This window comes from Heterocephalus glaber, unplaced genomic scaffold, assembly GCF_053883595.1.
Source record: "Heterocephalus glaber isolate CG9 unplaced genomic scaffold, H.glaber_assembly_v1.0 deba00001586, whole genome shotgun sequence".
NCBI classification, from domain to species: Eukaryota; Metazoa; Chordata; class Mammalia; order Rodentia; family Bathyergidae; genus Heterocephalus; species Heterocephalus glaber.
Window position 1 is genome coordinate 18,050,673 of NW_028258364.1, and position 72,089 is coordinate 18,122,761.

The window sequence follows — 72,089 nt, forward strand, 5'->3', positions numbered from 1 at the left end:
TGGGTCTGATAAAATCACAAGGGTTCTTTTAAGGGAGAGAAAGAGGAGTAGAATCATGAGATGTGACAACAGCCACAAAGGCAAAGGGAGAGAGGACAGAAGACACTGCACAGCTGCTGTGACGATGAAAGGAGCAGAGGAACATGAACTCTCTGGAATCTGGAAGGAAGCAGACCTTTTCCACTGACCCCTAGAAGGAATGCAATTCTGTAAATCATGTTTAGATTTTGACCTCCAGGTAAGATAAAAAAAAACTGTGCTGTTTTGAGTTAGTTTGTTACAATGTATTATAGCATCAGCAGGAAACGAATATATAGAGTGATGATCTAGAATAGCAGGGACGGATGAGTCCAAGAGTGCCCACAGAATGACTAAATGCTTAGAGAAACAGAACTAGGGAGATGAGAGTATGAGTATCATTCCTCTCCTGTACATTTTTCAGTGTTCTTAATCTACCATAGTTATATTGTTTTATAAGACGAATTTATTTTAAGTGTTCAAAAACATTATTATTTGTGTCTGTGCCAACTACTGCTACTTAATACACTGGGAAATTCACTCTTTTCAGCACAGTGCATATCTAAAAATTTACCCGGGAAGAAAAAAGATTCTAGATATTTGGTAATGTCTATGCTAACTGTACAACCAGTTACTAGTCTCACTCATTTCATTTCTTTAGTGCTTGAGTCCTTGATCCATTTTCTAGCTAATGAAAATTTTAAATTCCCTCCACTGAGCTTTGCTCATAGTTTTGCATTCAACTTTGATGACAGTTTTCCCAACCCTAGGGAAAGGGGTTAACCATACCCAAAATAAACCACTTCTTTTTTAGCAAGTCAAAATTTGCCCTCAACATTTTACATATAACTCTTTCTCTCTAAAATATGTAGTATTAATTTTTCTAAAACTTAGTGTTCTGCCTAAAGAATGTACTTAAAACAAATCAACAATTATAACAATTTTCACTAGAATGAAAAATTTTAAAATACAAGTATATAGAACAGTTCACCTCAAAAGCTTAGTTTTACCAAGTGCTTAATACAGAATATATACCAAGAATTTCTCAAGGAACATGATTATGATTAGGTCATTTATAATATAAGGCTCTCTATATCTGGACAAGTAATTCAATCTATGCTCTTTTAATGATGGATTTCTTGGTAATCCAAAAGTTGTTCAGCGGAAATATTGGGACAGCCATACCCATGAATGTGATATATTCTCTCCTTAAGACATGCCTTTCTAATCTCAAAGGTCATTTGTCTACTTAGTCTCCAATAAATTTTACCATACTCTGTCAATATCTTAGGGTTAAATTTTCTGAAAGTAGTTTTCCAAGGATTCAAGTTTAGGTTCAACTATTATTATTTTAGTGATTATTATATATTAGGTCTTCTTACATACATTCATTTAAAAAGTACCTTACTGTACATACTGATACTTTTTACATCTTCATCATTTGACATGAGTCTAATCTATGGATAGCAAGGAAGAAACGAAACATGAAAAAGCTTAAAAAAGCAAATAATTCTGTGAACCTTATAGTGAAAGAAATATTAATGGTCACTAATATTTAGATTACAAAACTCGAGTTTGTTTATATAAACTGCAGTTCTCTAGTGCACCCTTAATAACTGTCCATTGAAAATGCATGACACCATTAGCATGAATCTATAGAAAGCAGGTGTAAGTTTATTTTTTGTTGTTGTTCCCCTTTAACTATAAACCTCTGTGTCATTTCCAGATTCCTGATAGAGTGAAGCTGAGAGCAAGGATTTCATTAGCACATTGCTTTGATGAACTGAGCTCACCAACTATAAACATTTCAAATGTGATGACAGTAAAATTTATTTTCAAAGGCCTTTAGTTCTCGGGAAAAATAGAAATATAATCTATGTTATTTGTGAAGACCCTCAGTATGGCCCCAGTGAGCATCCAGTTTTGTTAAATGAGATAGAAACAATTTCCTGTAGAATTGCTAGTGTTCCCTCCACTTTACATATACTCAGTGAAAGAAACTCAAAGCATCTTCATGTAATTAAGTATTTGCCTCTGAAGGATATTCTAATGCATTCCTCATTTTAAATTGTTCCTATCTACTTTTTGTTTCTCAAAGCTTCTGTTGAATTTTTCTATTTTAACAATGTATAATTCTACAAATACTATTTCTTTCCTGTTAACATATACTGATCCCTAAATATTCCCGTAGTCCCCTGTAAACAACACTCAATTTGCTTTCTTCTTTGTTGTTGTTTCAAAGTCCCTCCCCCCCTGTTCGGTTTGGAAATAAAGCTCAAGAGCTAATGAGACTATTCAACTGAATACATTTGAATTTAAGCAAGCAAGGGCTCTTTAAAATGAAATGTACTTTTCTCTGGGGTAAATACTGTTAGTGGAAAGATTCTCCTTTATTGGGGCACATTAAAATAAGTTTCACATCTCCAAGGTTCAGTCACTTAAAAAATAGAGGTATAAAGACATTCCGAGGAAATGCGGGCTGTCCAAATTTATCTTATGCTGCAGCAAGCTTTTATGGCCTATTTTAAGGACTTGATACTAGCTCTCTTGTTTAATGAGCAGTTTAATTTAAAGCTCAAAATTATTAAGTACTCCAATGGAGTCATAAATAATGCAGTTTATAATATTCTTATCAAGCACATAAAGATACATTTGTCTTCCATTAAGAACATACTTTTAAAGTAGCCTGACCTCTTCAGATATGTAAGAGTATGCAATTAGTGCAATTTGTCACAGGTCTTTTACACGTTAATAAGATATAATTAATTGTCTGTTTTGTCTAATTAACTTTTCAGACACTGGCAGTTCTTGTTCTTTAAATACAAAGCAAGAGTGCTCTATTTGCAATTCTAATATTTGGCACAGAATTCTGACCATAAACTCTAGGCTACAATGCTTTAAAAAAGAGCATAAGTCAATTAAAAATTCAAAAGAGAAGTATATATTTCCAGGACATTAATACATTTTTCATAGAAAGTAGAAGAAATGCTACTCCAAAAGATGCTACTCCAAACCACAAGAGTGAAGAAATTCAGATTAGAAAATAAATCATGAGAAAACACATACACACACACACACACACACACACACACACAGAGGATATAGATATAAATATCTATAAACAATTTCCTAACTGCAAATTCACATTTAGCCATTCTCTTATTCATTTATTAATTCACTGATTACTTGAATGCCAAATCTCTTTCAGTTAGTATTTATAGATTTTAGACTAAGATAGAAATAACTGCCCCTAATAAAATGCATGTAACTTGGGCATGAAATTAACAGTGAAATTAACTGGCCCTCAGAACAGGTGCCTATACTATACTATACTATACTATACTATACGTATTATCTTTTTCTTGCTAGAGAGGACCAGAGCAAATTTTCTGGCATATTTGTTCAACATGTGCTAATATATTCATTCTATTTGCTATCCTAATTACATTGTAAAACACATTTTCATTATAATAATTTGAAAAATTATAAATATTTTGTTTTACAGTATTATTAAATGTTATTCTAAAATATAATTTTAGTGGCTAAAATGATTCTAAGGGCTACCGCTACTTATTAACACTGACTCTGAAACAAATCACCTGCAGACCTTTTTAAAAACTCTGACTCTGTCCTCCTAGCTCGTTTATGGAGGATCACGACAGTCAGTTTGAAAAGTGCTATCTATTATAAAACATTTGGTTGTTCCCAAATTCCGAGTTGCATGACAAATAATAAAACATTTACATGCTTCACCACCAAAGACATTCTGAGAGTAGCCCCTAGATTTGAGATCCCAGGACCACAGACCAAATCTAAGTTTTTTTTAATGCTCCCTGGATCAGAGAAGAAATTACTTTTTAGAAAATGCCCAGCAATTTGGCATTCTATATGAAAACATCAGTTTTACCTAGACTGCATTAATCATATTTAAAATTCATATTTGATTAAACAATTATTTGTCTTGCATATTTATGACTTGTATATAACAATTATGAATATATAACATTTCCCCTATTGTATTAGTAGCGAACATGTTTATTTATATTTTATTTTCATTTAATTCAAAGAAGCCCTGAAGTTAGATCACCCAGGTTTGAACCTTGACTCTGGCCTTAGTGTGTTATCCTGTGTAAATAAATCCCTTAAACTCTGTCCTTAGTTTTTTAGCTCATAAAAGGAGGATAATAACATCATCTATCTGCCTAAATAATCAAAAGGATTAGCTATGTTAACAGATGTTATACTCTTAGAGAGCTCTCGTTATTGTTGGCTGCTGTCTTTTCACACGTTTACTACTAGACAGGATCACCATTCTCTATTCTATCCCCAAACCTGCTCTCTCATTAGAATCAATTCTAATCCTCTCTCACTGCCTTCTTAGTGTGTCTTTCAAGTTTTACACGTTCACACATCAAATCACTGTATGAAATTTCCACAGATTATAAATCTGATATTTACCGCAAGTCTATTTTGCATTTCTAAGCTTTTTTTCTTTTTTAATTTTCTTTGCATTTTATCTTGATTTTGTTTGCCTTTGCATCAGAAGACCAAGCTCTTGTTTCTGAGACACTGTATCTTCTTTGAGATATTTGATAAAACCAAGCATGTAACATCTGTTTTCATATTTTAATTTTAGAAACTTATCTTTATAAATATTCTCAGATTCTGGTGTTCTAATTTATGAAGGCAGGTTATGTTTTAAAAAATGTTTTCAGTTTACTTATGTTTGAATAGAGCTGATCGCGAGCCGCGTGGAACACGCTGAATCAGCCCGCTGCAGACAGGCAAGTCTGAGGACACCCTACCGAGGTCCTGAGTCACGCGGAACACGCCGAATCAGCCCGCGCGCCAGCAACAATCCACGGGACTCCACCCACACACACACACACACCCACCACCCCCCACACACCCCCACCCCCCACCCCCGCTCCTCTGTACAGCCACCTGGTTCCACACTACAAAGACCCAGAAGACACCGGACCACCAGACCACGGTACTGAGTCCCGCTGCTCCCGGCCCAGAGGTAGGGGCTTCTGAATAGAGCTTATATTTGAATCCAGCTATTTTGCAAACAAATCCAGTAGATAGTGAATTTTTGGTCTTTCTGATACCTTACATAGATGTTGCAAAGTGTTGCATCCGTTCTCAAGATGGATGCATGACCACAGTTTAGATAAATGTCCCCCAGAGTTCCATGTGTTAAAGGTTTGGCCGCCCAGCTTGTGGCTTTATTGCAAATGACAGAGCCTTTAAGAACTGCAGTTAACTTGAAGGAGTTGGATCACATGGGGCATGCTGTTGAATGAGATTGCGCGATGCTAGTGTCTTGTTCTCTTTTGTTTCTGGCTACCATGAAGTGACCAGCTTTCATAATGTGCTGCCTGGCTACAGACCCAAGGCATATGACCCACTGACTATGGACTGAAACCATCAAAGCTGTAAACCAAACTAAACCTTTTCTCTGCTGGATAATATACCTACATCAATCTGAAGAGGCTTATATTTCTCATTTAATGTTGGCCGTTATCCACTGAGATTGACATTTATTTCAACAGATTTATAGAGTCTGGTCTGAAGAAATATCTAAAGAATTCTATTATTAAAAACACAGCAAGCCATACTGATCATAATCATTATCATAAAACATGTCTTATTGTCAAAGTAAATTACCATGTCCAATTCATGAGTGTTATTGCTAGTGACAACAAGAAGCAGAGAATATTAAAATGGAAAAGAATATTATCAATCAGTTGAAATTTAGAATTTTGTGTAAAAACATGATGCTCTAAGAGGAAGTAATGGCTTTCACATTGCTGAGACTGGACCTAGAGTTTGACTCAGAGCCACAAATGACAATAATGTTTCTGTAATGCTTCTCCACCCCTTAAAGTCAAAGATCAGGTTAATGAGCCAGGAAAATATGAGAGTTAGAAATCATAGACAAGATCAGAGAAGTGCTAACTAAGAGAGGAATGGCAAACACAGAATGGAGAGAAAGAACCACTTTTGAGGTTCCTGTAAAACCTCTTCCAATCCTTGATTGGGTAGGAAGTAACAAGAAGCCCAGTTAGCTGTAGGCAGATGAGTGTAAAAAGAGCTTGATACATGAAAATGGACACTCATGATTTAATTCTCATTTGGAATTTGGCGTTAGTCAATAAAGTAAACTGGAAAAGCATGAAAAAAAGTTATTTTGTTAGATTTGTGTATCAAATTCATCACATTGAAGCTCAATTTTTTTCATAAGAAAAATTGAATATTTGGTCATCCAATTATCATAATTAAAAATGAAATAATCCATATAAAAAATCTGAAATTCCATTTGCGAGTTCTACTCAATAAAGTATTATATTCTTTACATTTAAACACATATAGCCAAACCCATCAGACTTCAAGAGAATTATTATTCATTGACGCTGTTTAGCCATCTAATATCCTACTTTTATGAATGAAATGTAATGTTTCCTTAATTGGCTAAGAGGAAAGCATGTTAAGAGGAGACACTACTGCCATCTGGTGGCTTGTTATCTAAATTACAGAACCAGGTCTGTACATACGAACGTTTTGCATATTCAGTTATTGAAGAAAAAAAGTCTATGTATCATGTGCATATTAAAATTAACTTTAAAGTTAAATGTAGGCATTACTATGAACCAAATTTTTATTGAAAATGTTTCATAAATGAAGAAAGTTTAATTTTTATTATCATAAAAATAATTGAAATAATTCATTGTGTGGTACATCTACAGCGACAAGATAAGTCTTATACTAGGAATGTAGGTAAGATATGTACTGCTCTTTTTTAAAACAAAGTAAGTTGATGTCAAGCCTTTAGACAAGTATAAACTTTCTGAAATGATTACATACTTTTTTGTTTCATCTGTCTCTACTTTCACAAGCAAACAAGCAAACAATGGGAAAAGTACAAAAAAAGATATATTCACAAACTGATATTATATTAATAAATTTTTGCTCATCCCAATTGGTCCAACTGTATCTTGATATTTAAAAACAATCACACTCAAGCAATCCTTGGTGAAAGTCATTCCGTAGCTTGCATGTCCAAAACTGCCTTCAGAAGACCTAATATAATATCTACCATACATTTTACAACTTACCACTCAAATTCATTTTCTCAGTCATAACAGTTCCCAAATTATATTTTTACTCATGTGTTATTTCAAATAAATCTGGAAAACACCGAAATAATAAAGATAATTAAGCCCCAGTGTTCTCTCCAATCTTAACATGGTAATATTAATATAGAGCATGAATCACTTCCAAACCCTATGGGTCACTCTGGCTTCATGATTCTTTTTCCCAGAACACATAACTAGTCTTCCCAGGTATGCAAATTGTAATAAAATTTGCTAACAGGTATTTTCTTATGATACGTATACTTTTTGATAGTGCCAATTTGGAGTTTATGTCAAAACTGAGATTGTTGGATAGAATGATGAAAAATATCATCCATACCATCTTTTTGTGACTGTATGAAGACTCTGAAAAATTATTGACAATTAAAATCTAAAGGGAATATTTTCAACCAGCTGTTCTTCAGTTTCTTTATGATGGATCCTGATTCCAATTCTTTGTGAGAAGTGATATGGCAGAGCAGTTGAAGAACAGATTTAAAGCAGAATTGAAGAAGTCTGCGGACTTCGGTTCACATGCCCGCTCTACTCCTTATGAGCTTTCTGAGCTTGAATAGGTTGAGCATGCTAAGCCTCAATAGTAAATAGGAACATTCACATACCTATTTTGTTTGCATATGTATAGAGCCAATAAAATATACAGTTTACTAAAACTTATAGTGATATAGTTGAAACTAATATATGATCATATTTATGAAGATGATATATAGTATATTCGATTTTTCAGGTAACTAATCTCTCTTACATATTTAGTAATTTGAAGGTTGTATTGCCTTGACATTAAACATGTCAAGTTCTAAATCTAGATTTGTAATTAAACCACTTTAGAAAGAAGTTGTTTAAAAATCAGGATCCATTTTTGGTCTAAATTTGTATTTTCAGAATTGAAGTGAAACTTGCATGTTTGGTAAAATTAAATTTTATAAATCTAAGCTAGTTGAAAACTATCATGAGATAATACTAAAGAAAATGAATATAATTTCCTAATATATCCATTAAGTTGCCTAAAATTTTATTTATATATATATATTATGCATATTATTTATATATATATATATACACACATATACTTAACAGAGAAAGTATTCATAGCAAAAAGTAAAATTTTAAGAGAAGGAGAGTATTATTTTAAGCGTAGGTTTTATCCTTTTGTATAAAATTCTGAGGGGAAAAACCCAGCTAAGGTGAGGATTCTTTGTCTGATTCTGGAACACCCAAAATGATGTTGTATAAATCTTCCCCTGCTATACTGTATATAGACTGACAGGGACAGAATGGAAACCAAAGCAAATATGAGGTTAAAATGATTTTTTATTACTTTAGGTATTTCCAGATGTCAGATAAAAATGAGAACATTGCTAAAAATTTTACAGAATGACAGCTCTGCCTTATGGATAAAATTCTATAGCTTGATGTATGAGGCAGAAAATGTGAGAAATATTATGAAGTACTACCCTGACATAATGATGGAAAGCTGCTGAAAGTGTGCTAACACCAAAGAAATATAATAGACTAAAGTGAAACAAAGAACAAAGCAATTCTTTTGAATCTTGCCTACCACAGAAACATGAATTTTGGCCTTCAAAAATGCAAACCGCTAACGTGTGTTTTTTATTGACTTCTAAATATATCCCGGTGCTGCCTTACTTGAATAATAACTTCTCAATACATAGCTTTGCATACTTACGTTTCCAATACAAAATAAATATGGAAAGGGCCGGGGATTTAGCTCAGTGGTTCTGGTGCCTGCCTCGCAAACACAAGGTCCCAAGTTCGATCCCCGGTACCAAAAATAAATAAATAAATGAATAAATAAATAAATAGATAGATAAATAAATAAATAAAGCAAGAAAGGTAACATTGTCGTCTGCTACAAATTAGTAGACAATATAATAAATTAATATAATAAATTACTTGTATATAAAATACTGCTACAGTTGTATTCTGCCTCCCTATAAGCTTTTCTAAGGACATTATATATTTGATGTTTTAGTCTGCATGGTGCTGCTACCCTTATTTTTCTGTCTACAGTAGTAAAATTAGCCTTTCAGAAATGATCAAATTCAGGTGTCCTGCCTTCTACCCTCTAAAGAGTGGACAATTAATCCACATTAAGCTAACTAGACTATTTTCCTGAAGATTTTTCTCACAATCATATCTGTGATGGTGCCCAAAGAAATTAGCTCCTCCTGTTTGAAAACCTAGATATATCCTAATTTGAAAATCTTTCTAGGCTTGGTAAATCAGTCACCCTATTAACTTTATAAACCATTTTCCTTCAAATAAATTATATTTTTGTTAAAATAACTGGTATGATTTCTCAGACTTGCAACCAAAAATCCAATATAGGTGGTATATTAAATGAACTACCATATAGTACAAAACCTTGTGATAGGTATATGGTTGATTAAGGCAGGTATTCTTAATTCCTTTAAGGTAAACCTCTTATTTCTATATGTGATGGTGACTTGGAATTCTGTTTTCATGGAAGCTCCCTGGGTTACTGATCCCCTCCCCTCATATTTTTATTATTGAGAAGTCTCTGCACTTAGTGTAAGAAAAAATAAATAGTATTGAAGCAATGTAGCCATCAAATTTGAGTATATAGCATGTACTGATAGGATTTAATCCCCTTTAAAGAGCCATCTATATAATTATTTCTATTTATGCTTAAGATCCAAATTTTTCCATGGAATATAAGCTAGAATATTAGTACAGAACAAACTCACCTTTCATGTTAATTATAAACTATATGCATTATTTGCATTTTGTATATTATAATTCAAAAGTAGGAATTATATCTAGAAAATTGATATACTAGTTCATTTTCCTTTTGATATATTCATACAAATATTGAGAGATGAATTAAAAATTCAAGGTTAACTGAATTTTTTACTCTTTTATCTACTTTTCTTTATATAATATTAATTATTCACTAAGATCTTTATGAATATCAAATAAGACAATCCATAAAAAGGCTAAACATAATGATAAGTGTTGAAAAATTCTCAATAAATGCCATATTAAAGACAATAAAATAGTGATGGTAAGTATGGTACACATCAATTTAAAAATAAATCTTTAATGCATTATTTTCATTTCTTTTATTAGTACATGCTTCCAGTACATGATATTTACATTCACCTTGTGGGTACAGGTACATAATACAGCATGTTTCCTTTTTTCTTTTAGATAAATTTGGCTAGGTTTTGGTACTGTCCCATACAGTTAATCTATGCCAGAAATTTTACTTATTGACTGTCCTAAAGAAAGGAATGTCTAAAAGCCTCTTCAGTAACTGCCACTATTTCAACTTTTACTACATAATAACTTGCTATGCGTGCACTACAGGACCCATTTATCAGTTTATCAAACATTTCATAGAACAGTTCTCCATAATAGGAACACAACGTCCCTCTCTCTCCTCCAGAAGCAAAACAAACTCTGAGATTATCTTTGGCATCCAGAGACTAAAATTAAAGAACTTTTATTCACAGTTAGGATGTAGGAGGAGAAAAAATAATTTTTCTCCTGTGGTAATAACATTAAATTTGAGGAAATAAAAAGATACTTATAAAACAGAGCCAATGAAAAATGGCAGGTGTCATATTTATTATGAACTAAATTCTAGAAACAAGTTCTTCCTAGACGAGCAGATAGCCACACAAACTGCCAGGCCTGGAGACACACTTGTGGTGTGGACAAAGGTGCTGCCTTGCTGTAGACCAAAAGATCTTGAGGAAGAATCAGCTAGACCCATTGGAATATGGCGTGCTCAGGGAGGACAGGCAAGAATTTGGAAGAGTTGCAAACACAGGATGGATTATTAGGCAAAGCAGTTCGGTCTGTGCTTTTCCCTTCATTTTTACCGAGCAAAAGGCAACAAAGAGAGAAATCAGCAATCAGCAGAGAGAAATCGTACAGCACATGCTTGTGTTCTTAGTCCCTGCCAGGGTTGAAAGTGTGTGAAACCACCCCCCTCAGCTAAAAGAACAGCAGCTGGAGAGGCCAAAGCTGGCTGCTCACAAGTGAACTCAGTCTAATGAGAGCTGTGACCCAGGCCAACTCATCGGAGTATAGAAAAAAATCTGAATGATGAGCCCTTCTTTTTAGCCATTTGTCAGAGACAAGAGTTTGGAAATATAATATAATATAAGATAAGATAATATATAATATAATATAATATAAGAAATATAATATAATAAATTTAAAACATATCATACACCAGGTTTTAAAAAAATTCCACAATGCAAAAAGTGAAGATATGTACAAAGGCAGAAATTTTAACCAATAATAAAAAGAAAACTGTCAATTAAGCAGATCCATTAGTAAGTGTTCACAAAAAGTAAACAAAGATTCTCAAACAATTATTATGATCATATATTGTATAAGTAAACAGGCATAACAAACTTAGGGTGCTTGCAGAAAATAATTAGAATTCTGAAATATGATGAATTTGATATACTTGATAGATGAAGTCTTAGACAAAAGGAAAGATTGAGGCTGGGAGAAAAGAAAAGGCATAGAGAAAAATAATGGAGCAGAAAAATACTTGAAGAAAAAAATTGCCCCATGTATTTTTTCAAATGAAATAAATAATTAAACTCTACCAATTTAAAAAGTTCAAAATGCTCAAACTGGATAAATTCAAAAAAATTGACGCCCGAGTATACCATAGTTAAATTACTTAAAACCATAAATAACACAAAACCAACACCCCAGGAGAGTTAGAATCCATAAAACTTTAACTACAGTAGAAAAATGATAAGAATTGTGATTTGGGTGACTACTCACCATACAAAATGAGAGTCAGAAGATAATGGAATATCTCTAAAGTGTAGAAAAAGAAAGCATAACCCAAAACTGTCAATTATAAATTTTACGAAGAATAAATATATTCCAAATATTAAAGCAAAGAAAGACATGTTCAGATAAATAAAATTAATATTCAAAATACTCACAAGACAGAAATAATTAAAGTTTGCAAGCTAAAAAATCCAGAGGTAAAATATAGATCTATAGGAAAGCAAAAACTGCCTGATATATTAAATGTATGGTTAAAAATAAAAGGCTATGTTTTCCGAATATTTTTATGCTGTTTAAAAGCTATTTTCCAAGCAAAAATAATTTATTGTGGGACCATTAACACATGTAGAATTAAAATACTGAGTACTATAATATATACTAATGTGGAATACTAGCATTAGTCAATCCAAAAGGAAGAAGAAAAGGAGAAATAAAAGAGCAAACAAGCATGAAATAAAAAGAAAACAAACAGCAAGATATTACACTGAAATTTAACCATATCAATAAACTAAATATTTATGGGTTAAACATTTTGACTAAAGAAGACATTCTATATCTGGATTAAAAAACAAACCATATGCTTTTCATAAGAACACCAATTTTTTTTTTTTCTGGTATCAGAGATCGAACTCAGGACCTTGTGCTTGCCAGGCAGGTGTGGTGCCACTGAGCCACATTCCTGGCCCACCAAATTTAAATATAAATGTATATATGTTAAAAACAAAAGATTAGAAAAAAATACACCATGCAGTCAGTGATCATAAGATGGTGCTGCTGTAATAATATAGACAAAGATTTCAAGACAAAAGTAATTACCAGAGTTTTGATATTTTTATAGTAATATAAATGGTCATTGCAGTATTATAAATGTAGATATACTTATCTAGTATATGCTATGGTTTGTTTTGTTCTTAATGGAGTAAGCTTTTTAGTCTTCAATGGCATTTTTGTTGTATAAATGATTTTCTATGTAGGATGTGTGCATCCTTTGTGTAATAAAATCTGTTGCAGTGACATTTGGGGACAACTTTTTCCATTGTCTAGGTCAGTATTAATTTACTACACATTTTCTTTCACACTGGATCTAAGATTGTAAGTTTATGTCAGAATGTGTAAGTATCCAAAATAAACTATGCTATTGGGAGAAATAAATTACAAAGAACAGACTCAGGGTGAAAGTGTGCATGGCCATTATTCTAGTTAGCACAGCATTTACAAACTCAAGCAAGTACAGAACCACAATCCTCTGTTATATGTCTCGGATGTCTATTGTCATCATTCCTCCAAGCATTGTGAACTGTAGCAGTTGGACTATTCTCTTAAATCTTTAGTTCCTGCTTTAAAGGAACTTGAAACATGGAAAAGGGGATGAAGGGAAGTGCTTCTATACCTCCCTGCTACCCTCTGCCCCAAACTTAGTTCATTTAGAAATACACAGAAAGAGATGTTAAGATACAAGTTTTCCTCATCTTGTTCACTGCATTCCAGATGGGTAGGCTTTCTTGCTGTTTTCTTGACTATTCAGGCTCTTTCCTGCTCACTGTATGAATTGTTTCTTACTGTGCTTGCAGGGTTGCCCCCGTTATCTGCACATTTGTTGTGTTTTCTTTTTAAATACTTCCATTAAATTCTCCTTCTTATTGAATTCTACTCTCCCTTCCTTTGAAAATGCTGTCTCTCGCATCCCATAAATTTGTCCTTCTTTTCACTTCTTTCTCCCGCAAGCCCAAAGGCCAGAAGTCTGAACACAAGGAATCAGCATAGCCTGACTTGGGGCAGATCTGCTCTTGTCTGGCTTCTGGTAGCTGCCTGAGTCCCTTGAACTAAGATCGCATCACACCAGTCTCCGTCTCTGTTACTGTCCTGTACCACTCACGCCAGTTGAAGGACCTCAGGTTTGGCAAAATAGAGAAGAAACTTTATCCTTTGATCAAAGAGTGGAAAAGGAAGAACTTCACCCTAGGTAGGGCAAGAGGGGATTTTTCTGTAGGATAGGGCGTAGACAATGTGGATCAAGGTGGGATGAAGGTAGCACTCATAGATCCTCTTCTTTTGCATCAGCACCTTTTGCACACTGTCTCTTTTGCACATGACACCATTGCCATCTTGGCCATTTCTCCTTTGAGCCATACTTGCACTGTGGTCTTCTGCTTGGCTTCCTGATAAGAAGCCCAGTTGCAAGAGCAGATGTGCCTGGCATACAAATGGGAGGGGGTGGCTTTCTGGGATTTTTCTGGTGCTCTTTAGATCTTCACACATCTTTCTCCTGTGTGTCTGTCTAATAATTCCACTGCCACTTTCTGATTAAAAAATAAAACCTATGGCATTTAGGAGATAATCCATGATATTGTCATATTCAAATCACAGTTTCAAAAATCATTTTTGTACTCCAAAAAAAAGGAGTGACTTGCATATGTTCCAGGCATCAAGATGTAGGCACTTATTTGGGACGCTTTTTGAAATCTGCCACAGTATGATTTTAACTTAGTTTTTGTTGTACCTTTATAAGGTATAATTGAAAAGATTATATATATATATATATATATATATATATATATATCTTTAAGGTATACAGGATATTTGAGATTTATGTACACATTGTGAAATTATTACTACTTATAAGCCAATTAACATATTTATCACATCATATAATTTTTGTGGCTATAACATTTAAAATTAACTCTAGAAAATTTTAAGTATATAATACATTATCCTTACCTGTAGTCACCATGCTGTACAATGAATTTTCAAAATTTGTTCATTCTAAGTAACTGAAACACTGTGCTGTTTGACCAGCATTCCCATTTCCTCTACAAACCAGACTCTGGCAAACACCATTCTGCTTTCTGCTTCAGAGATTGGCTTTTTAAAAAATTCTACATATGAGATACTACAGTATTTGTTTTTTCTCTGTCTGACTTATTTCACTGAGTGTGATATCTTCCAAGTTCATAATATTGTCAGAAATGACAGGATTTCTTTTTTGTTATGGCTGAATATTATTATGCTGTGTGTGTACCACATTTTCTTCATCAATGAACACTTTAGGCTGATTCCATTTATTGACTGTTGTCCATGATGCTGAAATGGATATAGGAAGACAGATATTTTTTGACATGTTAATTCCATTTCTTTGAATATATACTAAGAAAGGGAATCTATGGATCACATATTAGTTCAATTTTTACTGTTTTTTGAAGAACTTCAATCTCACTTTCCATGATGGCCTATCCACTACATAACTACCAATAGTAAACAGTTGTGTGCTATGGTGATATTTAGATCAGTGATAGAGCCAGTATCTAATAGAGGTGCCATAATAGCATATCATCTAGTTGATTTATTTATGTAAGTGTACTCTATTATGTTTTCACAATGACAGAAGTCCCCTTATCTTTGTCTTTTTATAATAACTATTATATAAAACAGTATTTCAAGATTTTGATTTGCATTCCTCTGACGAATGATACAGAGAACTTTTTCATAAATCTAATGGCCATTGGTATGTCTGCTCTAAAGAAATATCTACTCAGGTCCTTTCCCATCTTTAAACTGTTGCAAGTTTCTTGCTTGCTGTTAAATTAAGTTCCCTGAATGTTTAGGGTATCTACAACTAATCAGATGTAAGATTATCAATATTTTCTCCCCTTTATAAATTGTCTCTTCTATTGGTTGTTTTTATTGATATGCACAAAATTTGTACTTTGACACAATCCCATTTGTTATCTTTGCCTTTTTAATCTGTGCTTTTGGTGTCATTATTGCCAAAACCAATGATAAGTTGCTATTCACCTTTGTTTTGCTCTAGAAGTATTAAAGAAGTTTCAAGTCTTATTTTTAAGATTTTATATTGAGTTTGTTATTGTATATGGTGTAGGATGAGGATCAGCTTTATTCTTCTGTATTTGAATATCCATTTATTATAGAGACTGACTGTTCCTTGGTGTGTTTTTTTTTTTTGTTACCGGGAATCAAACTCCGGTCCTTGTACTTGCGTAGCAGGCTGCGAAACCACTGAGCTAAATCCCCGGCCCCTTGGTGTGTTTTCTTGACAACTCCTTTGAAGATTAGTTAACTATAAATGCATAGATTTATTTCTGTGGTCTCTATACTCTTCCATGGGTTTTTATTTTTGTTTTTATCCTATTACATACAGTTTGATTACTATAATTTTGTACTTGATTTTTAAATCAGACAGTCTGATCACTCAGGGTGTTATCTTCTTTCTAAAGACTGCTTTTGCTATTTAGGGTCCTTTGTAGTTTGGCATGAATTTTAGGATTTTGTTTTCTAGTTCTGTGAAAATTCTAACTGGAAATTTTCTATGGCATGTATTGAGACCTTTCATTTTTAATAGTATGGACACTTTAACAATATTAATTTTCGTATCAAAGAACAAAGGATATTTTTTCTATTTATTTACGTTGTCTTCAGTGTATCAGTGTTTTACAGTTTTCATTGTTTATTCCTACATTTTTTGATGTTATTACAAGTGGGATTGGTTTCTTTATACCTTTTTTTGGTTAGTTCTTTGTCACTGTATGTTGGGATTGAGCTCTAAAATGTTCCCCCAAAATTCATGTGTCAGAGGGGGGACTGTTAGGAGATGATTGGATCATATAGTTGCCAATCCTCTTGATGAGTCTGCTGCTGGGTGGACTGTTAAGTGGCAGGGCCCAGTTGGAGGGAGTAAGTCATTGCAGGCATGCTTTTGAAGGGTATTTCCTGTCTCTGGCTTAGTTCCTTTTTTCTAATTTAGTTGCTTTTTTATTTCTTATTATGGCCTAATCATTCTGACCAGTCCTATAATGAATAGAAGTGGTAGTAGTATCATCGCTTTGTTCGTGATCTTAGAGGAAAACATTCCATCTATTAACCATTGAATATGTAAGATGTGTACTTGTCATATATAGCCTTTATTATGTTGACATAGCTTTTCCTTTTCTTTTGTTTTTTTCTGGTACTGGCGCTCCAACTCAGGACCTTGCACTTGTGAAGCAGGTGTGGCAGCACTGATCTAAATCTCCAACCTGACATAGCTTTTCTAAACCAAATTTAAGAGTTATTTTTATCATGAATAGATGCTGAATTTTGTCAAATGCTTTTAGTGCAGATAGTCAGGTAATATTAAGAACTTTTTCTATTAATATGGTGTATCATGCATACTTATTTGCATATGTTGAACCATTCTTGCATCCAAGGGATAAATCCTACTTGATTATGGTGCATTATCTTCTTAATGTACTATTAAATTTTTGTTACGTTTAAATAGAATTAATGAATGATTAGAGAACATACAATTTCAAATAACATCTATTTTTAATATTTTATGTTAATATAACAGCACGTGTTTAATTATATGCTATATATTATTATGTATGTGGCAATAGTATTGTACCATTATAATGAATTTGTGGATTTATTTTGTAGGTACTATCCATTTTTGCTTCAATATTGTAAGATTGAAATACCAATGTGTTCATTATTTCATAAATGCATAACAGTAAATGAGTTTTAGAATACTATGAGTACAATATTGTTTTAATCAATAATTATATTAACATACTAAATACTATACTAATACAGCATATATTTATGTAGTATAAATACTATCACATCATATATTTAATAATGCATTATAAAATGATAGAATTATATTACTATTATTTAACAGAATTCATCTCTTATGAGCTCTTGCTTTTTCTTTCAAGTTTAACAATCTTTTTGTTTGGGTAAATTAGCTCACTTATATTTAGTGTAATTAATTATATGAATGCTGGTTTTGAGAAATAACCACTCCTATAATTTTATTTGTTTACATTTCTGCTTCCTTTGCTATCTTTTGTATTTCCCAGATACCTATTGTTTGGAAAAATGAATATAAGTGGTAATAGTGAGTACATAATTTTACACAATTTCCATGAGCTATAGGAAATGATTTTGATGAGTTGTCAATAGCATAGCAAATTGACAAAAGAAAAATTTAGAAAAATATATTTAATGTCTGGCCAATTGTGTAAAACAATAGCCAAAACACCTTTGTATGTACATATTTGTACACATACATACTGTATATTTATGAATATATATATGTATATATGTATATATATGAATCACAGAAGATAGAGAATTTGGAAGAGGAGAAGATGGAGAGAAAGAAATATGAGAAGTAAAATAAACAATTTAAGAGAATTTTATAGACATTTTACATTTATAATATAATAGAATATGCTATAACATTAGTATTTAGAATTCAACTTATATGACTATTTTCAAATTTACTTTGTTAGTAAATTCATATCATTTCTCTCATAAGTACACACACTGGCATATAAATATATATACATTCATGAACACACACATTTTAAGAAGGCAAGAGAACATGTCATTAATTTATGTGAAGAGATTTGGTTTCAAAATATGCATAATTAGTTTAATTAGTTTTCTTCATTTTGACTTGCTTTCACTGTTACACATTTTAATTATTGTTATATAAAGGTTATATTACTCTATTTAGAAAATTAAATAATCATTAAAGCTCTCTTAAAAATACACATCATATTGCAGGCACTCTTATTAATGATGTGTACATTTTAATGAGCACAAAATTTTAGCAATTAAGATTTGCAATTTAGTCTAAGAGTACAACTTTTCTTATTTGGTTTGTGCATTTTACTTCACCAATGGAATGGATAAAATCTACATGCCTTAAAAATATATTAATTATTTTTCCATAAGATAACTAACTTGGAGCCATATAAGTAGAAAATACTGATCTCTTCATACTAGCTAAAATCACCATACTTAGCTGTAAACACAAGTGGTTTATATTTTCCTAAAGAGACTTGTACCTTCCTTTAAGGAAATAACTTACAAAATTTGAAGATGTCATTTTATTGAAAAATAAATTCAGTACAGTCAGCTGCTATATTTACTTTAGTTATTGTGGGTTAGATCTACTATATGTTCAGATGAATTTATATTAAATCTCATATACTCTCAAAGCTGTACAGGCTAGAACAATTTTTTTATGTCAAAATATACATGTCAACAATTTAAACGCAATGCACACAAATTCACCAGATTTTCATACAGGAGATAACACTGATTCTTTCAAAACATACTGAAAATTGGACTAAATGTATCCTTAATATATTTCAGAGGTCAAAGTGAAATTATCCTCTCTCAAGGATATCATCATAATGATTGAAAAATATAAACATGATGTCATGTAGTAAGACTGTGACTTTGGTCTTACTTTCATTCTGTTTTGCATCATTTACCAGGGAAAACCAAATGCCACATCATAAAGAATTGCTGTGTAGAGGCCCATACAACAATGGATAGAAACCTATGAACAGCCATGTGACTGACTTATAAATGGGGTCCTTCCCTCCAGTAGAGACTTCAGATTACACTGCAGCACCTGTCAAGTGCTGAACTCAACCTCCAGAGAGACAAAACAAAGGCACCCAGATGAAATGCGACTGGATCTGGACACACAGAGCTGGGGGATAATAACTATTATTATTTTTAAACAGCAATATTTCAGGTATTTTGGTACACAATTATGAACAATACAGTGGCACTAAATACCTGTAGACCTCAAACTCTGTTCTTTCATTTCTTAAAAATACTATGGTAATCTTCCTCCCAACACGAATATCCCAAATTGCCATGGAGCATCTAAATGCACTCAACCCACTATTCTGATATTCAAATAGCTACCCAAAGTCAGCAGCAACTATTAGAAATAAATTTGAAATGAATAGAAATATTTGAGAAAAATTGTACTATCTTGTATACATGAATGTAATTTGAGAAAATGTTTCTGTGTACACTATCTGGAAAGACACTTAAATTTAGTTCTGTGAGGCTTAGATTGAAGTATAAAAACTACAAAATGCTTTGAATATTATAGAGGTCTGTTATGTTTTTTGCTTTGTATCATGCATGTGTTTTTGTTTTTGCATTTGCACAATCTATGCTGAGATGAAAGAGTACATTATTGGGATAGTATATACATGCTAACTCAATACAGAGTTTGCTAAGTTTTGTATAATGCTGATTTTAAATGAACATGATATGTGAAATAAAGTTGCAGGCTTTGGAAAAGAATAGAATTACAAACATATTAATCCATTCAGTCATACTCTGACACCACGTTCATTTTGTCTTTTAATTACTCTGTGTCTTAGCTATTTTACAAGACATATCAAGGGTTGATTGACTTCTATTTGAAGATATTAAAGGTCATTCTGTCCAATCTCCTTTCAAATTCAATTCTGCAAGATAAAGGAATGAAAGATAGAATAGAAAATGCCTCTTTTAGAAAATTCAGATATTAAGTGAAAAATTAAGGCAACATGGAATAAGCTTGCCAAGAGTAGAAAATATTGAACCAGACCAATAAAAGAAGGCAAGAGAAAAACTTGTCTTCTCATATCTAGATCAGAATGAGGGGAGCACAAAAAATTTAAAATTAGGCATTACTTCTGGAAGAGCCATTATTCTTTACAGAAATTGAAGTGTTTGGATGGATAGGCAAGTAAGTAAGGAGATGCCATTAAGCCATAATAATCATAGAGGCATGACATAGGGAAATAAGCTGGGAAAGAGCCCACTGAAACACTGAAACATTCTAACCTTGCACAAAATCTGCTGTGAGGTAGCAGGATGGAGCATGCACAGCCTTGCAGTTTCAGCCTGGCTGTTGAATAGAAAAAAATGCCAGCAGGCCTGGGAAAGAAAAGTGAGAAACAAGGATCCTGGTTAAAACCTCAAAGAGAGAAATTTGGAAACCATAGCAAAAATGTTCAAGCTGTGCCATTACAGTTCATTGACCTGTACTCTTTCAAACATTTCTACATATAACTGATCATGGAAAATAGCTTTTATTCAGTGAAACCCAGAATGTACTGGCCAAAGCAGTACGCCAAAATGTTTCAAATCAAAAAGCCATGTTATGACCTGGATCTAAATGTTCCCCCAAAGCCTCATGTGCTCATAGGTGAGGGTTTTCAGTGCTGGCTGGATCTAGGGTATGTGAATACAGATTAAGGGTGTATGGTACTAGGTTAGTCCACTGGTTGGTTTAACATGGTTCTGGGTATGGATGATGGGAAGCCCCACCCTTGGTATAGGTGGCACCACCCAAAAGGCTTGTAGCCTGGATGGAGTAAAAGAGAAAGGGAGGCTTGCTGCTGCTGCCTGCTGCTTTCTGCCTACCCTGCCATGGACTGTTTCTCCTCTCTGATGCTTCTCTTTCACACCATCCTGCTTTGGAGCCAGGTTACTATGGACTGAAACCTCTATGATCTGTAAGCTGAAATAAACCTTTCTTTGTTTAACTTGTGTGAGTTGGACATTTTGTTTCAGCAATGTGAAAAGTAACTAAGACAAGCCAGGAGTGAACAAACAAAATTATTCTACATATTGGATTCTATTGTGAAAACCAACAGTGCAAACAAGGAATAATTAAAACTATGCCCTCTATGAAATAATTGCTCAAAATTGATGTTAGATTAAAACTGAGCAACCTAAATCTGATGGGTGATGGAGTAAGCAAGAAAAAGAAAACAAATAATGAAAATTAGTTAGCATATCCCAAAAAAGGATCATTGGTCAAAGGATTGAAAACACACAAAATCAAATTATAAATGAATAACGAGTATAAAGAAATAGAATGATTACAAAAAGTAAGAACTAATGAATCAGTGTTGGTAGAAAACAGAATAAATGAATCTAGAAAAATTCAAATATATAGTCAAAGAAAAACATTTAAACAAAAGAGGACCTGCATTATCACCTGAAAAGAATCCACACTGTCCCAACTGAGGAAAAAGATTCTTTATACTAGGCCATCCCTGAGTTATTGAACTTCAAAAAAAATTTAAGAAAATTTAAGTTAAAAATGAGTTACTTGGAAAAGAGATCAAAAGTAATTTGGATATTAACCAACACTTATCAGAATAAGGTTAACAAATATTTTCTCCCATCCCTTAGATTATCTCTTCACTCTGTTGATTGTTCTCTTGGCTGTGTGTGAGCTTTGTAGTTTGATATAACCGAACTTATTTTGTTTTTGTTGCCTATGCTTTCTGTTTCATATCCCAAAAAACATTTCTCAGTCAAATGTCAGTGAGCTTATCCCTATTCTTGGTTCTAGCAGCTTTATAGTTTGAAGGCTTATGCTTTTAATACATTTTGAGTTGGTTTTTGTGTCTGGTGTGAGATAAAGGTCTAATTTCATTTTTCTGTGTATGAATATTTAGTTTTCTGAACATCATTTATTGTAGTAACTATCCTTTGCCTATTGTTGCTTAAATCAATTTATCATAAATGTAAGAATTTATTTCTGGGCTTTTCATTCTCTTCTGGTCATCTACGCCTGTTGTTATATGTGTACAATACTGCTTTGACTATTATAACTTTGTATTAGATTTTAAAAGCAGGTAATATGATCTCTCAAAGGTTTTTATTATACTCAACATTGCCTTGGGTTTTGGAGTCTTTTCTGGTTTCTATATGAATCTTTTTTGCTTCTACTGTATCAGGAGTGTGATTGAAATTTTGATAAGTATTACATGAATCTTTAGTTCATTTTGGGTACTATGATCATTTGAAAATGTTAAATCTTTTGAAGAAAGAATATGGACTATCTTTACATTTATATAGAGTTTTCATTAGCATTTTACAATATTCAGTTGATAGATATTTCATCTCCGTAAAAATCTATTCTTATAATTTTGTGCTTTTTGGAACTGCTGCAAATAGGATTACTTTCTTAATTTTTTTGTTTCTTCTCTTTTGGTAACAATGGGGATGTTTTTATTATCCATTTGCTTTTAGTCTATGTCTGTCCTTAAAACTAAAGTAAATGTATTTATTTATTTATTTATTTATTTCTCTTTGGCCTTTTTGAGACAGGGTCTCATTATGCAGTGCAGACTGACCTTGAAGTCACTAGGTAACCGAGGGTGGCCTCTTCTTCTGCTATTTAATTTTTTTCAGTAGTAGTACCCATTGGTTGCTTTTTATTTAACTCTTATGGATATCTACTACAAATTTTTTAATAATTGATATGAGACTTACACAAACATTGTATAGTTACATGGTCTATTTTAAATTAATAATGACAAATTTGATTTCTTAACTTCTATACCGCATTTAATGCTATTGATGTACAGTTTACATTTCACATTCTACACTCATTAACATTTACTGCAGCTATGTTGCTTTTAATACTTTCATCTATTTTTTGCATTCGACTTAATGATTTACCCAACACCATTATAGCATTCAAGTTTTTGAAACTTTCCTATATACTTTCTATGTTAGTCACTTTTCTGTTATGTGACAAAATGCCTGTAATGCGAAACTTTAAAAGAGAACATGGTTTATTTCAATTGACAATTTGGAGATTTCATTCCACAGTCAGTTGGCTTTGTTGCTTTGGGGGCCTGAATTGGGGCAGGATATATGGTAGAGATGTGTTCCAGAGGAAGCTACTCACCTCATGGCAGCCAGGATGTAAAGAAAGAAAGAGAGGGAAGGGAAAGAGGGGAAGGGAAGGGGAACAGAAAGCACAGGGGGAAAGGGGAGGGAGAGAAGGAGAAAGAGACAGAGATGGAGATAATGGAGAGAGGAGAGAGACAGAGATGGACAGAGACAAAGAGAAAGAGTCCTATTTAAGATCACACCCAAGCACCTCAGGCCTCCCATCAGCTTCTACCTTTTAATGGTTCCACCTCCTCCCAAAATCTCTATTCTGGGGATCAAGCCTTTAACATGCAGGCATTTAGGGAGCATCCAAGATCCTAACTGAAGCCTTCACTTTACCAGTGAGGTTTATATAAGATTTTTAAATATGTTTAGCAATCTTTCATTTCAAATTTAATTCTCCTTAACATTTCTTGCAATTTAGCAATTTAGTTTTAGTGCTGATGAAATTCTTCAGATCTTTTTAGTTTTTTATTATATACCAGTTAAAAAAATCTCAAGTTTCTTCTGGTATATTATTATTAGTTAAAAAGAAGTTTTTATTTGTTCATTTGTTTTGCTTTACTTTTCATTAAGTAATTTCAGTATTCCTGAACTGCAAGTATTCTTCAGAGAAACCCACCACTTGTCTTATAAATGTTCCTTGGTATGTTATATATTGTTTTTCTCTTTCTGCTATCAAAATTTTTTTCTCTTTGGTTTTTAAAGTGTTTATTACAGTGTGTCTTGGTGAGGATCTCTTTATGTTTTAATCCATCTGTAATGTCTTAGGCTTCATAGAAATGGATGTTTATTTTTCCCTTCCAGAACTGGGAAATTCTGTTGTTATTTACTTTTAATGAGCTTTTTAAATTCTTTCTCTTTCTCTCCACTTTCTGGAATTCCAGTAATGTATACATAGATTTGCCATAAGCTGCATAGGTTGTCTGTACTTTTTAAAATTCAATATTCTCTTGTTCCTCTGACTAAATAATTTGAAATAAATTATCTTCCAATTCACCAATTATTCTGCTTCATTGAATCAGTTCTTTAATGAATAGCTATTAAATATAAAGATCTTGACTAGTGACCCCATCTTGAAGCTAGCCCATCTAGTTTCACTCTTCTTATTTGCTCTGAGGGGAAAAGTTTTAGGATTATGGACTTCTAATCCCTCTAAGGAACTCCTGGTGCAGAGAGTGTTCATTTTATTTTCACTTCGACAGTATCCTGAAGTGTTCAAGATTCCGTGCCTTCTATCAAACCAACAGATTCAAGCGAGCTGCTAAGATCTGCACCTGTTACTGAGAATATTCCTCTGAAGGAGTGGGGAATTGTGCATCAGCATACATCAGCTGGTTGGATATGTCTGCAGGTGAGTTATCTTACAGGATTCATGGGCAAGCTTCTATTTTATGGGGTCCACATGCCAAGTAATAGGACCTGCAACCATGTTGAGAACCATGGGATGATTACCATGGCTTCTACCCTTCTCCTTGCTCCTAGGTATCCTCGGACAATACAGCTGTTCTGAGAAGCATTTATTCCACTATTCATTCTTTCTGGTTTTTGGCTATTGCAAGTAAAGGTTTTATCAATGTTTTTATTTCCTTCCTTTGGTAGACATATGCACTCATTTTTCTTGAGCATATACCTCAAAGTAGCATTTCTGGTTTGTTTGTTTTTTTAGTATTAGTATCACCAATTGTGTTTCCAATGTGACTATACCAGTGTTCATGGTCACCAGCAATGTAAGGAAATTTTACCTGCAACAGAAACCCTTGTCAGCATTTGATATTGACACAGTTTTTATTTAGTCATTGATGATTACCTGTAGATGTTTCTTGTGGTCTCCTTTTCATTTTTCTGATTCCATATTATTTTTAAAATATTTTATGTAATTATTGCCTGTCTCTCTTAATGGATTCTTTTGTGAAATATCTCAAATCTTTTGTCCATTTTAAGTGGATTACAGATATCTTATTGATTTGTAGTTCTTCATATAATTTGAATGTAAGTCCTTTAAGTATGTATTGTATATGTTCTAAACCTTGTCCTCCTTACAATCCCCTTGATGGCTTTTGATGACCAGAAAGATTTAAATTTAACCAAGCTTATTGTATTTATATATTAATGTCTAACTACCCACCATAAAAGTTAATTGATTAAAACGTTTCATTATTTATTTAAAATTTTGCAATTTGGAGAGACATAGCAGTTTCTGATAGTTCTACTACTTATGTGGTATCTTAAATCTCATAGCACAAAAGCAGAACAATAGCAGTTTCCCTACATTTAATTGTTCAGAGCCCAACACAGCATGATAATTGTGCAAGGACACAGGTGCAAAGATTTTCAGTATAGCCGTATCTATATTAGCAAAATCCAGGAAATAGGTCACATGGCCATTAATATCAGAGTAATTTTGCCTACACATTTCTGTGTACATGCAGGATGAAAATTAAACGGTCATAATAAAAACAAGATGAGAATCACAGTAGAATTTCAAAATAATCCAACATCCTCAAGCAATAATAAACTACTCTGTGAGAATTTATTTAAATGGCCTCCAGAAACTTTATAGATATCTTTTATGATAGTGCATAGATGAACCAGAGTCTATATAACTTTGGGGTGGAAGTAAAAATAAATCAAACTTTGCTTACATTGTGCACATTTAATGAAAAGTACCACCTGGCCTTAGAATCTGTATGTCACATTGTTTCTCGTGAAAATTAATGAGTACACGAAGAGATATTTATGTGAAGGGATATTTTTGAAAGATTCATGGGAGCTATTTATTGATTCTTAAAAATAAAAACAATAATCTTGGAGTTCTGATGTCAGCTTCCAGCTTCTAAGAATGTAGTGTAAGTAGTTGCCAGTCTTAAAGCTTTTCTTGTTGTACTTTTCATCTTTCTCTTCCTTGTACACAATTATGTTTACTCAATTTGTCATTATATTCATTTTTATTAAAATGTCATGTCATTTTTAACTGTAGATCATACAAGGAAGCTTTATGTCCTATCATAGACTGTAATTACTACTTTACACCTGATTTCTGAATCAATCTCAAATGTCAGCTCTGTTAAAATCATAAAACACTTGTTTTTCTCTGTGCACTGTAGAATTTTCCAATGACTATATTGTTTCAAAAGTTTTGTCATTTAAGATGGGTGTTAGCTCAAGGGCATATAAGTGATTTTTTTAAAAATATAGTACACCTGAAATTTGACTTGATATTAAATGAAATTGTTGAAAGTGTAGATTTGAAAGTAAATGAAAGTCATACATTTAGCCTGGAGCTGGGCTAATAGGCAAGCCAGGGAAGAAATGCCTGCTGTGGACATTTGCCTTTAGGCAAAATCTTTTGTTACAGCTGCTGCCCACACAGCTGAGCTGCCACCAGCTCTATGAGCAGTGATAATGTGTTTAGTATTGGCTGCCTACCTCTCTTCTCTGGCCCTCCCTCTAGAGCTGGATGGGAAAAATAAAGTGATAGCCTTAAGAAAAATGTTCACATTCTTCTGCTTTCAACTTTAGAAACTCTGAGCTAGCACCTAGAGGTGGCAGAGATTTTGATTAGAAGTTAAGGAAGAAATCAATACTTTGGGATTCCTGTGATCCTTTGTGATTGCAATAACATTGCATTCACTTGGTTTATGATGAATAAAGTCATTGCTGCTGTGAATCAGAAAAATCTAGACTCAAAAAAGCCAGACCTAAATTACGACATAGAGTCAAACGCAAAATGAGTTTTTACTTTTTAACCTTATTTGACATTTTATTTATTGTAGTGCACATATTGAATATGAAAACATAAATGCCACATCTCTTCACTAAAAACAACCTGTGCTAGCCCCATACTGATATAAAGGACCTGAGTGAAATAGCAATATTGCTATTTAATCACAGAAACTGAGTGTTTTGATGCTGCTTTTGTTATTTATGAGGACAACAATCCGGTTTATACTTTGCTACTCTGTACTGCAGATATGGAAAATGATGTTGAGAACTGATGAAAATAGTAAAATATGGATAAAATAAATTGTGAACTAGCTCTGAACAAAATATACAAAGACAAACGAAATAGGAGGAGCTTCATGAATATATAGAGCATCATAAAGGTATTTATGGAATTAATTGCCTTGTTCTGAAATGTATAATCTTGTGTAAGCATGTTACTGAAGTAAGTAACAAAGACGTTCCTCAAGGAATAAGTGTAAATATTGAAATCAGAGAGTCAGTCTATAAAATAGAGCACGTATAATAGGCAATACAAATTATCTTCCATTTTAACTCTCAACAGTGTATGTCCTTTTAGCTTCTTTTTATTTCATAAGGATAACCTATTAGGTGAAGACTTTAAAAACCAAAAATTATAAAACAAAATCTATTTCAGCAGTATGTTCAATACTGTATACATACTGACAAATTGTCCCTCGCCTACTACTTTCATAATCATGCAGTTAACATCCATTATTTTCCTCTTAATAAAAAGAATTCTATAATAAAGTTAGAATGGAGCCAGAGTAAATAAATAACCTATGTTAAAACATAACCATATTTGGCTTTACTCTAAAAAAAATCTTTATTTTAATTCAAGTCCTGCATTACCAAGGAGAGGTGGCAGAACCGGCTGTATCTAACAGAGGTTTTGAAGATCTGAAGATTAATGGAGAAATAATTCACAGAAACTCCAGAATAGCAGTTTTCAATCTGGCCTGTGCTTTGGAAATCACCAGTCTTTGTCAGCTCAAGCTGTGGTAGTGAAATAGCCAGACTGGGTGACTTAAGCAAAAGAAAGTTACTTCACTAGATCTGGAGGCCAGAAAGTCGAAGGTCAAGGTACTAGCAAGGTAAGTTTCTTTCTGAGGTCTCATCACTCCGTATGCTCTTTGCAGGCAAAAGGAGGGGAAGCAAGAGCTAATCACACCATGAGGGTCTAGCTCGCAGGACCTCATGGAACCCTAATTACCTCCCAAAGGCCTGACTCTGACAACACGCATTGGAGGTTACCGCTGCAGCATATCAATTTGGGGCATATAAAACCATGCAGCCCATACTGTAACCTGAGCAGCTTTTAAAACAAGCCAATCAGCCATCTTAAAGCCGAATACTTGAGTCCCTTCCTCAGATATGGTGACTTCATTGTTCTGGAAGTAAGCTGTACAAAAGAATTCTAATAATCTCCTCAAGGTACTGTGATATTTAGTCAGGTTGAGAACTCCTCGGTCTACAGCAGAAAGACAACATTCTTATGCATTATTAATACAACTTCTTTCCATTGAGTCATATGCCTTTCTTATTTTATTCTTTTGCATTTTTGACTCAACATATTTTTTACAAAAATATTACAAGAATAGTAAAAAGTCCCATATACACTTTACTCAGATTGTCCAAGTGTTAATACATCACCACATTTGCACTATTCTTTCTGTTCCTCCCTATGTAGACACACACACATACACACACACACACACCCTGAGGGCAGAGAAAGACACTAATATATTCAGATGTGATTTTCCCTTTACACTTAAAAACAACAAGACCATTTTTTACATAAAGGCAGTAGAAATGTCAAAATAAGAAATTCACACCAGTATTGAATGAGTTCAGAACTCATTGTCCATAATTTGGCAGAGGAATTATATGAGCTGAATGCACTTTAAAAGAACAGCAAGTACAAGATCACTCTGAGTTCCTTTCTCTTTCTGTTTCTTAAAACAACAGACAAAATTATCATGGGAAAAATGTCCTCCCTATGCGAGAGAGAATCATACTTATCATCAAGAAAGAGAAGTTGAAGCCCAGGGAAGTCTATACAAAGAAACTTTCTCTCCCTGGCCACTTCTCTACCCAGTTCCCTGAGTCCCAGCCCCTTTGCCTTTTCACATTTTTACAATGACCTACTCTTTGTCCAGTTCAGCCTCTGTGTCTCTGGATATTTGTTTCCTTATGAACATTCCTATATCACATAAAATTTGTAGTTTTAAATAAATGTGTATGTTTCTCTCTTGTTGATCTGACACAATTCAATTCTGGGGCCCAGAAAAAAAAAAACTAAAGTAAACTACACGGTGGAGGTAAAATTTTGCCTCCTGTGCAATATTATCTTTAATTTGCACTGTTTAATTTTTCTCAATTGTTTCAATAATGTCCTCTACAGCAATCAACCTTTCATGGACATAATCACATGAGTTTTATCCTTCAAAATATAAAGCTAATACTATTTTCTTACTAAGAATTTGGATTGTTTACAAATACTATATTTTAAAGTTTTGGATAAATATTAATAAGTAATAAAGGTCTGCAATTTTTTCTTTGTAGTCTTTTAAGACTTGTTAAGCTCTGCAAAACAAATTCATGACAATCTATGATTTTAGAAAAATCCATGGATACATTAATATGGAAATGAGACATGAAAAAAACAAAATAACGCAAGAGCTAGGTAAAAGAATAGAAAAATGTAAAAGATAGAAACTGGGTGCTGAAGGACCATAAAAGCTGAAATGTCTTAAAATTTTGTTTGTGCTGCACATTATGCTTTGTGTACTTAATTTTACTATTTGTAAATTACTGTAGAAGGAGTATTACTATGCAGTTGTATAACTAGGGCTAACTATATTCAGTAAAATTATCTAACTAGCCTTTAGTTTCTACAGCTCATAGAAGGCAGCACTGACACGTGAACGCAAGTCATGGACTCAAGTAGATCTTCATGCTTTGTTGCTGAACCATTTCTCAAGTTAAGAGGAAGGGCTTCTGTTTAGTAGAGGAAAGAGAAAAGTCTTCCATAAGGAAGAACCTGATCTGAAGGTCATTTGACAACAAACACTGAGGCTCAATTACATGTCAATATATTGAAAGGAATTTCCAATAAATTTACCAAAGGGGTTGCATTGCTGTTGGATGAATATGGAAGAAAAGAAAAATTAGAAGTTGTAGCTTGTGTTTTCAAGAACACATTAGGTTCTGTAATTTTAAACGGATGTAAGTATACAGATCCTGGGCAAAGTTTTCCGATTAGATACTGTATGTAAAATTTGTGCAATTAGAAAGGGGAAGAATTAATCATTAGGAATACTTTCAGATTCACTGAGTACAAGTCATTATGACTAAGCTAATTATTCTTCTTCTGTATTTGAATTTACCTTGATATTTGCCTAAGTTTTTAGTTGAGTGAATGCCTGACCACTGTTTAGTTATTGGGGTGTGCCCATCGCGTGATTGTGGGTACTGCAAGGGATGAGAGAATAATATACAAAGAACAAGGAATAAAGAAATAAGAACAAATGGTAGTTTATTACTTGGGAGGCTGAGAATTGTTCTTAGCTCTCTCCTGGCTAAGGCCACCTGATCTAAGCTCTGTCCTGGCTAACACCAAGATCTCTGGATTAGTCAGCATTTATGATTATACAGCATTGCAAGGGGGTCATAAAAGCAGATTTAGGAAATAGCAGAACCAATGCACTAATGAGCCAGGCTGTAAAAGGGAGGAACACTGCTTTCTTGTGAAAGACAGGTTAGAGTTAAGCCACCTGTGTTATCTTGTAGGTCATAGGTAACAAGCCACCTGCATTATCTTAGCTAATGTTTGATCTTGGAGAATGGCTGCACAGAGTCATAATCCCTCAGCTGTAGTGTTTCCTTGTTATTAGAGACATCACAATCTCATTGATCACTGAGATCTCAACTGTGACTGTTAGCATACGGAAGTCTGTCTCCGTAATCACCTGAAGGCTCACTTAGCAAGTCCCACTTAGGCCTTGAAATGACTCAGAATTTTAATAAATAGCCAAATTTATTAGCCAAAACAATAATATCTAAAGCCCGCTCAGTGAGATTTCAAGCTGCAGTTTTTCGTAGAGCTTAGTAGATAAGAAAAGACGTGTGGGTAGTAGAAAGAAGATTACAGAGATATTTGTTCAAAATATTTTAATCTATAATATGAATAAAGATATTGAACACATTTTATAAAATTTGAAAATAACATGAAATGGCTATAGTTTAGTAATAAAATCTAAATGAATTTTAATGTAACAGAGAAATCACCCCTGTAAGATGACTTGATAGTGAGTAATATTCACTCTTGCATTTGTTCCTACAGGTTAAAGAAAGTAATAATTTGATTTGGCAGCAATACTAGAAAGTGAGGAGACATGGCATCTAAATAACAGTATCTGATGTCAGTCTCAACTTTCTGCAATGTATTGGTGCTAGTACCAACCCATTTAGCCTATATTAACAAAATGGTAGCTTTTAAATTTTAATGTTAATTGAAAGTGTTACCATGCTATTACAGTTGTAGAATTTCTGAATTAGTGAGATGAGTTCAAAATAAAAACCTTTCTTATTGCAGAGCTATTAAGAAAATGGAATGAAATGAAATTATTTTGGAGGCTATGTATTTTCACTTGTTATAGTGCTAAAAAATCCAAACTCTGTTGAGAATATATCTAAATAAATGATTCACACATAGCAAGGGTATATAATCCATTATTTCAAATACTGTAGATGAAGCCACTTATGTATATTTGGTATGTTATTTAGATGATTAAATCAGCATAGTATAAGCCAGGAGTTCTCCACATTTAGGCCTTAGGACCCCATCACACTTTCAAATGTTATAAAATACTTTAAATAAATGTTAAAGGTGGATTGTAACAATATTAACCACATACAAATTAAAAGAAATATTTTGAAATTATGTATTAATTTAATTAAACAGAATAATAAGCATATTTAATGTAAGTAACATTTTATGAAAATAGCTACATTTTTCAAAAAGTTTAGTAACAGCAGCAATATTTGCAAATCTGTTTATGGCTAAGTCATGAGAAGAAAGCTGGATTATCATACCTGCCTCCTTATTTAAGCCCTTATCCATTATCCAAAACCATTGTTTTGGTTGAAATATATAAAAAAAATCTAGGCACACAAAATTATACAGATAGAAAAGAGAGAAATATTTTAATACCATTTCCATAATTTTGTAAATTCTTCTTTGATTCTATTCCAAAACTCAACAAATAATGGTCTATTAAAGATTATTCTCAATATGTAATTTTAAAATATCAATGAATTTTGTTATAGTAAAATTCATTGATCTGTCTTTGCACTTTAAAATATATATATATTCCACATAAAAATTTATACACCTTGCATCCTTCATTTAGAAAATATTGATATACTAATTTATGAGGATCTTCTTGATGTTGATATATTTCATTAGAAATCACATTTATTAATGTTACTACACTACAGAAAAATCTGTAAGTATTAGGAAGCTATGAAGTTCACAGCAATGGGTAAAACATTTTTAAATCTAATTTGACCTTCAAGTTCAAATTTTATTTTTTGACAACAAATTTTGTCAGTAGTTTTCCTTGAAGTTACAGTATCACTCCATTCATTTTTTGAGAAAATGTCTGCAAAACACCTAAATGTGAATAAGTTTGTATGAATATCATTTTTTGAGAAAATAGTAGCATTTTATAAAAAGTGGTCATTTCAGTTTATTACTGAAATAATTGCTGTTTTTAGGGCCTCTGTCATACTATAATACTTAGCAGAAGGGTGTTATATGTACTTCATATTTAGTCATAAAGAGTGATAAAAAGATTTATATTCACAGGTAGAAATTCTTTAAACTAATATTTTTAATGTTTTATTAAGTGTAATCTTAAACTGCTTTTGTTTTCCTGAAAATGGGTGGTAATGAAGAATATAATTACTAGTATACTGTGATGCTACTGTCTTCATTCCCCCTCTTGTCTGTCTTTTTCTCTTGGACTAGTAATGCAATTAGCATACATTTTAAAAAGTAACTAATGTCATAGCATTAGTATGCAAGTAATTTGGATCTCATAAATCCCTGGAAATTCTCAGAGTACCCTGGGGTTCTGCAGAACACATGTGATAACTTGTTGACTTGTTGGTTAAAAGTGTGGAAGAATAATTACTGAGCATGTAACAGCTCTGATCCTGTGACTGTGAGCGAATTACTTAACCTCTGCACCTTCTTTTACTAATCTGTAAAGTGGAGATGATGACATAGCCATGGGAAAATTAGACCACACCTAGCATATAATAAATGTAAAACACTAACTGTGTATAAGAAATATTCAGTTTTTCTTTGCTCATACTACTAGTATTAATAAAACATACTACCAGTTTGTTAATTGGTGGGAGTACTATATATACCAATCTCTATGTTAATTATCCTGCTCTGTTACCTCTAAAATGTTTAATATGTTAAGCTTTCCTTTTCTGTGTGAATCAAAAAATGTAACAGTTTGTCTGAAAGGAGTTTTCTAAAGAACTAGTACCACAAGGCTCCGATTAAATAATTCATGATGTTTTAGAAATAAAGAGTTTTCATAGATAAAGATTTTTTGAAGAAGTCAAGACTGCATACCCAATGTAAATTATTTTAAAACCTGATTTTGCATTTAGTGAAATATTAAAATGAGATTTTTATAGTCCATTCAATAATTTTGAATTATGCATAATTTAGGTAAGGAGGAGAGAAACTGGCTCTACTTCTTGAGAGTGGAACTATTTCTGTACTCGTCTTTAGAAAATTTGATTTACCACATATGAAAATATTATCCAAGTAGATAGCATATGAGCAATGCCTTAAATGAGACTGTTCTTGCCAACACAAAACAATACTAAGGAAAATGCATATGCCTGGAAAATAACTGAAAGTACAAGCTTTGAAGACAGACCTGTGTTTGAATCTCAGCTTTCGCTGGGATTTTGGCATTGACTTAATTTCTAAGTTCCTCATCTGTGAAATGAGAATAACCTGAGAAATTACCTCTCATAATTATTCCTGTAAGGACTAAATGTTTGTACAAGTAAAATGATTAGCCACTAGTATTTTGTTACTTGATTAAATTAATGAAATCTTAGAAGGAAAAAGAAAAATGAGACTGATACTGCTTCACACGCTCAAAAGCATTAAAGTCCATTCAAATGCATGATGATGATTACATTAGCATTAAGAGAATATCTCAGTTTGCCATGGATGCTGAAACAACAGGAATTTCTTCCTTCACATTCTGGAGGTAGAAGTGTGCGATCACAATGTGAGCAAGATTGATGGCTTCTGAGGACTGTCAAGGAAGGGTCTGCTGCAGGCCCCTCCCTTGGCTTCTAGATGGGGATCTTCTCCCTGGGTCTCACAATCTTCAGTCTGCACAAGACTGTGCCCAAATTTCTTCTTTTTCTAAGCACTCTAGCTGAAAGCCCACTCTACCTACCTAAATTGTCTACCTCTAAATAAGGTCACATTCCAAAGGACTGGGTATCAGACCTTCACCGTGGCTATTGGAAGAGAACCAATTTAGTCCTCAACAAAAGTACCAATGAAGTTAATTTTAAAAAAGAGCCTGTATGATGAATATGATTTTAGAGACAATGTCTTTCATTACTCAGAGAGAATTTCCTGCAAAATTTTCTTATAAGTTTATCATTTTCTTTAAAATCACCAGAATACCATGAAAGCTATGTATGTGATTCCTTCCTATTTTTATTAGTCTAGATAATCCATCGGATTTTAATTTCATAAATTGTAAGAATATGTACTTTACTCTAGCATGGGGTTTTATTGTCTGATTCACCACCTTAATCAACAAGGCTAAACTCCTTGAGGGAAGACACCATGTAGCAATTATTTTGTCCCTATGGGGCCTTAATATGTAAGGTAAATCCAAGCCTTTGCTGAAAAGAATTTAATCAAAAACCCCTTAAAAAGATTTGAGAACTGTAGTCTTCACATCTCTGCTTTAATTCAGACTGAATAAATTAAATATGTTGCACTTGTAGCATTTAAATTTATGTATTTCCTCAATACTTGCCACCACAATACACTGCCTCTTTGGCTAAAGTTTTCTTCCCTCTGTCTTCTCTTCACATACCTGGAAAAGTCTTTGCGATCAAAACCCTTCTGTACCACTTCTTCTAGTTTCACCTTGTCATCTAATGGAGTATCTTTTTATTGCCTCTGTATCATTTTAAGTAAATAAGTACAAGGCACTTACATTTACATTTATTCACAATTTGACTGCTAACCAAATAACTTTCTGAAAAGTTGAAAAACTTGTTAAATGGATGTTACCAAAGTCTACATCAGAAGTCTTGGAAACTATTGCAGTAAAGAACTTTTCTGACTTTTCAGAAACCCAAGATAAAATAGGGAGGAATAGAGCAAGTTAGGTTCACAGTTTCCAGGGGTTGTGGGGCTCTCATGACTATCGTGGTGACATATCTATGAGATGTAAAGAGTTCTCGCAATGAGACCTTTACAACATTTTGATTAAGATAATCACAAGATATGGAGGCCCTAGGAACAGAAAAAGCCTTTAATTGTGTGCAGAGATTAGCTCTTTAGGACATCCAATACTATAAGTAAGATCATTGGAATGTCTACAAAATGAAATGTTATTTTTCATAACCCATCTCACCAACTGTACAAATACCTAGAGCCAACCAATTCTTATCTTTAGTACATTCTACTTCAAAAACATCTCAAACGCCAGATGTAGTGGTACATGCCTGTAATGCAGCAATTGTGAGGCTGAGGCAGGAAGGTTGTTGCAAGTTCAAGGCCAGTCTATATTACGTAGTGAGTTCAAGGTCATCCAGAACTATATAGCAAGATCTTGTCTCAAAAAAAAAATCTCAAAGACACACTGGACAGTGAGAATTCAATGTTCTATCAAAATATGTGGTAATTAATAATTATATTAGTTTTCTTTAACCATTTATAGTATTTTGTGTAAGTGATATTTTAAAAGATACAATGAGTATTTTAATTTTGGAAATTTGGCTTGCTCTTCTAAAATAAAATTAAAGCAATTTACATGACAAACAACTCTCCATGTTTTCAAAGTACATTTAAAGTGAGGTCCTATATAATATGTGGAGTTTCAAGGATACCGACACATTAAAATGTAAGGGAAATAGTTAATGAATTTATTAAATTTTACCCTGTTTACTCTTTTTTTCAGTTTTTTCATTAGTGCATATTTGTAGTACATAATGATTACATCCCTCATGGGGAGTTGCTACATGTAGATAACACATCTTAATTCTTTTTCATCTACTTTTGCTCCCCTCCCTCTATCTCTCAGTCCTTTTCCCTTTTACAAAGGATCTATCTCCATTTTTCTTATTATCTGTCTTTTATTTTGGCCTTTATTTATATTTTGGGTTTATCACATAAGAGAACAACGCAACTTTTAAGGTTGTGTGTTGAACTTATTTCGCTTAACATGGTCTCAAGGTGCACTCATTTTCCTACAAATGACTGAAGTTTATCCTTCTTTGTGGCAGAGTGGTGCTCCATTGTTCATAAATACCACACTTTCTTTATTCATTCATCTGCTGATGGACGGTAAATGATAGGTCGCTTCCAAGATTTAGAGATTATGAATTATACTGTTATAAAATAGATATGCATGTAATACTGTAATATGATATCTTTAACTCTTTTGGGTTAGTCTTTAACCCATTTATATCTTTAACTCTTTTGGGTTATTTTTTAGTTTGTCTGAAACAAACTAGATAGTATGTCATGGACTTGTGGGCAGCTGAGAAACAATAAAGTGTTAGAGTATTTAGAATAAGTAGATTTGCAGTTATAAATTGAGACTGAAATGAAATAATACTCATAACTATTTTGCCAGGAGCTTGCCTACTTTGAAGCACTGCACATTTTTGAAAACAATAGGGTTTTCTTTCTTTTTGTAAACACTTCTATTTTAATTCTGAAGTCCAACATAGATCACATAAAGTGAACTATTTTGCAGGTTGCTGCTAGTCGTCTTTCAGTCATATGTGATAAAATACCTGAGGAAATCAACTTAAAAGATGAAAGGTTTATTTTGGCTCACAATTTCAAAGGTTTCAGTCTATAGACAGCTGGTACAGCTGCTTTTAGGTCTGGGCTGAGGCAGAACATCATGGTGGGAAGCAGTTAGTGGGGCAAAGATGCTTGCCTCATGGTGGCCAGGAAGCAAAGCGATGGCAAGAAAGGGGCTGAGGAGGAAATATATCCTTCAAGGCTGAGCTTAGTCTGTGTACAATGGTAATTAGTAATAAGAAGAGAAATAAAGCAGGTGGAAAATAGTACATTCTTAAAGGTTGTAATTTTGTGTAGATGATGAAGGGAGGACTCACAGAGAAAATGATATTAGAACAAAGTGAATAATGAAAGAGGAGAAGGGGAAGCAACGTATATATCTGGAGGTAAAACATTTCATGCAGAGAGAAAATCTGTGCAGATATAGGGAGATAAGATATGCCTAGATTTTAGAGGGGGCTAGTGGGACTGGAGCTTGACTGGTGGGAGAATAGTTAAAAAATTTCAGAAAGGAAACCTAATCCCTGTGAGGACATGAAACTTTATAAAACAGTAAACTTTTTTTTGTCTTGTTCTTTTTTCTTCTCTGGAAGAATTGGGAAGACATGATAGACCTTTGAGAACAAATGCAACATCATTTGACCTGTCTTCAAGTAGAATCATTCAGTATTCCAAATAGACTGAAGGAGGTAAGGACAGAAGTGGTAATCAAGTTGGAAAGTGATGCCACTAATCCAAAAGAAGGCTAATGGTAGCTTGTACTAGGTTGGTTAGTGGTGTAGTAGCTACACAAGGATCTAAATAGCAGTTAGGCCCTTGAGCCACCAGAAGTTTCTGATAAGTTAAATGTGGCTTGTGAGAAGCAGAGAAGAGATTTTTTAATGAACTAGGTGAAAGTAAGAGAACAATTGTGAGAGGACAGACTGAAGGGTTGGGAAATCATGTCAGTTATAGACATTAATTTGGGGCACCAGGCAGGCAGTTATACATATGAAATAAATACATGCCAATATAAACTAGACATCCTCAGTGTGGAGATGTTCAAAGTAACTGTACGAGATTATTGAGTAAGTAAGTTACACAGAGAGGACCAAAGTAATCCACAGAATGAGGCCAGGTTGTTCCAGTTTTAGGAGGTAAGAGAAATGAAGAAGAACATGCATAGAAGAAGGTGATACAGTAGCCAGTAACAGAGCTAGAAACCAAGAGTGTGTGCATCTCAAGAGACTATCCATGAAGAAAAAGTGATGACATTTGCTTATTAAATATTTTATTTCATTCTTTATCAGTTTTTCTTAAAAGCACTCAGTAATGTTAGCTATTATCTAGCTTCTAATTCACTAATTTTCACTGGTTTCTAATCATTTTTTAACTTCTTAGTCAAGTTTTAAATCTTAATGGGCATTTTTTTATTTCTGAAACTTATACTTAGCTCTTTTTCATATATTATGGTTAATTATTTTTTATTTTATTTGTTTTTCTCTTAATCTTACAGTTTCTATTTTATATATTTTAAATAACTTTTAATACATCTTTTCATAATGCATATTAGTTTGCTTTACTACTTTAATTTCAGAGGTTCCACTGATTTTGCTTATCATAACAATGACTGTCTCATGAGGGAGTTTTTTCTTGCAATGTTTTATAATTTTGCATTGTGAAGTAGCCTTCTTGAGGTTTTATTGTAAAACTATTGTGGCCTGCACACCCTACCGAGGTCACGAAACATGAAGAACACACCGAATCAGCCCACTGCAGACAGGCAGGTCTGCGCACACCCTACTGAGGTCACGAGTCATGTGGAATAGACCGAATCAGCCTGCGCCCCGGCAACAATCCACTGGACACCCCCCCACACTCCTTTGTACAGCCACCTGGGTCCACATTACAAAGATGCAGACAACACCTGACCACCAGACCACAGTACTGAGTCCCACGGCTCCTGGTCCAGAGGCCAGAGAAGCTCAGCCAGTTCCAGAACCCAGAAGGAAGGCCCCCGCCTCCATCCCAGGCTCCTAGGGCAGAGAAGCACAGCCAGTCCCAGCACCCAGAAGGAAGCTCCCTAGGGAAGGTGAGCCACGTGAGTGCCAGAAGCACCCCCCCCCGCCCCATGGAAATGAGAAAACACATAAGCAAGCCTCAAAAACAGAGTTCCAGATCACCTACAGCAACCCCAAAGGGAAACGAGATGGAACAATCTGATACTCCACCACCTGCACTCTCTGAAGTGGCAACAGAAGAAGATCTGGGAAAAATGAAATCAGAAATAATTACTCAGATAACAGCAAAGATTTTTCTCATGGTGCAAGACATGATTAATAAATCTAGAGAGGACACAGATAAAAAAATAGAGGATCTGAGGAACATGATGGAATCCCAACATACGAAACAAATGGAATCCATAAAACAGATACAAACAGATTTCCAAGAGATTAAAAATTCCATCGAAAGTCTGCGCAGCAGAATGAACCAATGTGAGGATATAATTTCACATACAGAAGATAAGATTGCAATTGGTGAGGAGGAAAAGAAAAATTGCTTTAAAATTGTAAGGGAACATGAGAAATCAATACAGCAGCTGCTAGACAATGCAAAGAAGAATAACATAATACTGATTGGAGTCAGTGAAGAAAGAGGAGAGAGTGCAGATGACATAAAAAACTGTTCACAGAAGTGATGGCAGAAAACTTCCCAAGGAGGGGAAAAGAACTTGACATACAGATAAGTGAGGCATATAGGACTCCAACTAGCCTTAATCAAAAAAAAATCTACACATAGGCATATAATAGTTAGGATTCCAGAAATCTAACAGAAGAATAAAATTCTACAAGCAGTAAGAGAAAAGAAACAAATCACATACAAAGGAAAGCCCATCAGAATCACAGCAGACTGCTCAATGTAAACCCTCAAGGCAAGAAGAGCTTGGAGTGATGTATTTCAAGCCCTAAAGGAAAACAGCCTCCAACCCAGATTGATGAACCCTGCAAAACCCTCTTTCAGAATTGATGGAGAAATAAGATGCTTTCATGATAAAGAGCACCTCAGGAACTTCATGAATACCAAACCAGCACTCCAAAAAATTTTAGACAATACCCTAGGAAAAGACAATGAGGATCACAACCCCAGGAAACCCAGCAGAATGAATCCATTGGGCATGACAAGTTAAACGCAAAGGGGGAGAATCCAACAACAACAAAAAATTAATGACAAGGCTTTTAAAACTTTTGACTTCATCTCCCTAATGAGTGTATAATTCAATCTTATTATTGTACTGATTAGTATTTTTCTGATTCTAGAGTTGCACACCATTCCTTGTGCTATACTGGCTATTTATCATCTTCTTATGTCTACATTTTAATTGGGTTGTCTATTAATGAGCTCTAAGAATTCTTTATATATTCTGCTCATAGGTTATATGCATTGTAAATATGGTCTGTTTAAGGACTACTTTTCATTTTAATGGTGTCATTTAAAGTTCTAAATTTTGATAGAATCTCATTTATCAATTTTTTTCTTTAATACATCTTGTTTTTTGTATCCTAGGTAGTTCTTGCCTACCCTGAATTCATAAATATTTTCCCTTATAATTTCTTCTTAAAATTTTATACTTTTAGTGTTTCTTATTTAGGTTCATAGATCCCTTCAAGTTATTTTCATGTATGGAAAAAAAGGGTTGAGGTTAATTTTTTATATACGGCTACCAGGTGTTCTAGTGCCATTTGCTGAAAACACTATCTCTTCCTTGGCTCTTGAATTGAGTTTATATTCTATAAAATGCTAATGTTAAATAGTCTTTCAAAATTCAGTGGACCATATATGTGTGGTTCTATTTCTAGATTCTCTGTTTTATTCCAATGATCTATATGTCTTTCCTTATACCAACACTTCCTTGATTACTGTAGCTTTAGAAGAAGTCTTAAAAGTAGGTACTAAACGTCTTACAACACTGTTTTTTTTTTTAAACTTTTCTAGGTCCTTTGTACTCCTACGTAACTTTTAAATTTCAGTATCCAATTCTTCATTTATACCAAGTATACACAGATCTGAATTTTTATATATACCTTGTGTTTTCTAATCCTACTAAATTCAAGTACAAGTTCTAGGGGCTCCTAGAGATTTCTTAGTATTTTCTCTGTAGATGATCATTTCATCTACATATAAAGATTTTGCTTCTGCCGTGCCAATCCTGTCCTAGTTGTATCATTTTATTGCCAGACTATTTCGGTGGGGACTAGGTTTCAAACTTTAATGGACAAAGAGTAAGCATATCTGCCCTTGTTCCCCACCTTCAGGAGAAAGCATTGTATCTTCTCCATTCATATAAGGTGTTCTCACTGGAAGTATGGAGTACATGTCTTTAATCTGTTGAGAAGTTTCTGTTCTACTTCTAGTCTCCTGATAGCTTTTTCCATGAACAGCTGTAGAATTTAGTCCAATACTTTTTCTCCAACTAGTGACAGGATCATATGGCTTTTTCCTTTCCTCTATTAAAATGATGACTTTTGGGGGTGGATCTTCCAATGCTGAACCAACACTGCCATCCCTATAACAAAACCACATACTGCCAGATCTGACTTCTAAGAGTTTGTTTTGTTAAACAAATTTCTATCTATTTTCATACTTTTTTCTTCTATTATCTTTATCCAGTTTCAGGATTAGCACAATGTTGAGTTCCTAAAATGAGGGGAGAAGTTTCTGCTTTAATTGTTTGATATAGTTTATCAGTTAAAATGTTTATGAGCCTCCTGTTGTCATATAGGTAGGTTTTCAAGCTAGGAATATACTTTCTTTAATAGGTGCTGTTCAAATTTTATATTTCCTCCAGAGTTAGTTTCATTATTTTGTCTTCTAAGTTACTTCTTAGAAGTTGTCAAATTTATTTCAAAAAAGATTTTTGTAATATGCTTTCTATATCCTTTTAAATTCTGTAAAATCTTTGGTAATATCTCCTAGATCTTTATATTGTAATTTTAAAAATGTATCACTGATATTGTGTAACAGGAAGAAAAGGTCTAAAAGAGCAGGGGAATTGGGAGGGGTAGGGGAAGGGAAAAAAGAGAAAAGAAAAAATATGAGAAGAGGAAAAAAAATGGAAACAAGGTCTTTGCAAATAGGGAAGGGAGGGCAAGGGAAGGGGAAAAAAATAAGAACCAAGAAACTCATGTAATGGTACAAGATCCCAATGATGAATATAACTGTATTTTATACCAAAAATGTACCAATAAACTTAATAGGGGGAAAAAAAAAACTATTGTGGCCAGGCTCCTTCCAAGTATCCTACCCCTACAACTGCCTTAAGTTTATAGTTAAATTATTTCTGAAGGGTTTCGAGAACCATGCTGTTAAAGTAAACTGAACCAAGTACCAGTCGATGCAGGCCTATTGTTTTGAATTCTCAAAATACTTTTCCTCACCTAGATGCATGAGGATATAGTGGCTTCCTCATCATATTCGTATTGCACAAGCAACCTCCTATGTGCATCCATTTCCCATGAGTGCAGTCTTTGAGGCCTCAGCTCTGAGTGGGAGTCCCAACCTTAAGTCGTTACTCGGGTTACAGCAAATACTAAGATCTCCATGCAGGGCTACAGCCAGCTCTTTATCTTACATTGTACATTTAAGTCCTAGTTTTGATTCTGTTGCCTGGGGGTTCCCTTTTCTTCATTGTGAAAAGTTTTCTTAAACTTTATCCCACATTGCTAGGCAGAGTCAGTATGTTTTTGGAGGCCAGGGTCAGGGAGTGGAGTTACATTATTTATTTTACCACATTACCAAAGCCAGAAATACTCAACATATATTTTCAAGCCTGAGATCCTATGTCACAATGAATTAAGAAAATGGATTATAGCTGTATCGATTGTATACATAAATGTGTATTATTCAAATCCACATAATGGGAGATCACCCTTTAGTTTATATGTATGTACAACCCAAGGTGAAACTCTCTAGGAAAACCAAAAGGTGGAAAACACAGTGATATTATTATTTGGCTATGGAATCCTTATTTTTCTGTCTTTGAAAGTAGGCTTTTCTGCAACCTAGCACGTGACTTTCATGATGCTTGTAGGACATAGAATAGATGAAATAGAAGCAATATATTCTCAGCAAACAGCTGAAGTAGTCTAGCAATTTTCATTTCAAGATCATAGTCCTGATTCTGTCCCAGTATACTTAAAGTCGTTTGTAACATATTATAACTCTAAAAAAGTTCTACAATTTCACAAATTTGATTAAGCTGAGAAGATGAAACGAGTAAGAAAAATCTAATTGAATTTTGCTTTATCATTCGTAGAACCCTGTGCTTGTTTACATCAGATCTTCAATTCAAATATCAAAGAATTTCATTCCAACAAGAAATTGTCTTCGACTTAGCATTAAGAAGACCCATGTAATTTGCGAAGCCATTTGCCTGTTTAGAGAACCAAAAATGTGTAAGCAGAACAACACAAATTGTTGCAGAACTGTCAGTGTCATTTTAACATGGTTAATGTTCCGGCAAAATAAATACAGGAATCAGGACAAGAATGTGATTTTCTCTGCTCTAAATGGAGCCTTTGTTTTAAGCATCCATATTGCATTTGATAAGACAATATGGATTTAGTTCTATTTTGTAACTACAACTCCAGATTTATAAATATATTTATGATAATTCAAATTACTGTGTAAGCAGATGTATTTGAAAAACAGCCTTTTGATTCTATATGATAATAAATCATTGTTACAGTTGTTTGTACTATTTACATTTGTTGAAACTACAAGATCATAAGTAACACAACTATTTTATAAATGAGGTGTGAAGTAACTGAGAGGAATGTTGAAAATTTTAGGCACAACCAAATTATTTTGAGAACAAGAACACAAAGAACTATAGCCTGTGATAATCCAAGTAAGCTTGAATCCTGATATGTTGTTCTATATTTAGTAACATTTATATCTAATTAAGAAAAATATATTGTATCAATGACTCGGTTTTCTGCAAAATATCTAATTAATTTAAAATTGATTCTAAACATTCCTACATAATTCCAAAGCCATTCATATTATTATTCTCATGCTGCCAATAATAACTGGACTCCTTCAGTGAATTTAACTGTACAATGGTTACAAATTAATGCCCTGTGTCACTTGACAAGACAGGTGGACACCCAGTGGCACCAGAAAAATAGCAAACATATGTACCTGGTTCCCAGGCTGAAGATCATGTCACTGAGTTATGTGGTTTTGTGAAAGGACATACTATGTCTATGTACCACATCCTTTCATGACATATGTATTCCATGTGTATAATTTTGTGATGAATTCAATACTTTGCTTGGGCCCTATTTGTATCTTGTGATAATACAAAGAAAATTCTAACTTAAGATAGATTTTAAAAGTGAGAACAAAAATATTACTTAATCAAAACTTAATGGACAGCATTTTTCAAGGATTAGAACTGACATGTATTTGTAGGGGTTTTTTATAATATATACAAATATTAATTATTCTGTACATATTTTGTCCTCATTGCTCTATATAGCATTTTTTTGCATAAAAGACAAAAAACTAATCTAAAAAGGAATGGAAACTATTTGATAAAATGCTTTGATTTCTTTTTTCAACATATCAGTTATTTAATTAGGTTTTTAGTAAGAAATGTAGAACACCAATTCGTGAGGGTACATTCCATTTGTCCAAGCAAAAAGGGGTCGCATGTAGCCCTGCAGCTGAGAAACAGCTTTGATTTTTGGTAAAATCTGCAAGTCCACTGCTTTCTGATCAACCTTGCGCTGCTCTGAAATCTGGTATCTCTCTCGGTGTTGAAGATCTCACCCTCCTGGTGTCTGGGCTTCCGCAGCTGCTGCTTCTTGAAGTAAGCAGCAGTGAGGTGTTTGGGGATTTTCACTTTGCTGAAGTCAATTTTTGTGGAGATGGCAATGACAAACTTCTGGTGTGTTCTACACAGAAGAAGTTGATTAAGGTTAAGAGGCCCAGTCACAAGTAGCAAGCCACTGGCCAACTGCTTCAGGAAAACCACTCTCTTGCCTCAGTGGCGCCCAGTGAGGACGACCAAGATGGCACCGAGAGTGATGCTAGCTCGCAGTTTCCTCCAGTGCTGACTGAAGGGTTTTTTGCCGTGGCTCAGTAGCTTTTGGGGCACATCTTCGGTAGGGCAGTATCTAGGCATTTTTCAAAGCTTAACCACCAGGGTACTGCCATTCTTGTCACCACCAACTGGTTTTGTGACAGTAGCAAGAACCTTCTTTTTCTTCGCAACCTTGGATTTAGCAGCAGAGTACTTGGTCTTGTACAGAGCCTTTCTGGAATACATAGCAGGTCGGGAATATCCACCAATTCCTCTAACCAGGACAGTGTCTCTTGGACTGTTTAGCCTTCTTCACATTATCCTTTCTAATTGTGGCAATGGCATCAGCCTTCTTGGCTTCAGTTTTCTCCTCTTTAGGATTGGGCTTCTCAGCTTTTTCACTTGTCATGGCGCAAGATGGGAAAGAGCTAAAATGCTTTGATTTCTTGGTAAGGAAATATTTGTTTGGATTTGCAGCTATTACAGATTCTCTGTTTATCCATTACTTTTTCAAAAATTATTTGAAGATGAGCAACACTGCTTTTTGCCTCTTTATTACTTTTCAGCATTGTCAGAAAATTTTCTATAATGGAAAAATTACTTTAGTCAGAAGTCTTTATTGCATTTTTTTGTACAGTTTAACGAATAACAATTTCAAAGACCACCTCAACAATAATCCTGCTCTCATTATTGCTACTATATATCCATCATTGTAGACAGTACTTTTTTCTTCACTGTGCTTCACCTTAAAAAAAAAAAAGATTCTTTGTCTTTCAGTGAAACTATACCCATTGCTGCAATAAATTCCAATCCAAGAAACCAGTCAGTCACAGGTTGAGATAGTATTTCATCCACATAGTAAATGTCACATGCTATGGCGTCTGAGGTCAGGCATTCCATGAACATTAAAATAACAGTCATATTTCATTTTAATCTACTGATACCAAATTCAACAATATAGAAAATGGACCTTCTGGGGTATTTTGTTGTTGTTGTTCTTCCTGTTGTTGTTTTTGGGGTTTTTTTGTTTGTTTGGATTTTGTTTTTTTGTTTTGTTGTTTTTTACAGTACTGGGGATAGAACTCAGGACCCTGCACTGGTGAGGCAGGCGCTGCACCACTAAGCTAAATCCCTGGCCCTGGACCTTCTGTTTTTATAAAATAGAAAGTTTGAATTGAACTTCAATTTGGGTGATGAAAAATAGAAATGTCAGCTTCTGCTATGCCAATTGTGAATTCTGTAGGGCTTCACAGCTATGGAAAGCATTTGAATCTGACACTATCAGTTGGAGGAGTCCATTTCCAAGTCCAAATCCCAACCCGATGTGTGACCTTTCAGGCCAGACCAAAGGCAATTACAGACTTTGCCTGAAAGGCCCTTGGGGAGAGCTGCTATCCCAATACCACACTGGTACACAGTCAGTGCACTGTGATTTTCTGGAGAGAGTTGCTGTCCAAAATTCAAGTTCCTCCAGACCAAGTGGGCATGCTCATGGGTAGCCCTAGCCCAGGTGTCTCCATAGGGAGGCTTCCAACATGAAGATTCAGCTAAGGCTCTATGTAGGCACCTCTGCCAAGACCTTCTTAGTGCAGGACCTTGACTATGACACTTTCCTAGACTCTGACTTAGTAATTTCTAGTCTTTGTCTTCCCCTTTCACTTCTCTTAACCTCTTCAGTCCATAAGTAGGGAATAGACTTTTGTTTGAGGCTCCTGGGCAACTAGATGACTTCTTATGCCCACACCTGCTGCTGCTTCTTGTGTCAGTGAATTATCAGAAAGCTGGTTAATGTTTTTATCCCTTACCCCACTATTACAGCAGACAAATAAAAGCTTTTATTACTTTTGGTGTGGGTTACTGGGCTTATTGATCACTTTAACTCACAAGAGCTCAAAGTGGTTCATAACTCGTTTCATTTGATTGTTTCTCTTGAACAGCATTTTAGTAAAGCTAATGACAAAGTTCAATAAGTATTTTTTTAATATTGCAAATTTTACAAAGGAGAAAATTACCTTTCACTTATCAGAATATATCAATATATTCACAATATATACATATATATATATCAATGTGCATATTTATGGATAAAGCAAAGAAGAATGATAAATGGTCTACCTCAAAATGAGGCCATATAAAATCAACAGTTAAAAAAATGATGCCTATGATGTTAATACAATCTTTCCTGTGCTGAAAATTACTGTTTTGATTTCCATTATTGTATATTAAAATATGTAACTTTATATAATAACAATGCCATATTCACATACTCTAGCAATTAATATAATATAAATGTTGAATTTTCCTTCTTGACACATTAGCATTCAACTTAATCTCTCATGAGAAAGAAGTTGTTATTATTCAAGCTACATTAGTAAAGAGACCAATATTATGAGCAGGAAAACAAAGTTTCATTGTTTAACAGATGCCTAATTAGGGAGTTGAGCACTTGAATCAAGTGAGGCGTGGAAATGGATAATGTAACATTTACATGCAGAGCACATTATTTATCAATAAGGTAATAAATGCTTCTATGAAGAAAAGCACCAAATCTCAGTTGAATCTTGAGCTATTAATTCTTCTTTTTTCTTGTTTAATAATTTCAACAGCAGGACAGATCAACTTTGCCATTATAGCTTCTGTTAAGTTAAACAATTGATTATTTTTCCCAGTGGGAGAAAAAAAATACCTTAATGACCATAAAACTCGAATCTTGCAAAACTTTATTTTCAGAGACACACCATGAATATTGCTAATTTTAATGAGGAGTCTGAAATACTGGTGAAATAAAGCAAGTTTTCAGGCATTGTTGAAATCCACAAATGAGCTGAATTAAAAAGATAGCACTGGTAGAAATGAAATGTTCTGTAAAAAAACAGCTGCTTTGTATAACGCATGTCTAACAAATAATGGATCACTATATTCTTTTTCAATTTTTTTCACAAAAAGGAAAAAGTTTTTAACTTTTTTAGATTTTTACCATATGCATAGCAGGGCTGAATATTTTAACACTACTTCTGACTTTTGAAAAAATAGAACCATACACTACAATTACTTAATTACAATTATTCTATATAAAATGTGCTATTATGATGGAGCACAAAATGCTTTTCAAACAATCATTCTGCCATTTTGTGATATGGTAAGTGACGTTTAATCAGACTGTAAAAGGAAGTTAGGGATTCATAATCACAACAGAAGTAATGACATAAATCAATGTTTGTAATTTTCGGGAGTCAGTGTACTATATGCATATCAAACTTGACCATTTTCTTAATTAGAATTCTGTAGAGGAAAACCAAAACAAATAGAAAAATACATAGAGTCTCTGGAAATTCAGATTCCTTCACTTATGACCTATACATCTATCAGTTTATCCTATTCATCTTCCTATTTTGCCTTCCTTAGCTCTTTACATTTGTGTTTCTTCCTCAATATCTTTATTCCTCTCTTTCTAATGCAAACTATTCTGTTGTTGGATATTCTTCATGTTGTTTACATGTATCTTCATAAAAACAGCCCTTGCCTTTAGGGTCAAAAGTTTAAGGAAAAATGGTACCAGATATGTCTCTATGACTACATTCTAAGGGTGTGCTTAGTTCATGGTAAAGACAGCTGAAAAGACAGTATTTGTTTTGACATCTCAGTTTCAGGAAACCAGGTGAACCACTGAACTTATCTGCATCAAATTAAATATGTAGAGGAACAGTAAATAGTATATAATTAAATATTAGTATGTGTATTTGAGTACAGCCCACAGTTTATGGCATGCTTTGTGCCATGGTGGTTATTTCAGTTATTAAGGATCAAAGCAGTTTAACCTGATGTTCATCTTTCCCATCCCAACTTCTCCACCTCTGGAAACCACTGCCCAGGTTTGTGCAGGCTGTTGTATTCTTTGCTCTTCTCACTACAGCATCCTCGAGCAGAGGGGTTTAATTCCTGGATTGGTCTTACAGTAACTCTTTCCCCTTCTAAAATGCTGTGGTGAAACAGGAAAAAAATAGGACAGAAATGTCAACTTTCTCAACTGAGCTCCCCATACCCAGACACTTCTATTGATTATTGCTCTCTTTGGCTTTTCTCTGTGGTCATTGATGACCTCCATACATCAGGTTAAAGAAAAATTCTAGCTCTGTATTAAAGCTTCCTGTATCTTTTTTGGAAGACTTTGAGGTGGTGCTCGGGTGTAGGAGTTCACTTCACAGCAACCATAGTAGTGCTTGACTGTGGTTGGACCAGTCCTATCCCCTCAGAATATCTTGGAGGTTGTCAGGTCCCAGTTATTGGAAGCCCTTTTCAGAATTGAGGCACATCAAGCCTCTTGGTCTTTAGGGGTCAGCCCTTGATGTCAATTCAAACACATTCTCAAAGTCACACTATTTTGTTTCACAAGTATACTTCTTTAAAAATACACTGATATGAATGAGACATACAGGCTGCTGTGTCTTTGTAGAGGGCATTAGAAGGTAAGTGTGTAGTGCTAAATGCAGAAGTATAAGTGATTTCAGGGAGCTTCAACAATCCATTTAATTTTTAAGGCATGCTCAGAAGAAATCCCAGAAATTTCAGAGGACTACTGAGTAAAAGAATTATATCACTTAGGATTGTGTGTGTGTGTGTGTGTGTGTGTGTGTGTGTGTGTGGAGAGAGAGAGAGAGAGAGAGAGAGAGGATCAAGGTAACAGTATTCATTACCAACTTTGCAGTTACCTTGACAGTCAGAATTAGAGAAATTCAATAGAATCTGTTTCAAAGTCAAATGATAGTAGTTCTCACTGAATCACAATGTAAATTGAAGATGTGGCATGTCAGTTTCTGAGCTACTGCTAAATGCCTCAAAGAAACTAAAATGGAAGGAATAGATTTCAAGATGGATATATTTCTTTTTCAATATACTTGGATAGAGAATAAAAGACCTATTGTGATGACAGTTAATCTTCTATCTTAGTGGAAATCCATGTGGAGATGTGAATGAAATGTTCTCAGTTTTGATGAAGTAATGTATGCATGTATTTTTCTTACCTGACATAAAAAGCAACTGCCCTTTCCTTATTTGTGTTAGATTTGTTTCCTGCTTTTTGTAGGGGGGAAAAGACATTTTGAACCGAGATCTTCTTCTTGAAACCTAATTTTGTCTGAGAACATATTCTCTTATAGATAGCTCTTAATCTATTTAAACCATTATATTTTTACTCCGAAAATATTGTTCAAGTGCAACTTCTCTTAGCTTCCCTTCCCACTGTTATTCTTCCAGTACAATTATGTCATTATTTGTAATTCCTCTTTCAAAAGTATTTAAGTAAATTTATTTGGTATCTATAAATGCTGTATTTGTACATCTGTTTCCTCTTCTACCTACTATGCAGCATATCATGGTAGGCAGTGTTGGGTCTCTGTACAGCAGCTGTTTCCCCCTTTCTTGTGTAGTTTACAAATTCTGATATTATCCTCATCTTCAAACCTGGGGCAATAATAGTAGTGACTTTGGAGAGCTGGACTGATGATTAGATGAATTAATATGTGTAAAATCCCTAGTATAATGCCTGCTAGAGGAAATGCTTTGGTTACAGTTATTGTCATCATTATTAATATTCAGGCAACAATTATTATTAACATTATCATTATTCTTCTTCTTCTTTGGTCAGCCTCAGAGGAAGAATTCAAATCTGGAGGGCAAACATGAGAATGGCATTCTTTTTTATCAGTAATTGAAGAGCGGTTATATGACTTTAGTTGGTCAATAAGATGTTACTTGATCTCTACTTTGAGGGTAAGATTGGGGAAGATTGCATTGGAAAATATTCTTTTTCATTCATAAGAAGAGACTACACAGAACAAAAAAATTTGTTTTCTACTCAAACCTCCATAACTGCATTCTACTTAGGATGATCCAATGTAAAAGTGATGCTTAGGATTTTGGCCAACCTCATGGAATAAACAAACAAACAACAACAACAATAACTAATGCACAAAGGATGGCAGAGCAAAAAGGGCAGAGTCTGGTCTTTGATAATGTGAATGAGTATCCAGAAAGCTCTGGGAAGGCTTAATTTCAGACATTTTCTTAAAGAAAAAAATACCCATATGGTTATGTGAACTTTATTTGGTTATTATCTTACTTGAGCTGGAAATATTCCTTACATATATTATCCCTTGATGCCCTCACCTCTTTGGCTTCCCTAACCGTTGACTTTCCAACTTACTTTATCTGCTTTTATTTTATTGAATCAATGTGGAATAATAAAGAAATAACCTCATGTTAAAATAAATATCTGCTTGTACAATATGGTGGATAAGCACAGAGTAATTTATAGCCAAAAGTACATATAAAAATAATATTTGAATACATGTGAAAATTGGCAGAAGAAAAATATAAAGCTGGGCCGGGGATTTAGCTCAGTGGTTTCGCTGCTGGTTGCGCAAGTGCAAGGACCCAAATTCGATCCCCAGTACCAAAAAAAGAAAGAAAAATATAAAGTTAAAAAGTTGATGACAGTTATGAATACTGGAATATAAAATAATGAAACATGAAGAAACAGTAGGCATCTATACAGCCAAAACTTGCATCTTATAAAGAGTAGTTAACCAATGTCAAATCTGATGAAGAAAAAGAATTAAATGAGACTTTTTTTTAATGTGGCAGTAATGGAGACAAAATAGGGATTTAAATAAACCTAAAGAAAATCTTCAGACAAACTAAGACCTATAAATTTAAAACATATATAATAGATGATATTCTTAAAAAGATAAAAATCATAAAAAAGAGATTTAGGAAGAAATTGATAATCAGTAAATCAATAAGCATTAAATATGAGCTATAAGCTTTAAAAATAAAATAATCCCAAAAGACGCCAGGCATGGATAATTTGGTAGGAATACACACACACACACACACACACACACACACACACACACTGATGTTCCCATGACAAATAACAGCAACAACAATAGAATTATTTTACTGAGAGATGATTTCCAGAAAGATTAGAAAACATCCAAATTATCTAGAGATTTGACAATTGCAAAATAAAGAAAAGGAAATCTACAGGGGAAGAAGCCAGAACAAGACTTAATACATAGAGAAACAATATAGAACACCCCATTTGGATCAGCAGTTAAACAGCATTTACAAAGCCATTTAAAATGAAAATAATTCATACAAATTCATTAAAAATACGACTCTATCTAGGGAATAGAAAGAGAAAGGGGATGAGCAGGAGAAACCCAGATATTAGAATAATTCAGAAACAGTGGAAAAGAGTCAGGAGACAGAAATAGACCCAACAGGCACTGAGATGTTGATTTTTAATAGATATAGTTAACAAATCTATAGGAAAATGTTATAGTATTTTAAATAAAAATTGATCCATATCCACTTTCATGTGCATAAATACAAAAATGCAGTAAAATTCAGTGTAAATAATTACAATAGCACAATAGTCAAACTAGAAATTCTTTCCAAATGTAGGGAAAGAAAGGACATATTAGACAAAATTAGGAAGGCATATACATTAAGGGAACATTTAATACCTTGACTACTTTAAAAACAACAATAAAATCTTCCCAACAAGCAAGTCAGCATACACAACAAGATAATCTATGCACAAGGAGAATGTTTCTACAATTATAAATGGACGTATAAATAATATATGAAGGATTCTACAAATAAAAATGAAAACTACAAATAGATAATATGGCAAAATATAAGTAAGAAAAAATGCTACAGAGTTTAAATTTATTTAAACAAAAGGATAGCCAGCCTTCCACTAATTAGAAAGAATGCTTCTCTACTACGTTTTCCTTGGAAGGCAGGACTTTTCCTCCATGTTCTCTGTAATTTTCTGCCAATAGGAAGTCCCCAGTCTAAATTACTCTTTGTATTTTCATTCTCTTAGGGGGTCTTAACAATTACTCTGCATCTTCTGAATTAAGCCTTAAATCATACTTATGAAACTGATCTCAGGGTCCTTCCTCCATACATTTGTTAAGTTGGATTCATGTTGCTCAGCTGTTCATCGAATCTAATTTTGATAGATCTTGCTTCTGTAAGACTGACTGGCCCTACTACTCTGACTGGTCCTACTACTCTGGTGAGGAGAAGTCTATATAGTCAGCTCCTCTTACCCTACTCACCTGTGGGTCCTCATATATTTTTATGTGTGGCATTAGTTTGAGATATATCTAAAGTTACAGATATGTTGCGCAAAATAAGAACTTTTTCCCATATATTATGACTTTTCCTATATAAATAAGTAAATCCTATCAGTTTTATTTGTGACTCTTTATATGAGACTTATAATAAAGTTTAGTACTTAAGACAAATATAGTGATGTTTTGCAATGTAAGAAACATGAGTTTTTGTTAACTTTATCATATAAAGCAGGTGTTTGTTTTTCCTTAGTCACCTTCCTCATAATTTTCGCATTACTATAGCCAAGAAAATATAAGGGAAACATAGTAATAGCTAAATATTATTAGGATTTTTTTTCAAATATTTCACCTTCTGATGTAGGGAAAAATATTACATTACAAAAATTATCTATAAAAATAGATCAAATTTTCTAATACCGAGAGAGCCTTTGTTATCATTTGGGCCTAGATGGCCCCCAAAGCCTCATGCAGTCATAGGTGGGTGAGTCTAAATTTTGTGATGCTAGGATTAAGGGTGTGTGATTACTAAACCAGTACACGAGTTATTGGTTTGGCATCACCCTAATCCCAGTAATCTGGATGGGATAAAAGGGGCAGAAGGACGCTAGCAAGGTCTCTTGTTGCTTTTGCTGTTGCCCTCTGCCATGTGCCACCCTGCCTTGGAGCCAGCTGATTATGAACGGAAACCTCTGCAAACTGTAAGCTAAATAAACTCTTTCCCCTTTACCTTTGGGTGTTGGGTATTTTGTCTCAGCAATGAGAGAAAAGTAGCTAAGACAGACTTACATCTCATTCTTCAGGACCATGATTCTAATGGTTATAAAACAGAGACAGATGGCTCTTCATTGCTCTGTGGAAAGGATAGTTCTTGGATCTAAAGTCTATAGCAGATGGTTCAGGGGCCTTTTTATTAGAAATAAAATGGGGAATGTTCTGAAAAGGCCAATTATCTTATTAAATGAATATTAAGCCATATGAAACAGACATGATATTAAATATTTAGTTGTACATTTATTAGATATCTTGAAAGTGATGTTGAAATCACTCTCATATGCCTTACCTACCAGGTGAAAATATTCCATAAGTGTTAAATAACAACAACAACAAATCTTCACTGGCTTTCATTTTGCATTTTGTGAGATCATAATGATTAAATACACACTCCGTTGTGATGTTAATATGCTAAAACATTGGAGGTAGTGGTGGTAAAAATATATGTTAAATGCAAATTGTATAAAACTGTCTAAAACTTAACAGACCCCAAACTTGTCAAATCTTCTAGCTAAAATTGAGTCCTAAGTGGATTTCCTGAGTCTTCTTAAATATTTGCTATTTATTCAGGCAGTACTCATTGAGATTTAAAAAGAGAACCATTTCACTGCAGGCTGTAAAACTTCTATACAACTGCCCACAAACACATGAAGTATATCATATCAGGAAGTGATAACTAACATCTGGGTTAACCTCACCTAAATATGAAGCCAATTTCATTTCTAATTAATAACTTGTGAATGAGGTCACTAGTCAAATTTTACAAATCAGGTCAATTGTTAAATTTTAAAGGCCAAGAATGAAATGTCATATGTAATTTATGCTGGCAGGTATAAGCTTATAGTCTGTTTTCCCTAAATGGCTACCTAATACTTTGTTGCAGTTATCTCATTCATTATATTTTTTGACAGAGAGTTGATATTGCTTTCCATTGTGTCTCTTGGTTTTGTTAACATATTTCTTATATTGTAGGTTTTTAAGACTTTATCCTAAATACCACAATCTTCCAATAAACTATTTCCTGGAGCGTAGGATTTGTATCAATATGAATCATCATCTGTTGTCTTCAGGATTTCTGTATATCTTGAACAACTGTTATAGATACACTCATCAGGAAATTGTTTTTCTAACATTCATTGTTATTCAGCAGTCAATATGTAGATGATGGTGAATGTTAATTTGCTGGAGTCATCTTTATATTTAAAGGGTCCTATTTTCCACAGATTTATAAATTATTATTCATAGGTACTTTTGATATTTGAAGTGCCACACTTTCACTTTGCAGTTCAAGTGACATGAACTTCTTTATAGTCAGTAAGATTTTCAACTTGTTCAAAATCAGCCAAGCATAGAAAGCTCATTAATAGAGATAGAGGGAAAGATGAGCTTAAGAAATGGCTTCCTGAGAGAAAGGGGGAAAATAATCCACTATTGCACATTTTCTAGAGATTATGAAAATAAAATTTAGATTTTTCTGATTTTGTCTGATTTTAGATATTTCTGACTTTCTGATTTTAAAAATTGGGACTTTCCATTTAGCTAGGTTTCAAATCAATGCACAACATCGACGGGGCTGATATACAGAATGCCTAAGGTCACAGATTTGGGACTATTTTGGTTAAGCCTGAAAAACTCTATGAGAAGCTACCTGTAAAGATTGACACCTATCCCAGATGTTTATAATAATTTCAAGCACTGCTGCTCTATCTTGCAGTAATTTAAATAAGTTCCTAATATAAAAATATGTAAAGAAAATATAAAAAGCTACTTTACACATTATAGCAATCTCTTTATACCTCTATGTGTTGGTATTTTGAAATAGTCCTTGCACTAAAAATACCAACTATAATCGTCTGAAATTTTTTCTTTCTAGTGCTAAAGCTTGGATTGTTGAAATACTTTCCTTCTCAGTTTACTAGTGAGATACGTTTATTTGAAAATTCAGCATTGGTCATATTGACCAAATGCATGCTCACAAGATTAGCAAATCAAACCTAAATTCACAGTAACATCAATCAACTTAAGAAAAACATATACTTAGATGAAGTCTGATATTTGATTGGATAAAGTCTCATTCTAAGTAAGAAGGTAAGTAAACTATTGAATCCTTATTTAACTTGGATAGAAAAAGTATAAACCCGGTAGATGTTTACTACATGTGTGCTCTCTGGTGCATACTATTGGTCTCTCAGTTATTGGCATTTACATGTTATTTGCTTTTCAGTTATGTGTCAAGGAAATGTTTACACCATATAAAGATTCATTAGAGCTCATATATATTTATTGCAATGACCTTAAGATGGACTCTACCACATTTGAATTTCACAATAGTGATGCAGTAGTCTAGTAGAATAAAATTCTAACACCTAACAGTCTACTGATATCTCTGTATCTAACACACTCATGGTCACATATGTATGTGTATATGTATACACATATATATGTATAATTTTCCAGACTAGAGAGCTGTAATTTACAAGCTATGTGAACACATGAATTTTTTTGTTGTCTCTATTTCTTCATCAATAAAATGGAAAATGGACATAATAATGATGCCATACTTCTGTGCTTGCCATGTGGAACAAATGAGTTCATCTATGAAAAAATCTTCTCCATCTATTTGCAATATATGCTGATTATTACTTTATTAATGCTTTTTCCTTGGAATATCCCTTAAATTTCTACATTAAGGAGTCAAGTACAAGTTGACTGAACGTGTGTGAGATTTCCGATCCTGGATCTCTCTTCTCTTTGAGATGAGAACAATATCTTTCTGATATTTTTGGACATAAACAATATTAGAAATAGAAAAATTACTAAGATTACTTTATTAGGTGAAGGTTTTGAAGATACTGAGTAATATTGCATTATCTTTTTTATTTGTATTTTAAAAATAACTTTATTATCAAACACACACACATACAAAAATTTAAAACCATTCAAAGGAGAACAATGCAAGGGGAAAAAACTACAATAATATTCAAATACAGTAGAACTCAAACAAAACAAAACTGAAAGGCACTTAAACATTTTTCCATATAACTTAAAAAAGCCTCTCAAGCACCAACAAGACACCAGAGGATGTGATTTGTTTCAGAAAGGTTCCCCAAACCAACAATGAACAAATAATGATCTAGAAAAAACTCCAGTTAGCAGACTCCACATAAGCCAAATTTCTCCTTAATTTAAATTTTGATATAGTCATATGACAAGCGATGGAAACGCAATCCAAGAAATATGTTATTAGGCAATTTCATCCATGTGTATCCTTAATTACACTTTCAATTTCTCAAACTAGAGAAACTATTCGGTATTTACACATCTGTGTCCTATTTATTTCACTTAAGAGTATCGCCTCAATGTGCATCCATTTAGCTATAAGTGTCTCTAGCTTCTCATTCTTTATGGCTGAGTAGTACTCCATTTTATTAAAAATAAACCACATTTTCCTTATCCACTTTCCAGTTAATGGGCACTTGGGCTGTTTCCATGCTTTCACTATTACAAACTGTGCCGCTGTAAACATGGGTGCACATATATATCACTGTGGTATGATTCTTTTAATTCTTTTGGGAAGACACCCAGCAGGGGAATAGCTGGGTCAAATGGGACCTCTAAGCCTAGTTCTCTGAGGTATCTCCATACTGATTTTCACAGTGGTTGCACCAGTCTGCACTCCCACCAACAATGGAGAAGGGTTCTTTTCTCCCCATGCCCCCGCCATCATTTATTAGTTGATTTCTTGATAGCAGCCATTCTTCCTGGGGTAAGGTGGAATCTCAGTGTTGTTTTCATCTGCATCTCTCGAATGACCAGTGATGTTGAACATTTTTTCATATATTTATTTGCTGTTTTTACTTCTTTGTCTGAGAAATGTCTGTTCATTTCAGATGCCCATTTTTGAATTGGGTCTTTGAATTTGGGGGGGTCTGATGTTTTTCATTTCTTTATATATTCTAGATAGTAGTCCTTTATCTAAGGTACAGTTGCTGAAAATTTTTTCCCACATTGTAGGTTGTCTCTTAGCTCTGTTGGTGGTTTCTCTTGGAGTGAAGAAGCTTTTTAATAAGACAGGTTCCCAGTTGTTGATTCTTTGTGCAAGTGCCCGTGCCGCTGAGGTTTTGTTCATGAAGTCTTTTCCTATACCAATATCTTCAAGAGTTCTACCTAACATATCTTCCAGCAAATTTAGTGTTTCTGTCCTAATATATAAATCTTTAATCCACTTCGATCTTAATTTAGTGCATGGTGATAGGTATGGGTCTAGTTTTAATCTTTGGCAGGTTGAAATCCAGTTTTTCCAACACCATTTATTAAAGAGGCTATCTTTCCTCCAGTGAGGATGGTTGGCCCCTTTGTCAAAGATGAGGTGGCTGAGCATATCTGTAGTTGTTTCTGCATCTTCTAATCTATTCCAGGGCTACCCCAAAGTAAAACTGGGTCCAACATGAAGAAAGTTAAAAGCCAAGGTGACCAGCTTATTGTCATAGCAGGCAGGGAGGAACTGTCTCTTTGAAACTGTTCTCCTAGTCCTTAGCTAAGCTAAGATGCACAACTGGCTGCTATACAACCTAGAATTGTGTCAGTCTTGAAATAGAATTGGATACGCAAGAAGACAGGGAAAAGGAAAAAAGAAACAAACAGAAAAAACCAACACATTTGGGGGAGGTACATATATTAAAACTAAATTTACTAGACAAGAAGGCAAATAAGGAATACAATTTTGTGTTCCCACAGTTGATTATTGGTTTGAATCATCCTACATGGAAAGTATTGTGTTGTTCAGTTGGCTTTGTGCTTTCTAAACAGTGCAGTTGTTTTAGGTGAATGTGTTGTGTTGAGCAATTCTCTAGGGGTAGAAATCTAAGTAATTATTGAGCATTTGATGCCTTTCAGGCACCAAGCTGAGTGATTTCTCATTGCATCACTTGATTTAGTCAAAATAATTTTCTGTGAGTTAACATTTTTGAGTTTTATTTTAAGAGTAATATATTATAACTACCTTAATTTTTAAACAAATACAAAAATATAACTTTGGACCTTGGGAAGTGATGAACAAAGATTTTTTTTAAAAAAGAAGAGTTGGTGAGCCCCTATGATATTAAGCCATCTAGATCAGCTGAATTTTCAGTGTCCTTAGTTGGTAAGAATTGAAGTAGAATAAAATTAAAGATGGAGATTCACAAAGTCATTTTGTCATTGTTATACCTAGAAGCAAACATTTAAAATGAGAGATGATTGCCATGACAGGATCAGGTGCATTTATTGTCATTTGCTCAAGAGTGTATCTGCATATACATTTCTCTCTCTAAAAATTTACTGTAAAATCATACATAATCATTGTGAAAATACAAATAACAGCAATAGAATTTTGTTTCAAATGAACTTAAGCTTTATCATCTTTACTTATGTTATGCAACAGTACTTTGCCAACTAAACCTGCTATTAGGAAACATGTCGTCCCTCAAACCCTCTCTGCACATTGCTCAATTGTGGCCTGACATTTAATTTGCTAGAGAGAATCCTGAGGCCAGTTATTTTGTGCTTTTATCTTACATGTAATTGATTTTTCTGCCTAAAGACCATAGAATTTTTTCTTGGCCCTTCAAATTCAATGTTACCAACACATGAAATGCCATTCCTTATTTTATATCAACTTTTCTTGGGACATATTTTAGATTTTTGGTCTCAAGACTGAATTATTCCAATTTCAAGAACTATCTTCATCCTTTTAGTTGTTTTATTTTTTTCTAGAAATACAATTACATCCATTTTTGATTTTCTTATTTTTTATGTCCATCATCTTATTAATCACATTTATCAATAAATTAGCTGTTTTGTGATGCATATATTCCTTATTTTTATTTTTATTCTTGTCTCTATTTTGAGTAGTATTAATTCTATTTCTTTCTGGGTCCAATATAGTTTTAACTTCTGTAGCACTTTAGTATTTTCATCCTACATTTTTCTGAGCTTTGCTGTTTTATATTTTATCTCCTAGTATATCTTTCTTGTTTAGTCACTACTGTGATCTCCTTCATCTTTTCTTGAAATTTATTTTTACATTAGAAAACTTTTTCTTCAGTTTATATAGGAATATGGAGATACATTTGCAACAGAATTTTAGGTTATCTGGGCATAATTCTTTCCTCTGTATGCATCATCCTTCTGAGTTTTGATTATTATGTTAATCACTTTTCCCTTCCCAATATTACCTGTGCATGTGCTAGGTGCTAGAATTTTTGCTTTGAAATCACCTTTAGATAAAGTAATTTCATCTGGTCCAACCATATGCTCAGCAGTAGTAAAGGAAGACAGATAGGTATTGATTAGGAATCACAACTCCAGCAAAGAATTACTAAGAAGTCCACATTTGGCTCTCCTCACATAGGACAAGCAGTCACCCAGGCAGAAGGTGCTGGTTCTCACTGAAGCACATAGCCCATAGGCATTTTGTTTGATGGTTCATCTCTGGTTAGTCTTGGCAGGAAAACTGAATGCCACTCATATGCTAGCCTCCATTATAATTTACCACTATCATACTTTTCCTGGGTTACAAGCATGAACTAGAGAAAACAGAGATGGTGGTCAACAACATCCTTCCTTCATCCATAGATTTTTTTTTTTTTACTGGCCTTCAAAAAGTCCCATAGTGATAGGCTGCTGCTTAATTTTTTTTCTTTTTTCACTTTGCCAATTTTAATAGCTCTCCTGTCATTTGGTCGCAATACCTGGCACCCACCACTTAAGGAGGAAATTTTTAGTTTGATTCATGGTTTCAGAGGATTCAGTAAGCTGGTTCCATCAATGACATTATGGCTGAAGGGCTCACAGGAGCACAACTTATTAGTTCATTTTGTTTGGGAAGCAGAGCAGGTGAACAGCTCCTGAGAGGAAGGGTTGAGAGATCAAATAAGTTAAGCTTCCATGACCACCTAGGCACCACATCCAGACCTGTGCTCCACCAATCCCCTGGGCAGTTCCCAAGACAATCAAGTCAATGTATTCAAGCCTAAGTGGCAAAGCCACTGACTAAAACTCTTCTGAATTTTATTGCATTAGTTAAATTTAGTTCAGTGAATTCTGTGTATAAGCCATAGTTTTATAAGCATTCCCACATATACAATAGACAACATTCACTTTGAATTTTATATTTCCACAAGAAGCACCAATTAACCATTTGGTGGACAAAAGTTGGGACCACTCTTACTGGAATGATTTTTATATAGTAATTCTAAGTGATTCCAGTGCCACAATGCAAACTTATAAAATGTCCTCAAAACAGAATTCCAAAATTTTTTAAGGAAAATACAATTTCTGGACATATTAATAGCAATATCGATATACTTTTTAATGAAGCTAATCTGCAATTTAATACAAAGTATTTATTATTTTGTCTTTCATTGGTAATTGAGAAAAAGTTAAAATTAAAGCATACACCAATTTCTAAATATCATGTTCAAATTTACTTTATTCCTGAAATGATTCGTGCATTATTTGAAAGAGTTGAAGGTGCAAAAATTGTTCCTCAATATCTGCTTTTGATTAATTGATGTTTAAACTTTCAGCGTTGCTGAAGTAGTATTTTTCTTTCAGCATATCAGATCATTTTTTTTCAATTTTGTGTGAGCACATCTGCCTTTCAATTGTAAATCTTCAGTAATAAATCTTTAAAATCTATGGTTTTATTCAATGAATGATGGTGCTGAGTATTCCTTTCCAATTTTAAGAAATTCTTTACTGATAACAACAAAGTTTTAAATCACCTTAAAATTCAATTTCTCATGAGTCTTGTTTCCCATTTTTTAGATATATGATTTAAACTTGTAAAAATATTTAAGTACGCTCATGTTAAAAATAAACATTTACTTGTATTTTAAGATGATCAGCTCTATCAAGAGTAGAGAAATGCAAATGTTGACTTAGCAAATATTTTGAATGTAAGTTTACAATTGCTATATCCAAGCAATTATTGATCATGCCAGTTATTTCTAAATTCACTCTTGTTATCCATTCTCTCCTGTTTCAGTTTTCATACTGTCACTATAACGTGCTGTAATAAGTGATGACATCAATGTAAATGTTCTCAATTCACCAATCAAAAGAAACTGACAGAATTGATCAAGAAACAAGATCCAACAATTTGCTGCATACAGGAAACACATTTAACTCAAAAAGAAATTCATAGCCTGAAAATCAAAGGATGGAAAAAGATACTTTATGTGACAGGAACCCGGAAAAAAGCATGGGTAGCTATTCTATTTGCAAACAAATTGAACTTCAAGCCAAGACTGACCAAAGAGACAAAGAAGGTCACAGCATACTTGTTTAGGGAAAACTCCAAGCAGAAGAGATAACAATTGTAAATATATATGTACCAATTACCAGTGTACCCCACTTTATAAAAAATATTAACAGACATGAAAAATCAAATAAGTACTAACAGAATTATAATGGGGGGCCTCAAAACATCACGGATCAACTAGACAAAATATCAACAAAGACATATCAGAACTGAACCAAGCCTGTAAACAAATAGACTTAGTAGATGTCTATAGAGTCTTCCATCCCACAACATCAGAATACACATTCTTCTCAGTTGTACATGAGACATTCTCCAAAATAGGCCACATACTAGCTCATAGGACATGCTTAAGTAAATGTAAAGGAGCTGAAATTATCCTGTGCATAGTATCAGATCACAATACAATGAAATTGGAAATCAATGGTAAAAGAACCCACAAAAACTTCATAAACATATGGAAATTAAATAACACCCTCCTGAATAGCTAATGGGTTGCAGATGATATTAGACAATTTCTACAATTAAATGATAATGCCAAAACAACATACCAGACCTTAGAGGGCAAAATGAAAGCAGTCCTATGAGGGAAATTTATAGCAGTGAACTCTCACATCAGGAAAACAGAGTGATTTCAAATAAACAAGATAACGTTAAACCTCAAACTTTTAGAAACAAAAAGATCAAGTCAAGCCCAAAGCTCATATGAGGGAGGAAATTATGAAGATTAGAACAGAAATCAATGCAATCAAGTCTAAGAAAACAATACAAAGAATCGATGAATTGGGTTGTTTCTTTGAAAGATTAAATAAAATTGATAAACCCTTAGCCAACCTTATCAAAAGAAGGAAAGAAAAGACTCAAATCCATCCAATTAGGAATGAGAAGGGTAAAATCACAACAAATCATGAAGAAATCCAGAAGATCATCAATCCTATTTTCAGAAACTTCATTCTAATATGGTAGAAAACACAGAAGAAATGGACAGAATTCTAGATACATATGAATTACCAAAGCTGAACCAAAAAGACATAAAAATTCTAAATAACCCAGTGAGAGTCAATGAAATTGAAGGGGCTATTAAAAACCAACCAACAAAGGAAAGCCCAGGTCCTGATGGATTTACTGCTGAATTCTACAAAAAAAATTTAGAGAAGATCACATGCCACTACGTCTCAAACTCTTATAATGAAATGGAAAAGAAAGCAATACTCCAAGGTCATTCCTGGAAGCAAGTATTACCCTGATACCAAAACCAGAGAAAGATCCAATGAAAAAAGGGAACTACAGGCCAATCTCCCTAATGAACATAGATGCAAAAATCCTCAACAAGATATTGGCAAAGAGAATACAGCAAATCATCAAGATTATACACCAAGACCAAGTAAGATTCATTCCAGGGTTTCAGGGATGGCTCAACATATGCAAATCAATAAGTGTAACAAACCATATCAGCAGAGCCAAGGACAAAAATTACATGATCATCTCAATTGACACAGAAAAAGCATTTGAAAAAGCCCAATACCAATTCATGGAGAAAGTTCTACAGAAAATTGGAATAGATGGTTCATCTATGAAAAACCAACAGCCAATATCATACTAATTAGTCAAAAGCTGAAATCTTTCACTCTAAAATCAGGAACAAGACAAGGATGTCCATTATCACCAGTCTTATTCAATATATTTCTGGAAACATTAGCTGGAGCAATGAGACAAGAGAAAGAAATAAAAGGAATAAATATAGTAAAGAAAGAAGTTAAACTATCATTATTTGCAGATGGCATGATACTCTACATAGAAGACCCCAAAAACTCCACCAAAAGACTTCTAGATTTAATAACAAAATTCAGTTCTGTGGCTGGATACAAAGTCAACACTCAAATATCAAAAGCATTTCTGTACACAAACTTAATGAGAGAGAAATTAGGGAAACAAGACTTTTCACAATAGCATCAGAAAAACAAAAAGAAATAGGAATAAATCTAACAAATGAAGTAAAATATCTTTACATTGAAAACTCCAGTACTCTGAAAAAGGAGATTGAAGAGGATGTCAGAAAATGGAAAGATATCCCTTCCTTGTGGGTAGGAAGAACCAACATAGTAAAAATGGTCATACTCCCAAAACTGTTATACAGATTTAATGCAGTCCCAATCAAAGTATCAGTAGCATACTTCACAGAACTAGGGAAAATTTTCCTAAAATTCATTTGGAACCAGAAGAGATCTAGAATATCAAAAACAGTTCTGGGCAACAAAGGCATGGCAGGGGGCATCACAATCCTTGATTTGAAATTATACTACAGAGCTACTATGATAAAAACAGCTTGGTACTGTCAAAAAAATAAGAGCTAAAGATCAGTGCAACAGATTAAAAGATGTAGAAACAATTCCAAACACATTCAGCCACCTTATCTTTGACAAAGGGGCCAAATACATTCACTGGAAGAAAGATGGCCTTTTTAACAAATGATGCTGGGAAAACTGGCTTTCCACATGCCAAAGAATAAAACTAGATCCGTGTCTCTCACCATGCATTAAACTAAAATCAAAATGGATCAAAGATCTAAATACTAAAGCAGAAACAGTAAATCTACTGGAAAAGGGAATAGATAGAACGTTTGACATAGGTGAAGGTGAAGACATTATGAACAAAACCCTGATCGCACAAGAAATATCACAAAAAATCACAAAGTGTAAGTAAGGGATCTCATCTTATTTAAAACCAATTACACCAGGGATTTAGCTCAGTGGTTCTGCTGCCTGCCTCACAAGTGCAAAGTCTAGAGTTTGACCCCTGGTACCAAAAAATAAATAAATAAATAAATAAATAATAATAAAAATAAAACCAATTACACAGCAAAGGAAATTACCAACAGAGCAAAAAGACAACTAACAGAGTGGGAAAAAAGTTTGCCAGATGTTCCTCAGAAAAAAAGACTGATATCTATAATATATAAAGAGCTGAAAAAAATTTATCCTCCCAAATTTAAAGACGCAATCCAAAAATGGGTATTTGAGATGTACACACACTTGTCAAATGAAGAAGTACAAAGAGAAAATAAATATATGAAAAATGTTCAACATCACTGGTCATTTGAGAGATACAAATTAGAACAACACTGAGATTTCATCTCACTCCAGACAGAATGGCTATTAGCAAGAAATCAACCAATAACAAATGTTTGTAGTGCTATGGGGAAAGAGGAACCCTTCTCCACTGTTGGTAGGAGTGTAGACTGGTGCAACCACTGTGGAAATTTGAGAAATTTGAGATTCCTTAAAAAATTAGGTCTAGAGGTTTCATTTGACCTAGCTATTTCCCTGCTTGGTTTCTTCCTAAAATAATTAAAAGTATCATACCACAGCAATATATGCACACCCACACTCACAGCAGTTAATTTGTCATAGCTAAATCTTGGAAACATCCCAAATACTCATCAACTGTTGAATGGATAGTTTTCTTTATACAATGGAGTACTACTCAGCCATAAAGAAGGATAAACTTGAGACATTTATAAGTAAATGGATGCACATAGAATCCATACTCTTAAGAGAGTTAAATTGGACATACATGTGTAAATATCACATTGTTTTTCTTGTAAGGGAAAATAAAAGTGTAAATTAGGACCAAAATGTATAATAGATATTGTGAAATAGGAAGAAAATATTCAAATGGGAAGGGGCATAGGGGAGGAGGAAAAGAGGGAAGGGAAAAGAAAAAAAGAGAGCAGAAAGGTAAAATGGAAACAAAGGTTTTATTTTTTTGAAAATTAGTTATTTTTCAAAAAATATGTTAGATGTAATAGTTTATCATTGGTATTTTATTTTTTATTTTTTAATTTTATTGGTACATTTTAGGTATACAATACAATGAGACATTCAGCATTGAAAATTTGCACCTTTACATAATCTCTCTTGGCTCTTATTTTTTCCCCATTCCCTTGCCCTCCTTTCAACCCCTCCATCCCTCCCTATTAATATGAGAAAATGAAAAATGGAAGCAAAGTCTTTGTAAATACAAAAGTTTTCTAAATACAAAGGAGGAGTGGTGGGAGGGAGAGGAAGGGAATGAGAAAAAAAAAAGAAGAATCAAGATATATCATGTACAGGTACAAATTCCATACAATGAATGTGGTCATTATATATATCTAAATTGTACCAATAAACTTAATTAATGAAAAAAAATAAGTGATGGCAAACTAGGACTTGCAGAGCAAATGGGCCAACTGGCTATTTTTATATGTCCCATGAAAAAAAGAATTTTTTTGTATTTTCAAATGGCTTGGATAGAAATAAAAATAGCATTCAATGACACATAAAAGTTCTATAAAATTTATATTTCAATTACCATAAAGTTTTATTGCAACACCATCATGCCATTCACAAATATGTTGTCTATTATTTTTTTCACACTCCAGAACAAAGTGGAATAGTCACAACAGAGATTTTCTGATCAACAAAACCTCAAACATATAGTATCCAGCTTTTTACAGGAAAAAAATATATGCTGATATCTGTATTAAAGGAAAAGTTTCTGAAACGTAGCTTTTATTCATAAAGGGCTGTAGAGTTACTATGATCATCAGCCCTGAAGTTTGAACTCTGGCTCCTCCCTTAGTCATCTGTAACCTTTGAAAATTTACATCTCGTTCCTGTGCATGAACATTGCATCTCTAGGCATCAATCTGCCTACTTCAGAAGGTTCTGAAAGTATTATGAGCTATCACATGCAAAGCCCTCAGAACATTTCCCAACTTATAGGAGTAAATTTAACATCTTCTCTTTTTCTGTTTCATGTAAATCATGTAAGGTTATTAAACATAGAAAGATATATTCAACATTGAACTTCAAAAAAACAAAAACAACTATCAAAATTCATAAATATTATATAATATCAATCTCCTAATATAAATTAATTTATAAATTTGTTCACATTAAATCCTGATGAAAGGTTGAAGAAATAGCAGACAGTTTCAATTCTGAGAATAGTCCTTGAAGCACAGAAAAGGATGGACAAGAGTTTTTATGTGACAAGTTAGGGGTTAAAAATAACAAAGGGATAACAGACAAGGATAACTTTCCATTATAGAAGAGGGGTTAAAATTGCACAAAAATCCCATTTGATTTAATCCTTAAAAGCTACTTAATGAAAGATAATATATTGTGGATACAAGAAAAGATATATGACATTTCACATTTTTCTTTCCATATATATTAACATGTTAGTACATTTGTTAGTAGGAAAAATTTCCTCCAATATAATTAAATTAGTTGAACACAAGAATTTGTCAATATATGAAATTAAAGTTCTCCTGGAAAAGGATATCAAATCTTTATATATTGTTCTTTAAGTTTTTACAAGTTTTCTCCAGGTATGTTAGCTGTTTAGATACTTAATTAAAAAAATTGAAAAGCATCAACTTTTGTTTCCTATCAATTTTAGAGTTAGAAATGAATTTGATTTGGAAGAAATACATTAAGACTTGTAACTCATTAATATCGCACTTTAAAAATTTGCTCTCAAGCTATGTGATAATGTTCGTGAAATTTTCTTTTTCACTCCAGTGGTTTAAGTTATTCAAGGTTAAGGTTTATTGGCAGTCACTAACTCAGCTTCTGTTTGATTTTTGAAGCACGTAAATTTGTTGTGTAATCATAGTGATTCTTCATGACAAGTCCACAGTCCTGCTCACATACAGAGCTAAAATTTTACTTTTACAGAAAGTGTATAACTTCCTACTCTTCCAACAGGTATTTTATTGATTGTAATATGCTGTCTAGATCTAGTATTGTTTTTTCTTGTTTCTCCATTTTTTTTCACATTCCATCAAAATATAAAGGCTATTGTTTTATGTGGGTAGCAAATTTTACACAGACACAAACACACACAAATATGTTCCTTCTATATGAAATTCAAGAATGGCAAAACTAATTGGTAAAAATAAAAATCAGAACAGTGGTTATGTGTGATGGTGTGTAGGTATGGGTATTGACTGAAAAGGGACACGAGGGAACCCACTGGAGTAGTGAAATTTAGGTATCTCCATCTGGATGATAACTATATAGATATGCACGTGTGGAAAAATGGTAAAGCTGCATATTTAGTTGAATATCTTTATAAAGTGTACCTCAAAGTTAAGAAAAAAGAAAGTGGAAGAAAAGGCAGTATCATTATTCTGCCTCCGTAAAATTTTAAAGTTGTAACTCATCAATAAAATGTGAAATACTACGCAGGGAGTAAATGAAAAGAGCTAATGTCAGAGAGATTCCTTGGAGTGAGGGCAGTGAGAAAACACTGTCAAGGGGCACCAAAACCAGTTAACACCATTAGTGAAACACGCCAAGTTAGCTGTCTGTTGTTCCTTTATCAACATTCTGAAATCACCACCACTTTTTTTAATCCTGTTGCCAACCTAAATACAAGAAACATCTGGGAAAATAGGCAACAAACAGCAGCAGCTGTGATTATTGGCACACAAGGAGGAAAGCATGGAGATGGCAGCACGCAACAGAGCAGCTGTAAAACTGGCCCAATAGCAGCAGCATGCCCAGGAATGGAGAGTGGAGGAGCACCAGAAGTGCCATCCAGCAGTAGTCCACTTCCCAAAGCTACTAAGAAAATTTCAGCACAAGAAATAGTTCTAGTCAAATCATGAGTGTTTAGAGCCAACAAGTCAATCCTTCCATTAAAACATGCCTAAATTCTCAGTATCCAAAAAATTTATACCTTCTAATCCAGATTTTTTACAAACATCATCAGCTTGCTAAATACTTAGAATTTACTAAGCAAATCTGTGATAAGAGAAAAATACACGTTTGATCACGTTTGATTTTTTTTTTTTTTTTTTTTTTTTTTTTTACTTCTCAGCTATTTTAGGTGGTGTGGCACATAAACTCTGAGCCTTGTATCTGTATGCCTGCTGAGGACATGGAGAGCAAGAGAGAAGTGCTAGAACTATCCACTGGCAGTTTATCCATCAGCCAAAGCTAGAAAGTGTCAAAAAATTTTAAAGAACAAAATTTATTAGCTTGACAGCACAGGAATATAAAGAACATATTCCCCAACAAATAGTTTTAATTACAGATTAAACATTTATGAAACTTTATATGAATTTCTATAAATTCCAAATGACTATCATAATACACAGGATTTAAATAATTTTTTAAATATTTAAAGATAGACCTTCTGTTTGCTTTAGAATGCAAATCTAAGTAAATCTTTCATCAAAGAGAAAACTTACAGTTAACAAATTTCAGATGTGACTCATAAAAAGAATACTGTCTTCGTCCATTTCCTGTTGCTAGAATAGATTTCTTGAGATGAGTTGATTTATAAAGAAAACTTTATGTTGGCCCATGATTGTGGAGGCTGAGAAAGTCCAAGAGCATGGAGTCAAGATGGCTTTTGTTGCTATGAATCATAGGAGAAGATAGAAAGGTAAGCAAGCTCATGTACAAGAGGAGAAACATGATACCTGATCCATGATAGATAACCCATCCCCATGAATAGAGTACTAACACATTCAGTGGGCTGCTAGCTCAGGGACCATGCAACTCTGTCAGGCTCCACCTTCTAACATTGCTGCATTGAAGAAATAAATTTTCAACACATGAGCTTCTGTGGGAGACACTCAAACCATAGCATATATATATGCAAAGGATTCTATTCGTCAGGCAATTTGAGAAAAAAAACCCCACAATATTTAAATCCAAAAGTGTTCATTAAATGCTAATTTTAGAGCACAAAAATTAATGAGCTGACAATTTATGAGCTACACCATTAAAAAGGAAGTAAAAGATAATCAATATATTAAAAGAATAATAAAAGAAAGAATTACAAAAAGAAGGTCAAAATTTGTGGCATGGAAACCTGAAGTCCAAAAGTAAAATGAATAAAGAAACATTTTAAAATACTAGCATCATTTATCAACCTATAAAAATGACATGGAAAAACATAAAGGCACAAACAAAATTTAAGAATAAAAAGGCCATAAACCTAGGAAGGTCATAAACCCTAGAAAGATCAAAGAAAAATATTAGGATATTATAAAAATTTATTCTAGTAAGTTTGAAAATCTAAAAAATGTATAAAGTTTACTAGAAAAATTTTAAAAAATGAACTGAAAAAGATAATCACAACTCAAAAAATGCAATAAAGTTAATAACTAAACATCTTTCTCCCACCAAATTCCACAGATCTAAATGATTACTCAATAATCAAAAGAAAAATAATTGCAACTTTATAATGACTCTTTCAGAGATTGGAAAAAATAAGAAATATTTTCAATAATATCAACGTAATCTTATCAATACTGTATATGGACATAGGAGAATGAAAAAATATGAGCAAATTCAATTCATAAATATGAGAACAAAATATCCTTAGTAAATTATCAGAAAAGTTTCTCTTGATATATCTAAACCAAGATACACCACAAGCAAATTGGATGTATGTTTAGAATGCAAATTTTTTGAAGATTATAAACTGATTTACCAGTTAAGAGATTGATAAAATTCAGTTGATCATCTCAGACACCCCTGAAAAAGTACAATAAGAAAAAGCAATTTGCCTTTTATTCATTACTTCCCATTGCTAAAACAGAATACCTAAAATCCACAACTTAGAAGAGGAAAAGTTTATTTGGCTTATGGTTTTAGAGGATTTGGTCCAAAACCAGCTGGTTCCAAATCAGAAATGAAATAGCAGAAGGGCCAGGTAAGCTCAACCCATGGCGATCAGGAAGAGAGAAAGAGGAAAGAGGAGGGATTTGTGTAGGATTCCAATATCTCCTTCTTATTTATGCCCCCAGGGACCTTCCTTCCTTCCAGGTCATACCCCGGTGACAAGACCCCACCTCCTGACACCCCATTCGGCTATGAACTCATCTATGGATTAATCCACTGATATGTATAATGCCCCAATGATCCAATCATGTGCTAAAAGCCCATCTCTGAACACATGAGACTTTCAGGAAACATTTTAGATCAAAACCATAATAGTCTACCACAACTTCCATGACACAGAAATTAATCCAATCCAAAGTGTTATTATCATAGAGACAGACAAATAATCTCATGAAATAGAATAGAGAATCTAGATTTTTAAAAGCTCACCTGTATATGTAAACATAATCAAAGGCATTCAAATAAATATTTGTTTTGGCTGATGGTTGCAGAGTTTTCAGTTGAAGTCACTTGAGTCCATTGTTTTGGGGCAAGGCAGAACATCATGGTACATGCATGTGATGGGGAAAACTGCTCACCTCATGGTAAAGAGAAAGCAAAGAAAGAGGGAGGATCCAGGATTTCTGTATCCCTTCTTTGCATGCCCCCTGGTGTCCTTACTTCCTTCCATTAGGCCCAATTAAGGGCTCCTCTATTTCCTATCAGCGCCAGTTTGGTAGCCAAGGTTTTAGGATACGGCCTTTAAGAGCTAAACCATAATTCCCACATTAAACAATAAAATC

At 33.7% G+C, this 72,089-nt stretch overlaps 1 long non-coding RNA gene and 1 pseudogene across 1 annotated transcript; one reads left to right on the forward strand and one right to left on the reverse strand.

Annotated features, from left to right (window-relative positions):
* The first annotated feature begins 4,929 nt into the window (after positions 1-4,929).
* LOC110343964 (uncharacterized) lies at positions 4,930-44,197 on the forward strand. Its single transcript, XR_015443941.1, has 5 exons — positions 4,930-5,041; positions 24,686-24,834; positions 27,453-27,586; positions 28,066-28,318; positions 43,625-44,197. It is a non-coding gene; the product is annotated as an uncharacterized LOC110343964 (long non-coding RNA).
* A 760-nt stretch (positions 44,198-44,957) lies between these two features.
* On the reverse strand, positions 44,958-45,806 carry LOC101703057 (large ribosomal subunit protein eL6 pseudogene; annotated as a pseudogene).
* Between the last annotated feature and the right edge of the window lie 26,283 nt (positions 45,807-72,089).